Source organism: Mercenaria mercenaria, chromosome 16, assembly GCF_021730395.1.
Source record: "Mercenaria mercenaria strain notata chromosome 16, MADL_Memer_1, whole genome shotgun sequence".
Lineage (NCBI taxonomy): Eukaryota > Metazoa > Mollusca > Bivalvia > Venerida > Veneridae > Mercenaria > Mercenaria mercenaria.
In genome coordinates this window covers 14,509,415-14,570,362 of record NC_069376.1, presented here as the reverse complement: position 1 = coordinate 14,570,362, position 60,948 = coordinate 14,509,415, and the positions used below count along the sequence as shown (strand labels likewise).

Sequence of the window (60,948 nt, the reverse complement as noted above, 5' to 3'; positions counted from 1 at the left end):
AGACATAATTTATAAGTTTCTCTCAAAATTCTAATGATACTTGATTCCCTATCTATATCAGCAACAAGTATTCTTGACGGCTCGAACTTAATCACGAAAGATTCGCTATTTTCCAGATAAATTTGATTATTGTATTATTGTATACACATGTGGGATATCCAGTACAACAGCAAAGTCAAGATTGAAAAATAATAAGAAATTCATGACGTTTCGCCGTCCTCTCAATGGCACTTGCATTACTGATACACAATGAATTTAGACAAAATAGGACTTGGACATTTATTAAAAGATAACTGCGACATTTAGCAAAATAGATATACATATCCAGAAGCAGCACTTATATCACGGTACTTTATGCGTAAAAATTGCTTATTCGAGTTAAAAACATTGTTTTTAGAATCAATCACTTTTCACATTGATATAAATTGAAATAAGACATGATTTTTGTACTATAAATTTTGAAATCATTACAATGTTGTCTTATTTAGTTGACAATACACATTGTAATGTATATTATTTCTGCTAATAGTTGTTTAACATTTTGTTTAGAAAATAACTATTTCAGTACAAGTTAACACACTTCTGCTGCTAGAAATTCATTAAAACACTATATAATCGTTGGTAAAAATATCTACTTTATTTGAAAGCCACCGTGGGAAATATCTAACGTTAGGAATCGGCCAGAATTTCAACGTTGATAAATCAGTGTAAAATTTGATTTATCGTGAGCAGATTCAAAAAAACTAAATGTTCCGATTTGAAGCAATAACATATTTTCAGTTATTGTAGTAGTATTGAATACAGTACCTAAAGTTGTTAATTGTCACTAGTATGTCTAATGAGAAAACTTCTACATACATGTAATTGTAACAAATATGTCGAATATATGTATGCTTTAATAGGTAATGATGTATATTTTAAAAATGGTCCTAGATAAGTATTTTTGGCACTATGATGATTATGAGGACGTAAGATGAATGTGACATTCCATTCTTGTCGGTTTTGGATTGGATTATGAGACCAATTTGTCTACATTTACTTTAATTCCACAGTGCCTGATTAATCATCACCACCAGAAACCTTCGAACTATGTTGACATAAGTTATCAAATACTCGACCACATGTGGCAGTGATTTGAAGTCAGGACTAATGCACTGAAATTGCGAAAACATTAAAACACATTCAACGTTATTCTTTCGTTATGATAAATGAAACATACCTATTTAACATATAATTTTCAAAGACAATAACTTTAACGAAATTTCACTATAACTGTGTTCTAGTCCTTGAATGAAACATTCTCCGCATAGGCAGATACTTGTAAAACTGTATAGTAAATCTAGTATAGGGTGCATCACCGCGACTTTTATCATACAATGTACAAACATGGTAACATGTCACTTAAATACACATCAAGATCAAGCACCGGTACCTATATTTTAAATACATATTTCCGTATTAAACTTGATTCTCAGTCAGTGAAATGATATTCTTGTGAACATTTTATCCTGTATATACGTATAGGAAACTGTCAGTGCGTTTTTAAATTATTGCATGCATTAAATTTCACCGTTCCAGAAATAAAAGGTCGTAAATGAAAAACAGTGCTTTTTTGTGTTTTTGTCAGAGAGATGAACTAGAATTTTTGTTTTACAGATCAGATTTCTTATCGAATCTCGTATTCAGCTTCGTATTCATGTTGTAATATCGTAACGAAAGCTTTTAATGCGCCCATTTGAAGTCGTCAGTAATTAAAGGTCATTTCTGCTACTTGCGACTTATTTACTGTATAATTGTTATTTCCAAATATCACAAATCAATGTCATTCTAAATGATTGTAAGTGACAGGTCTGCCTTTTTCTTTCTGCAATAGAAATATTAAAAAAAACTACAAAAATTTGCAAACGATACGATCATTTCTTATTAACAAAATGTTATCTTTCGCTCAATAAAAACGATCCAATAATCAATAAACCTTTGGAAACACATGATGCAACCATGCATAAAAAGAGAGTAGGTAGTAGGTACACTCGCGCTCCCTAGCAACGGTAAGCGGAACTTTATTACCAACGAACATATTGGACTCCACGCTCCAAAACGACCAGAAAATATAACAACACTGGATCCAAGTGAGGAGAGACTTCCTACGGTCACCACACGAAACTTTGCTGTTGTGATAGTTAATACCATTTGTAAGTAGATTCTATGGAAGCATAAAATGCAACCAAGCACACTCGGTTTGATTGAGTTTTCAGGAAAGGTAGTGGCAAGTGCAACACCACTCACGCCTCTTAGCACGTTATTGCCCTTTCAGTGCAGTATATGAAAGTGTAGTGTTATATGTAACGACTTCAATGAATTATCTTATATTCCTGAGACGTCATTGTTTCTATTTTCTTTTTATTTATTCGCTGAATGATGAATAAACTTAATATGTGATCACGCGGAATCAGCTGATATGCTAACAGTTGAAAATCCACAAGAGGTACATGTGATAAATATATGGTGTCTTTAAACCTAGTTGTGATGTCATAAACCCACATTTAGTTATTTTTGTACTTTAGCTTATTTTTTTTTTTTAATTATTAATTATGGGTATATTTTCGTTTGTTTAATCTTTGCCATATTTAGTATGGTTCAAGTATTCTAAATATTGAGTATTGTGTTCCTTTTATGTAAAACAAAATAGCTACGTATAATACAAATACATAATGAGTGATCAGATACCTCATTAATGCAAATAGAAACACGACGCGTCAGTTTGTCATCAATACGGCTTTGTTTAAATTAAACGCACCGATTCTAGAATTTCCAATATATCGTGATAGAAATGTTCTTTATTGTATAATTTGTAATACAAAATAATGGAACTCTACTGATAAGCGGGAATAAAAAGGCTATGATTTATTTCTCGTATTGTTTAAAATACTTACATAATTACGAAATAATTTTGACAAATTTCCCAGTTAGCACATCAGAGATAAATCGTAAAACTTAAACAGAGTGTTCTAAATTTTTTTAAAGTTACGACAGATTTGCCTAAATGCCGATATTGAAAGGGTATTAGATCTAGTGATTTTAGTGCGAATCTGCAATTGGATAAAATATAAGTATTAAACAATCTTTAAAGATACAGTTATGCTTTATTGAAACTTTAAAATAAATAAACTACATACTACAACTGAATAATCTGCTGCCCTGTAGTATTTTAAAGAAAAAAAAACTGTATTTTAGAACTGCAACATCACATCCTTAAATGCAGATTAAACTACTCAATACAATTCTGACTACATTTATATTTATCATTGCCTAGTTGCAACATCAAGAGATGGTTCTTTAGGATAGAGGATTCCATTTAACATAATCGTCACAGTGATAGATTGTCGTTTGATTTTGTGCTGAGGCGTAAAGGATGTTGCACTTTGCATTACCGCTATCTATCAGACTTGCTAAGGCTGAGTATGCTATAGATTTTGCTTGGTTGTATTTTATGATTCGAATGGATATTCTTATAGATGAATAGAACCAAATAATTCAATCCACCGCCTTAGTCACATAATATGACCTTTACGATAAAACCTGCATTGTCTCCTCTGCAGAGATGATGGTATTTGTTTACTAATTGACAATAATTGACATTTTCATAAATGCTGCCAGGCGGAAACAAAACCGATATATTGCGACGCATAATGCGTTTGGTATTAAATGTATTAGCTATTAATTGGTTTTATATATTGCTTTATTATACTAAGTAGACATTTGGCCATTTTGCACATCATTTTAAATGTCATCGGGATTATTAGACGAAATGTAGGCAATTATTGCCACAGTTGTTCGATAGTTGTGCTTGGGTGAGAAGGATTAACTGAAGTGACTTGCTTAAACAACACACATTCATGGATATTTAACGTTACTATGGATTGACTATTAATATGGATTTTAGTTAAAAGAATTTTAGGTTAAAGTAATTAATTCATTAAAATGTGTTATCTTAATAACATTTATAAAGCGAAATATGATGAGTGTGTTATATTTTCTATAAATACGTGCACAATTTAACGAATTTAACAAAATAGCTCCGAAAATGCAGTAATTGTTGAAAAAGTAAATGTTGAAAAGGTTCAAAAATATTAGGTCGACAAAGGTAGATTTTTCAAATTTTAATATGAGTACTGATATAGTGCAAGTTGTGTAAGATAATATTTAATTTTCATATCTGTTTAATTATTATCAAACACCAAAAGGTAAAGATAAATATTATGATAAGATCAAACTTTTTTTAACAGGTCATGCCATGTTATAAAAATACAAAACATGTTGGTGGTCAATAACACGTTTGGAATAGCGACGGAACGTTTCAAAGCATGTAAACCTACATCAAAGGAATTTAATAGTTGCATTGGAAATACAACACGGGCTGTATTGATTACCACATTATACTTTATTATAGAATAACACAATAGCGTGTTTTAAGTTATAGTTTTACATTTTACTTATTAATAAATGATCTTACATTGCAACATGCTAACAGATTTAACAATTAGCAAAATATATTGTTGCAATTTCTGCTTTTACATTAACACATCCTATATATTTTCATGAAATTATTTAAGAAAATAAATTTAAAAAGTAGAAGAATCAACAGTTTCTTTAAATGAGCGTGCATCAAGCATGAACACGCGAAAACGGGTCCAATAAAGATACAGTTCATCGTTCTTTTTTTTTTAAAAAAAATGGTTTTCAGATAATTTAAATGATATGATTTGTTAGATGTATCTCTGATTGCTGTTAGAGTGGCAGGCCTATATAAAAGTCTGTTACTGCTTAGAATACAAATTGTTTAGAAATAATATTCGGTCGGGTGGTATTCGTTTGAATTACACCCTACCGGTTGATATTTTTTTTCAAATCTCATGAAAACAGTACAATGGTGACACTACATTGGTTAAGCGTGACAGTGTAATGGTGACACTAAAATGGTTAAGTTTGACAGCGCACCAAACAAATGTGGCTTAAATCAGAGCCAAACGGAAAACTGGAATAAATCAGAAATATCCTCAATTTTCTTCCGTTAACTTTTCATAGATCTATCTAAAAAATTTAAAGGTCGCACTCCACCTTAAAAAGCTTTACATCTAAATACCGGTTTGAATAATGTTGAGATATATTTCTTACAACAGAGTAGTATTCCATATCTGACATTATATCAACAACAAATAATTATGTGTTACGTATAACTGACATTGGCATAAGAGTCTTTATTTGTTTTTCAAATGTATTTGCTTTATAATTAGCAATGAAAAGAGACAAAATCGACCAAAACAAAGGCAGGGAAACCAGATTTTTTTCTCTGATTTGCAAGGTTTGCCCATGCAGTTCGCATTAAGGCAGAATATTTCAGAACTACTGTAGTTTTAATTAGCTTGGAAAGTTTAGCGATATCCTCTATACACACAATTTTCATTTATTATTTACGTTGGAATAGAAAAAGATTTGAGTTGAGTTATTCTTCGCTTAATGCAAAAAGGTGACTGTAAATGTTTTCGAACTAATGTACATTATTTATCACAAAACTAGACATAAGGAGTACGATATACCAGTTGGGCCAGAAGAAATGAATTGCTGCACAAAGAGTCCGGAAAAGGTAAATTAATATTGTGAAGAATTATGAACAAATTGTTCCCTGCTAAAACACTGACTTTCATTTAATAATAACATTTAAGGTATCCTATTCACAAATATGTAAAGCCTTTATGCCGTTTTTCTCTTTGGTATCATATGGAAGAGTGTTGTCTGCTGGTGCAGAATTTGTAAATAAAATGACCACAAACAATATGCACGAATCACTATAGTCACATGTTTGAATGCAAAGTAATAAATTTTACCCTGTAATTACTGGACTTTTGTTAAAGTATTACTGAAGACTATAAAGGTAAAAGATAAAACTACTATTACATATTTTATAATGTAATTTATTTTTTCTGTTAACAATACGCGTTTGGTGATAGCAAAATTATATGAGCTTACCAGGCATCAATATTTGATACATTTTATTAGCATTTATAGATTTCGCTTTTTATTAGACCGGATGCCTTGACAATATCTATCAGAACACGCCTTAAATACCGGCTTAAGTGGCTCAAAACATTAATTTTGACTGGAATTTATGAACCTGAAAGGATCACAAGATAACGACAACTACTTATTTGACACAGGCGAAGAGAAGAATTCAGCAATACTATTTACATTTTTTCTCAGCTTAGAATTATGAAGTGTTTAAGAATTGTAATAACTTTTACTTCACAATGTAAACGATTACTTTGGCATACTATATCTTAACTATTTTCTATTTCAATAAACTGCCTCATTTATATATTTTCAGGCAAGCGGTAAGCGTATAGACTGCATCATTTATATATTTTCAGGCAGACGGTAACCGTAGTAAACGGCCTCATTTATACATTTTCAGGCAAGCGGCAAACTTAATAAACTGCCCCATTTATACATCTTCAGGCAAGCGGTAAACGCAATAAACTGCACCATTTATGCGTTTTCAGGGATGCGCTAAACGTAATAAACTGCTCCATTTATATATTTTAGGCAAATGGAAAGCGTAATAAACTGTCCCATTAATATATTTTCAGTCAAGCGGTAAGCGTAATAAACTGCCTCATTTATATATTTTCAGGCAAGCGGTAAGCGTATAAACTGCATCATTTATATATTTTCAGGCAGACGGTAACCGTAATAAACGGCCTCATTTATACATTTTCAGGCAAGCGGCAAGCGTAATAAACTGCCCCATTTATACATCTTCAGGCAAGCGGTAAACTCAATAAACTGCACCATTTATGCGTTTTCAGGGATGCGCTAAACGTAATAAACTGCTCCATTGATATATTTTAGGCAAACGGAAAGCGTAATAAACTGTCCCATTAATATATTTTCAGGCAAGCGGTTAGCGTAATACTAGTAAACTAATATATATATTTTTGGGAAAGCGGTAAGCGTAATAAACTGCCCCATATATACATTTTCAGCCAAGCAGTAAGCGTAATAAACTGCCTCAAATTTTACATTTTTCAGGCAAGCGGTCAGCGTAATAAACTGCCCCATTTATATATTTTCAGGCTAGCGGTAAGCGTAATAAACTGTCTAATTAATATATTATCAGGAAAGCGTTAAGCATAATAAACTGTCCCACTTATATATTTTCAGGCAAGCGGTAAACGTAACAAAGAGTCACAAGAAAGGACAATGGAAAAAGGTGCGTAAAAAACATATGATTAAAAGATACATGTATATAAACATAAGATAGTTTGAATGTGAACAAAACACAAATGAATTTTTACCACAAACCCAAAATTACTTTTGAATCTCGGCATTCAGCATTTAATACAATTTTGTATTTACAATATAGAAAGCGCTTTATGGATACAAATTTTTCACTTTCCTTTTAGCAATTCAAATTTACAAGATTACACGCTACTGCTATCGTTAGGAAATCTAGTACATGTGAAGCTCTTTAACTGCTGTTTCTCTTGTGAAAAGAATTCTTCAAACTGGAGAAAAAGTTAAGCATGACATATGTGGCATATCATACTGCAAATTTTGATTTAGAACCATTTAGTTATTGGCAGTTCAAATCATGTGCATTCAGTCAATCATGTGTAAAGCAGCCAGGCAACGGAAATCAATAGTCTGCTTAAGGTAAAAGGCTGTTTAAAAGAAATCCAAAATTTAAAAAAATGTCTTATTTAAATAAGCCGATTTGCTGTTTGAAGCAAGTTTCTGCTCAATACAACTGAATTGTATATCTACTTTGATTATTTAAATGCAAACAGCCAACTTTAAAATGTGTTCCTATTGTTGGAAAGCAAAACGGATATGTTCCAAGTTTGCAACATAATGAATTTAAGGGAAATCAAATTCATATGATGTTATATCCATAAATATTGTTTCTACCCATAGAATTATGAAGAACGAACAAATCTTTTTGGGCTACTTTAGAGTTTTCATTGTACTGTTACAATTTGAATTGTACAAATAATTGTATTTTATAACAGATAAAATAAGTTTTCATTATTTTGCCTTCCTGTAAGGACACGACACTACAGACAAGGCAGAGAGAAATTTCGATTCAGGCAAGGTGTTGCAACATGTTGTAAACATTTTTTTGGTTTCTTGGTGTTATTTTTGTGAATGTTTGCTTATTTCTGTTTGTTTTATACGTATGTGAAAATATTTTAGTTTGTATGAAACGAAGAACTACAAAAACTGAAACTCGAATTATTCCAAAGTATGTAATATGCTGTTTTATTTTGAGAGTATAATGCATTTTCTGTAACTAATGTTATTATTTAATGCTTTGTAGGTTGTAAACAAGATCATATGCAATAATTATTTTAGGTTTTGACAAATGTAATACTCGTTATGAATTCATATTTAATATATTTGTATAAGTCAATAATACAAACTACGTATCATACCTCTTTTGACCAGTCATATGCTGCCCACCAATGGGCAATTTTTACTGTCAGAGGTACTGCGGTCAGTGTTACAATTTGCATGTTAATTATTAGACGTGTTCTTTGTAAATTTTTACATGTCTTCAATAAACTAGGGTGTGTTGACTTCTTCCGGAAGAGGTTTTTCTGTTATTTGACAAAATACGCATTTAAAAAATCAAATCTTTTATTTTGTTTTGGGTTTAATAATCATTGTCAACCTTTGGAACAATACTCGCAGCCTGGGTCCCCTTCGACAATAGTCTCCTTCAATCGACAAACAATTGTTCCACTTAGAGCAATATTTGTGTGATATCATATAAGCTTTTCATTGAAATATAAATTGCACGCACTCTGTCCTATCTATATAATCGGTTTAGTCCCGAACATTTGTATCGTATAATTGTATCATAAACACGCATATTTTGATTAAATAGTAATTAATGTGTTCGAGAAACACATTGGATATTCAATTTGTAACGTAAATTTAATGTCATGGTAGATTTATGTAATACACTGTGTCATATCTCACGCAGAACATAACAAAATTTGGTGTTAAGACAAGAGGTAGGTCCTTTACGTATGAGTCCAAAATGTATATGAAGGCCTAATTAGACTCTTTTGACGACTAGTATGTGTGATAAAGTATGTTTTCCTGAAAAAGGTGATGCATAGTGATGCATATAAACAGCTACTGGAGACAATCTGCTTCACAGAGGTCCTTTTCATGGATTACCAGCTGTAACTACCAGTAATGTGTTTTGTTTCCGGCTGAGCCTACTTTGAGAGTGATAGCGATTTGCTTTTCATGTTGTCTGCTTGTTGATAGCTATTTTGTTAACTATGTTCTCTTCATGTTAAAATATATTGTACATGCCAGTTTGAATTTCTATGTCATACTTTTTCTTCGTGAACAATGTGTCACATGCATCTTTTACTTTTTCCCCCAATTAGAGTAATAACATCTGGCAATTTTTCTTCAGTTACTAGGTAAATATATCGGTAACGATATTGTTACATATAAATATATTCTACTGCAATTTTCAACTACTTGCTGTAATTATCAAAATGTTTAATATTTTGACAAGTTTAAAAGAGAAAAATAATTCTACATGTTTATGAACGTACGGATGCATCGCAAAATAGAGCAAGACAGTATAGTTTTCTAAATAGTCATTCCTCTTTAAATGCCATTCTAATGGAAATAGTTATGTAATTACAGAAATACGAGAGCTGTTTCGACTATTTGATACCAACAATGATAGATCTATATCAGCACAGGAGCTTGGAAAGGCGATGAGATTTCTAGGTATGAGTCCTACACAGCAGGAGGTATCATACGCCATGACAACACTAGATGTTAACGGTAACGTATTAATTTTCTTGAACTATGAGCCAATTACTTAGTACATCAGTCCTCTAACTATTAAATCGTTAAATTTCTTTGGCACTACAATTCGTGGCTATGCCAGAAACGATTATTCCGTGTGATTTAAATTCGTGGTTTCCACTGACTTAAAATGATGTGAATTTTATGGAACTTCAAATTCATTGACTTCAAATTTAAAGCATTCAGACAACCAAACGGTCCATACTTGGATAGACAAGAAAAAAATGGAACCACCGTTTCTACAATTCGTGATCACTTGGTATTCTTCGATAATAAATTCTTCAAATTTCTTAACAATTTAGTTTTGCATTATTTACAGCACTCTTAGACTTCAAATCAAATGATTTTAAATCGAGATTCTCATTGCTGTGGGTTCCAGTTTAATTCTGTTCAATATACCTAATGGATTTTATTGGTATATCTCAATGCTAACGGTTTCTCAATGTGCCTAGCGAAATTTAATAACAATGGAAAACAAACTTTTCTCTGGCTATTCTGTAATGAAAATGTGCGAAAGCTAAATTTGATTAAATTAAATTCTATGTTTGCCCATTCCTTTGTTAGATTACATACCTAATGGAATCGCTTTAAGGAGCATCATTTAGGCAGACGGTTTTATTTCTGTCCTTACAAAGTTAGCCATACATAAATTTGAATACAGTTTCCATGACAAAATTTCACTTTCAAATATTACTTATACCCCAGTCTCACATACGGCGCGGATAGCAACGTCTAGCCTCGGATAGAAACGTAGTAATTCGTATCGATCCGTACCTGAGCCATACCTTAAAGTAGTAATACGTATCAATTCGCTCTAATCCGTCTATGTTATCAGATTCTACGCCTAAATGAACTAGATAAAAGGTAGACATGTCTGCCTTGTACCAGTTTGTAACAACCAATGCTAACGTCTCCCAACAAGGGCTGACTTGCCATGAACAAACTTCATCATATCTCCTCGTGGCATTCCCAGTCTTGTGTTTTCTAATTTCCTACTGTAAAGTTGAAATATATTTCCTTGTTGATACTGATTACTTTATTTTTAGTACGTTTTTTATTGGTCAATCACAAATTCATCAAAATAGAATTTATTCATTTCAGGTAACGGTAGAATCGAATTTCAAGAATTTTACTCGTTTATGCAAGCAGAGATGTCTAAAATCAGTATGTGCATTACTCGATGTTTTGTTTGTAGAATCAAGTTATTCTTTAACCAATATTATAAGTTTTAACAATTTTATAGTAATATATAATACTGCAATAAAATGGTATACTTTGTTTTTGACATCAGTTTTAGGGTCATGCTCTAGAAATCACGTTTCGCATTACGGACTATTGTCAAACAGATATATATTTCTCTGCACTGCTTCTGAGTTCTGAAAAACGATAACACCAATCGATACAGAACGACGTGCACGTTATTGTGTTTACATAAAACAAAAGGTTGATACCTGCTATCTGAGAAATGTTACCTGTCAACTCTAAAATGTGTAATACATCCTTATGCACAATAGATGTTTAATGTCGATTCGTCATTCCTAACAATTTCAAGCTATTTTATTAGTTATGCGGTGAATATTCACATAAATTCCTTAGTCGAGTGTCTAGATTGGTATGAACATAGTCTACTCTGTACGTTTCTAAGCGTCAGTCTTAAGTCCAGTTAGGAAACAAGGCAAAAGAATGCTTCTTATCAAGTTTTAATTGCCCAGAGTAGATTAAATAAATTTCTATTTTTTTTTCACATTATCAAAGAATTTTTTTCAAACATTTTTAAAATTTGTTTATCGGTGATTACTTAAAACAATGTTCCCCTTTGTATATCGACCCTTGGCAGGTCCCTGCTATAACTCTAAACATTTACGAAGTATCTATACATTGCAATCTTTAAAACCAGCCCGATAATTTTATTTAAAGATTTTTAGTCGAGATTTCTTTTAGAAAACTGGAATAGTCATAAATCGGATTAGGAAAAATAAGACAGTTTTACACATTAACGATAAAATCGATCATAGTACTTACTTACAATAAAATGTTATTCATAAGCAGTTTTTTTATAAGAATAAATATGAACCATCAGTGACATTTGCACGTTGAGTAATGATGCTGTCTTTAAGAAGGTTACTCACGATTTGTACTTAAAGTTGCATGCATTTTTCATGACATACATAGCGTCTAATTATATCAGCATCAACATTTCTTAGAAATAACAATTTATTATCAAAAGGTGATGGCGATTATACAAACAAAGAAGAAGTCATACGATCAGCATTTAGAACGTTTGACAAAGATGGGAATGGTTTTATTGAGGCCAAGGAGCTGAGGTCTGTATTAATATCTGTACAACTAAACCGATAAAGACAACATTAGATCTACCGACACCTGGCCACTGGGTTAGAGTTGAAGTGTATACTCACAAAAATATCATTTAAAAGAAAAAAATGTTAAAGAAAAGTCATGATAACTATAATTATTAGGGGGCCTCCGTGGCCGAGTGGTTAGAGTCGTTGACTTCAAACCATTTGCCCCTCATCGATGTGGGTTCGAAACCTCATTTTGGGCGTAGAATTCTTCACGTGAGGAAGCCATCCAGCTGGCTTACGGATGGTCGGTGGTTCTACCCAGGTGCCCGCTCGTGATGAAATTGTGCACGGAGGGGCACATGGGGTCTTCCTCCACAATTAAAGCTGGAAAGTCGCCATATGACCTAAAATTGTGTCGGTGCGACGTTAAACCCAACAAAATAAATAAATAAATATAATTATTAGTACATACGTACATAGATATTTGATGACGTTATACCAAAAAAATACTTTAAGAATTGGTCAAACCTTGTTACATAAAGAACATTTGGAAAAAGGCCAACAATTGCTGTTTATACATTAAAGTTTAGACAGATCTTGTTATAGTGAAATTGCTTTTAATGTCACAGCATATGGCAGCTCAAGAGCGAAATCCACACGACTTAATTCAAACAAAGATTGGTTCAGCTTGTTTTAATAATTTATACTGTTCTGTAAATTTAAAATGTTTTCTTTGCTATCATAAAATCGAACAACTGATATCATGCTATAAAATTTCGAGCCGACTGTTGTCAAGAAAACCGGCTGCTCCCCTTATTAACAAATATATGGCAGATTGGATTTAATACTGATTTCTTGGCTCCCGTTATAAACTTGGTATTATCATTCATTTTCTAGAATAGCTATGAAGAAACTCGGAGAAAGTTTAACAGACAAGGAATTAGAAGATATGATGAAGCAGGCAGATGTTGACGGTGACGGTAAAATTAATTACGAAGGTAGAAAAAGTGTTGATATTTACACCAGTGTGATGTTAATTATTGTCGAAATTCACTCATACTAAATGCAGTTTTATATTTTAATAAAGTATATTTTACCATCATTAGACCAGCTTGTCAGGTCCACGGCAAGATTTGATTTTATATCTAAGCAGCTTAAGATTTTTTTACATATCTATAGCTTTGTAAAATTGTTTAAAGATCAATAAGCTTCCAATCAGTGCATGTCAGAGGATTCCATAACATGGTATTTGTAAGAAGTGTCTTTAAAAATTGAAAATGAAACTTCTCAAACCAATACAAAAGTATAACAAATAAAAGTAAACTCAAAGGTTCAATGTAAATTATGTAAATTTCAAGTCACAAATAAAAACAAAACAAAAAAAAAACAACAAAAACAACAACAACAAAAAAGCACGTAATACACAAACTTAATCTGTTCTCATTTAGATCGAATATATTATTTTGTTTAACTTAAGCTAAAGAATTAAAAATATATAGAAAAGCAAATCACAGTTTTACGAACACCAATCTAAATATTATATGTAAATATATATTTGCACTATCACAATTCATACATATATGTTTGTTTGAATGGGTGTAATCATGTCTTTGTTTTGAATTTCAGAATTTGTCAAAATGTGGTGTGAAGCCACGTAAATCTTCAGACTATCTGCAGAATGGATATTCCTTTATTCAGAAGAAACAAGAACTCTTGAATGTATACCTTGATATATACAATTAAATTTAAGGTGTTGATATCTGCTTATAGTGCAATAACAAAACAATTGATAGCAGAAATGAGCAAAGCTCTTCTGTTCGTTTAGAACAATTATTTATTTTAACTTTATATCTAAATCAATTTGTATCTTTCTAAGATTAACTCAAAATTTCCTCCAGGTTTTTATCGACAATCAGCGTGTAACAATTTGCCTTGTATTATATCCATTTCTATACTTTACTAACTTTATTTGATTGTGTATAACTATCTGTTTATTAAAAGGAGATAGTAAAATATTTTAGTCCAATATTACAGACTAGCTAACATCCTCCAATTCCTATTTTGTTTTTAAAATGATCTTGCAAACAGAAAGTAAATTTTTACATTGAAATAAGAGTATGGATTTATGGAATAACTTCTCCTCAATCAATAATTGACTTTTTGCAAGGTGTATATAAGATTATGAATCTATTTGCTGGTAATATTAATATATCAGATCTGTCTCATTCATCAACAGAATTCTTTGATAAAGCATTACATTGTTTATTCCTCAAGATTTATCATACAATATATAGCTATCAAATCTAATAATTTCTTAATGATTTTGCTCAAATTTAAAAGTATATCGACGGTGTCGATAGAAAATCCCGAATAAAGAAAATGCCTTTTTCTTCTTTGCTGAAATAATGTTCAACGTTTTCCCGCGCACATTCTCACAAAATCTTGGGTCAGTTAGCCAATGGGAAAGGGGTGAAACATGTAGAAATAAAATACCGAATAATGAAATAGATAGTAAATGCGGAGTGAAGTCGCTGACTGGAAAAAAGCCGAGTAGTGAATTTCAAAATTTTCTTAAGTTACAAGGGTATTTTCAATAGTCAAGCATATAGCACATCCAAATACCGATCAGCATTGCAAATATGGATGTTCTGTGTCATTTTCTTTTTTCAAAAATTGATCTGAAAAAAAAAATACTCGGTATTTTTTTGTTTGATTTGGAAAAGGTGGAAAACACTTAAAATTAGTTTTTTGCCTCTCCTGAAAGCAACCTTTTTAATTTTTCGGGAATTTCGATCGACACCGTCGATATAGTTTTTTAATTGTACAGCTTGATTGGTGAGCGTGAGTGTGTGTGAAGATTATCTCTGAGATGCTAGTTTTAAGCAATTGTAAGAATATTTCATAACTTTTTACAGCTGTGATGAGGCTTCATTTGGGTTGTTTGTGCTCGCTGTTCAAAGTAATTTGACGTAAAATAAAATCCATGTATTCATGTGGTACCCATGCGCATTCTGATTAAAATTAATTAGCTTATGAAAAAAAATACTGTTTGTTTTTATCAAAGAAGATTTAGTTGTTGTATCTTAAACATGAGCAATGCTGTTATGTTCTTAGTAAAATGATAGCAATAATCTTGTACTTTTCTTAAGATACATTTTGTATTAGAGCAGTTGTTGTTCTCCCCGGAATGATGTTTATAGTGTAGTAAATACATGTATGTTATATTTGTTGTCGTCTGTGCAAAAATTATCACTATACAAAGTGGTTAAAGACGCGCTACAAAATAACTATATTCTTTTGTATTTCCGTGATGTTAAGTACACATGATTTGCATGGAAAATATGAGAATGCAAGTATTAAGTTTCAAATTGACAGTGATATGTATTCGACCAAGACATTATGTTTAAAGTCTAAGTATTTTATTGAATTAATGTAGCAATATACTAGCGTATTTAGTTTAATTTCAATCATATTTTGTTCGTACAGTGTGTGATGTTAATTCTGTTAATTCATCTATATTCTTAAACCATGCTGAAAAGAGACTGACTGGATAAGTTTCAGACGAAGTTGTAGAAACACATTTATTCGGAAAGGCCCTAAATTGCCCGTGTGAAAACTATAGTATAGCTGTATTTCAATATGATTTTCATGAAGTTTTTGTGGTTTAAAAATAGGTTACTAGGTCGTGGTGGGTCTTCAATATGACGACTTCTGAAAATTTTGAGAATTTACCTGCAAGGGCTAGTGAGCTTTTCCTGTCGATTACATTCTGTATGAAAAAGTTTATATATACATTTGTATTTATTACAATATGAAATAGATTCCATGACAATATATATAAACAAACCCGGGTAATCAATATGATGAAAGCTCAATAAGAAATGCTACAGATACGCTTTGATAATTATTAACTCTCCAGCCAAGACCTTACGGAAGTGCATGCATGTAGTTTAACATTTTCATAAATTTACTCAAAATATTGAAAATGTAAAAAGCACATACAACGAGAATGAAAAAGTGACAAAGTTAGAAACAGTGGGGCACTCCCATAGTGTGATGTTTAAAATGGACATGGACATATATACAATACTGACTAGATTATGCAGATCAACAGTGTTCGTGTTATCACAATTATATGTGCATTTGTAAATGCAAGCTTTATTTAACAAATAATCAAGGCCTTCGCGTTGTTTATCGTCTGATTGACCACGGTTCATAGTTCAGATGCGTAGGAATTGAACCACGAGGGCGTTAGCCCGAGTGGTTAAATACTGAAGCATCTGAACGATGAACCATGGTAAATAAGACGATAAATCACAAGAAGGCCTTGATTGTTTTCATTCTGACATGCACGTTGATATATTGCAATAAATATTATGCTGGAATTCATTTACGCGAGGAGTAATGTATCGGACGTCAGGCGGCTACATGACGTCAAAATTGACGTCATAATGCTCTCTTACCAGTCCGTGCGTCAACCAGTTTATCGCAGGATATATTGCGTTTGATTTTCTTCTTTGTTTAACTGGAAACCAAATCGAGCCATGTTAGAATAATGTATAAAGTAAGGCTTAACAACGTAACCATATCTGCATGCTTTGTTTATTTAGATGTTGCACTATTGTAATAAAATTGTATTTGTCTAATAAATTGCCTATTTCTCCATTTGTGTTTGTCATATTAATATAATGAAGAATATGTAATTGCTACAGGAAACCATAATTGATAAAAAAAAAAAAATATATTCACTTTGTTTTTTTAACTGCCTATGAAAGATAATCGACAGACAATGAATAAAAATAGTTTTCTAAAATTGGAGTTACTTTTTGAAAACTGATAATGAAACTGTTTGTCGTGACTACATTTAATCGTAGTATTTCCAAATACAAGCTAGTTATACTCCACCTCTGATTCATGTGGGAAAGTTGGCAGTTATTTGCGGAGAACAGGCTTGCACTGGTACAGAATCCAAGAACGCTGGTTAGGTTAACTGCACGCCGTTACATAACTGAAATACTGTTGAAAAAAACGGCGTTAAACCCAAAACAAACACACTTTTCTTATACTACAAGGTGGTTCTAAGGACACATTGACACATGTAATGTCACAATTTTCTGACTTTAAGTGGCGAAAGTAAACAACTGAACGAGTGGATCAAAACTTTGTCCATTGCGTAACATGTCCGCTGAATAACTCTTCTCCGTCTTTGTATCATGAATTATATTGATGAAAATGCACGTAATAACGTAAAATACTTTCGACGGGCTTTAACAGATTTAAAATTTAAAAGTGTCATTAGTTTTTCTCATTTTAGCGGACAGCATAATAGCCATTGTACGTCGCTGACGGTTTTGCGAGTTACGCTTAGCTGCAAATTTTATAATTCTGCGTTATGAATTTTGATAACAATATGGATATTTTGCTAAATAACAGTTAAGGCGGAAGCTTCGATTGCTTATTTAGAACGGGCCTTCTAAGAAACACATGTCACAACTCACCACGACTGCATTTAACAGAGCGTTTGTTTATTCAAAAAGAATTTGTTCATGCAGTTCAAGTTACTGACCGATCCCGATTATGGTCACTTCTGATTAAGCGCGCGTTGTATGCATATTTTATTCATATGACCTTAATAGCATTACCTGACTGACACTTGATAAAGTTTATCTTGTTTTGAAGTTGTTGAGAAAAATGTTGTCCTTTCATGCTTACATGCTTTTTACACTGAATTTAAACTTTCTAAAACATAGCGCGTCCAGTCCGCGCGGGACCGCCAAAGCTGCAAAAAGGAGACTGAAGTAAATCGCCCCCAGGTCTGATCCATGTGAAATTGCACATTACTTAAGTAGTATGAAACTAGGTTCAACAATTTTCCGTTGTCTAATTGAAAACAAATGAGCTATTATCTAAAAAAAAAAAAAAAAAAAAAAAGGCAAATTTTTGGGCGATTTAAGAACATCGACAATGTATAATAAGTAACAATAAAACTGGAAAACAACAGTGTAAAGAAAACAGTGGTGCACCGCCTTAGATTGACCAGCACCTTAACGGTACGCATATTGAAACACTTTTGGAGAAGTTTTGTCAGAACCCTAATGCTGCTTCTTATGTTAATCTCCATTCTTTAAAGACAATGAGTTCATGATCTTATAGTTGTTCAGGTCCGCTCTTTTATACCTTTCTGAAAGAACTGTTTTTTGTTCTATGTATTGTGCCTTTTGTTACTAAACTTTATGTAAAGGCTTTCACCTGGTAGAGATAATTATTGTTAACAGTATGTAAACATTAATTATCCCTACCAGGTGAATGCATTTACATATATAATGGTACCAAAATAACACAATATTTAGAACATAAAAATGTTCTTGCAGGTAGCCGAAATTTGGAGATAAACGAATTTGAGATACCAAATTTCAATTGTATAAGTAAACTATTATCTTACCCCTTTCATTTAAAAATATATTGCATTTAACTTACTTATAATTAAATCCATTTACTGTGTTCTGATAAAATAAATTTCGGGTTCTGTATATAAATACATTTACCATGCCGTAAGAGTCACGGGGGTAATTTGTCAGTATAAAACAGAACATCAATCAGAAATGTTTAAGGTTCTCATGGGTAACACTCTTAACGTCATAAGTTTCTCCTTCTTGATGAATCTTGATAGTGTTAGTGAGATTAATGTTCCGCACGGGTTTTCCGGAATCAAATTGTCGGAGAAATAAACAGATACTCATTGATTTAATAGGAATGTTAGAACTTAGCACGCTCATTGTGTAGAATTGGGACATGACGTTTGTTAGCCTAAAGGCTGAATGAGAGTCAGCATTATTCACAATTTACCAGCCAATAAAACCTAAGTGGCTGATTTACGAAACATTTACCAGGTTTTAATGGCAATCTATTCAAGCTTTTGGCCAGATTGCTAGCTAACATGATTGGGGTGAAAGACTGGTCTTCGTTTTAATAGATATAAATGCTGACGATTGATAGTTAGAAATGTTGAGTTAGAACTGTTGACGTTTGATAGTTAGAACTGTTGACGTTTGATAGTTAATAATGTCTATGTTTCATATTTCCTTCAGGATTTCAAACATCCTAAAAAAAGGGCGCTCGTCCGGTTCTGCCTTTGTGACAAGTGTAGTCTGATCAAGTTCTGCTCTGTTCGTTTTCAGTCAGTATTTTTTCGGGAAGGACCCCTTTTAACAGTTAACAGCACCGACCAAGTTGAAAGAATAGCAAGTTAGTTATAGAAAATTAGGGTGGTAAGGGTTAAAAGTATTAACAAATATCTAGAACGAAGTATCCAAATACGTGACATAAATTTGTTACAAGAAAGTGATATTTAGTCTCTGTTACTCTATAATTGCAATTCATACACACTTTTTATTCCCTTGTCTCGATATTTAGTCAATTTTCTGATAGTCTAAAAAGAATTTCTAAATAAGGTTAATTTTCTTTGGCTGTGTATCTTTAGATACAGAGTTTTTGCGCCTGTGATATTTTACAGACTCCGGTATATACCGGATTAACTAAATTTGAAAGAAAATATCTTAAATGTATATATATTGTAACCATGGTGATACTAACCGTAACCTTTAGTCAGTATATTATGTATACTATACACAAAATGCGTGCGGACATGCAACAAAAAAATGAGTAATTTTGCGTGCGCTGCAATTGATAATAATTCCGGCCATGCGCAGAAACGGCTGCACCAACTCTGCAATGAGAAACATTCATTTTCTTTCCATGATTCAGTTCTGTTTTGTAACGACTCGTTAACACATTTTAAGCGATTCTTTTGGGGTTTTTTTTTCTCAAAAAGCTATGAAATTTGAGTACTGTTTAAAAGAAATTACGTTGCACAAACATATTGACAAATGACTTTTGTATCATGTCCATGCAATTTACCAATTATATTGTGCAGGAGGGAGTAAATAATGTAAAAAAAAAACATTTCACTTGCATTTTTACCAAAATCTTATACTTACTGCCACTCATATTATCATTTTCAAGTGTCATATATAGGCATTCTATAAAATCTGGAAATTAGATCCCTCGGAAGCACCGAGAACAAGGCAAACAGTGAAAATTGCAGACTCGGTTTAATTGAGTCTGTTCATGGGCATGAAAAATGCAACACTGCCCACGCCCCCTAGCACCGGTTTAAGCAGTATTCAGTCTTCAAATCTGAATGAGTTGAAATCAATGATTCCGAAGGGCCAGAAAATATAACAACACTGAGATGAAGTCGGGGCGACTTTTTACGGCCGCCACACAGCACTTAACACCCGCTGTTGTGAAGTAAATAAAATCTGGAAATTAGATCCCTCGGAAGCATCGAGAACAAGGCAAACAGTGAAAATTGCAGACTCGGTTTAATTGATGCCACACGTGAGGAAATGAACATTTTGAAATGAAAGGCAAGCAAATTACGCATCAAGCAAACTTATGTCTGACTTAAGAGTAGAATTTGATTTTTTCTACGACTTTTGGCCCATCTACACGATCTGATGATATTATATCGTCTGTGTAAACAGTGCGACCAACCCACGTAATTTTTCTGTTTAGTACATATGGAGAACAATGTCCCGAATCAAGTAGCATTTTGTCTATACTTTTCTCATTACTTGACAGATTTCCATTTCTCATTACTTGACAGATTTCCAAAAGATAAGAGCTTCGAAGACAGAAATATGAGCGATATCCTCCGTACTAAACGTCTGCAATGGGCTATCAGTACGTTGCTCAAACGTATTTCGCACAACTGCGCATGTATAAACGTTATATCGAAAAGCAGTTGGACCAAATGAACAAACACAATTTAAGTTTATACGTTATATCTTTTTATCTTTGTTTTTGTTTCTTTTCATGCATGAGCAACGTGTCGTTTAGTCGTCTCTTGAGGTAAATGTAACATCATGTTTTCCCTTGATTAAGAGAAAAGATAGTATATTTAATTGATATTGGGCTTTGGTGACTCCTTCATATCTAAACGTTGTCTCTCAATGACATTTGCAAAACATTTGCTGTAGCAAGAATATTTGGAAAATGACACATCCAGAGATTTTAGAGACGTGCAACTTGAGAACTGCTGTATTCAGTATAAATCATAAATATCGTAAATAATCAAACCACTCTAGGGAAGTCAATGCAAAGTCGTAGCTCATTCCGGTACAAGAATAATTTGACGTTATTCGGTTGTACTAGTGCTGACTCGGGAATTGTATTTTTTAAATTGTAAAGTAATAGACCAACAGATGTCTCAGATATACGAATGAAACTGAAAGATCACTGGTAGACCATTGCCTCGCCGCGTTGTACGGCAGATTCAGTTATATAACCATGTCATTTACACAATCAAATATTTGCATTTAGTAACCCATACTATTGAAGAGATTTCTTTTATACTTCGTTTGCCACTGACATACATGTAGGAGGGACGGTCGGAAAATATCCGGAGTTTTCATGCTCCTGTCTTTCCACGTGCAACTGCTACCTACACATACTATACATGAGCGAAACTATATCATCTATTAATTGGTCAGTCATATATAGTTAGAATTCATTAACTCCTTCAACTGGCAATAGTTGTCCCACCATACGTGCAGCCCAGACCTTTCCCACTTCGACTTTCGTTTCAAGAATTAAAAAAAAAGGCTTTCTGGAAACACGCGGCTTTGATTTCAGTTGTAAATCGCTTACCTCGGCATTAGGTCCGCTTCATAGTTTATAGAGGTAATGACACAGCTCAAACGAAGAAGATAAAATGTTTATAGACATACGTCGGTAGGTGGGTTATTTTTGGAAACGGAATAGATAAATGCTTGAAAAAATAATGAACGGATTCTGACAAAACACAAGAAAATGAATCCAGATAAGTTCCGAAAGCCAATCGTATATTAGTTTACACTTATTACAATTTTTCTTTTAAAATTACCGCTGCGTAAAGAGGGCGAAATTATTTCAAGTTCGAATACGCAAAAACACTATAAAATACTAAGATAGAATCTGTTGATTGTATATGGCTGCGACAATAAAAGAATAATGTCGCGCCACTTTCTCAGTTACCGTAAGGCGATGAAATATTTATTTTTACTAATGTCTCTTTCTCCCTCTCTCCCCCTCCCCCTCTCTCTCGTACTGAATTTTTACTTTCAATAAAACCAAGTTTGTAATGTGTGTAAAGAGACTTTATGTTGAGGTTTTCTCCAGATACGCAGGCAGATATTATAACAGCATTTAATAATACATTACGCTATCCGGATTATATTCTTAATACGGATAATCCGTTTTTTGGTCAGTTTGTGGGTACTACTTATCCTAGGGAGCTTCAGTTAATTAAAACTAACAATTCGGATACCGATGCTTCTTTTTTAGATTTTACATCTCTCTATTTATGAAAATATTATCCATACCAAAATTTATGACAAGAGGGATGATTTACTTTTTAGTATTGTAAATTTTCCCCATTTGGATGGGGATGTACCTCAGGCTACATCTTATGGGGTATATATTTCTCAATTAATTCGGTTTGCCAGAGCGTGTAATCATGTCATGCATTTCAATGAACGTATTCAATTCATTACAAGTAAACTTCTTCAGCAAGGCTACCGTTATTACAAATGGCGTAAATATTTTGCTAAATTTTACTATCGTAATTCTGATATAGTTTTAAAATTCAATAGTAATTTAAAGACACTTCTGCGAGGAGGTAATTCTAAACCCGATTTTTATGGAGTGTGGTTTACAAACTTCGTAAGATCTTAGGTCATGGTAATTTTCCATTACATGTAAAAACGGTTACGAACCAACTGTTTTGAGACATACCGCATGTTGAATGTTCAACCCGTTTGCAGTTGGACGCTACGCTTCCCTCTTTGATTGTGTCTGACGGAAGAGGGGGAGGACTCTATGATAAGCAGTTTTTAAATCCTACCAGGACTAAACTGTTTTGATATCTGTTTTCTGGCCTGTTTCGTCGGGCCCTAAAGGGTGTTTCTCTTGTTGCTCTGTCTTCTGAAAAGGCATTGAGTACATACGTGTTTGGTTCTAAAGGGTTTTTTTTATTATATATTTATACACGAGCATTTTTGTGTTTTACATGCCATGCCTTTTTGTTTCCATTACGTGTGTTAGAGATTCACCTGGAGGGGATTACTTTTTATTTACACTGTCCCTTGTCTGGTCGGGGTAAGAGTGAGGTTGGGTGCGCGCCATGAACCGGTTTAAGCTCTCCAGTAGTGTTTTTGGCACTGACAGTTCCAAGGCAGTGCCCCACTGTGTTTCTTTGTTTGTTCGTTTTGTCCTAATGCATTTGTCTTTATGTGTGTGTGTGCGTGCATGTGTATATGTGTGTGTGCTTGTGTTGTGCACGTCCGTGTGCTGTGGATTTCGTTTTGCGGAGGCTGCGTTTTCGGTTCCTTTGCAATCCGTCTTTGATATTTGTCTTTGTTTTTTTTTGTTTTCTTTTAAATTCAAAATAAGTTCAATAGAATCAGGATGGGAAAATATTTATTCAAACATTTAAAAACAGTGATTAAATATAATTTTTCATAACTAAGTCTTGTATGCTTCGCAAAAATGAATATACATGTATAGTAATTGCATATTCAATGCTCACTGCAATAAAAAGCTTATTCAGCATTATGAGAATTTAAGTGGATTCGCAAAAATAATGTACAATGATCAGCTGCTATATCTTTTGTCAAATCCGCAATCACGAGTGGCTTCTGTGATATAACCAATTTAAAAATATAGTTTTGTTTTGATTCTAAATAGAAACTGATTTCAACGCAAACAATACGAGGTATATACTTCAAAAATCCATTTATGATATAGATGTGTTCGAGGAGTATAAACTGGTTTTCCCGTGTCCTTCATATACAATACAACACCTTATTAGTAAAACATTAACAAAAACATATGAAACAGAAAAAAGAAAAAAGTAATTTTATAATTAACAAAAAAAAGAGACAAGAAAAAAACAACAAACATACCAGTAAAAACGGAAATGGTAAACTATCGAGTGTAAAATTTAATAAAAATGCACAGTTCGTTCACATGACATTTCATAATACCTGAAAAAATGTATCCTGAACCGCCTTACGTTATCAATTACAATAAATGGTCACTTCAGCATCTTAACTGTCATACGCCAGTTTTGGGATAAAACCATCTGCATATTGCCAGACAGATACTGTCTGTAAACTATAAATCCCTGACTTATCTATGACAAATGCAGCACCATGTTTTAAGTTTCACTAATATCATATACATAGTCGCATCAAAAAATAGGGTTTTTTTTTTATTGCAGTCAGTACTTCTGCTGTCATCAGGTGCTTACAATATAACAGTCATTATTACGAAGGTGGATGTCGAAACTGCGTCGATGGAAGTCGAATGTCGAGACCACGATTATGAAGGTCGAAACTATGATTATGAAAAACCAAACGATAACGCTTTTCCATCATCGAGGTTTCGAGACTTGAACTTTCGCACTTCCATCGTGACTTCGACTAACACCATCGTGGTTTGGACCTTTATCGTTGTGTATTTGTGATTTCGACTTTCACGGTATTGAGTTCAGAAAAATATGAAGGTCAAAAAAGGGAACACATTTGTTTACCCAAGATAACATTTAATTTAAATGAACTCAAATTTAAGCTAGACATATACTAGTATTCTACTTTTGGCTGAGTTGTCTGTCCATACAATAATGAAATTGATATGTTAAAATATACGACACTCTCAATAGAAACATATTCATTTTATGGATAATTTCAAACTATGACGTATGTGTTCATTATGGAACCGATATTCCTGCCTAGTGCTAATTGTTTGTCACACTACGATTTTAATTGAGGTTATGATTGCTGATATGGAAATATGTTTTCTTCTTTGATCTTTGTTTCTAAGGTGGCATCGTTGCAAAACAATTTGATCCATGTATACACTGTATATCAGCTATGTTGCTTCACACCATATCTTGACAAATTCTGAAATTCAAAAGTCAAAACTTACAGCGATATAATTTAATCAATCCAAGTTAGATTTAAGATTGTATGCATTTGTAACTGAAAAAGGGTTATACATTTTTTGATTGGTTGTGTAGCAGGTTTTATCATCGCAAACTGACTAGAACATTTTTAAGTTCATGATTTCTTAATGTAACTTTTAATTTCCTGAGTTTGCGAAAATTTTAAGAGAGATTATACATTAACTGTTATATAAGCGGCTCTGTCATACATGAAATAAAAACACGAAAATTTGAGACACAACAAGAATTAAACACATACTTTACCACACATTTGTCGGGAGGCAGCCTACATGTAAATTTACTGAAACCTTAAAGATGTAATAACAATGATAAAAAATGAAACAAAGGAAAAAGCAATTTTTAAATAGCTACCTTCGTAGTTAATTTTACCATCACCATCAACATCTGCCTGCTTCATCATATCTTCTAATTCCTTGTCTGTCAAACATTCTCCGAGCTTCTTCATGGCAGTTCTAGAAGTTAGATTTAGAATTAATACGAGTTTAAAACTAATTACAGCTATAACAGTCTGATACATCCTGATCTGAGCCAGTGTTCCACACTGTTTGATTCGACTGACCTGTGAAAATGTTTTTCAAAAAATGAGACTTACCATTCTTATGGTCTCTAGGGGTTGTATAAGGACCGTTATAAACGTTTTTAGATATCTCGGATAACTTCCAAGTAATAGTCCATTTAAAAATTAAAGCAACACAACAATGAATATTGTAGAAATTTTGGCTTAGTTTCTTACTATTTTATAGAAGCCGCTGGTGAAGAAAATTCTATGATAATCTCTGTAGACACGTCATTCCTGATCGAATCTCTCACGAGAAGCTACTATATGTTTTTGCGTCTTTGGTATGACGCGGCCGGGGCAGACTTGACACACTCAAAGCTGACGCTCTACAATTTGGCCATCATAACGGTTTTGTGCATAATTGTTGCGTTTTAATGCTAACTTAGATATCCTGACAGTTTCATAACAAACCGTACAAAAATGTGTTAAAATTACTGATATTTACAATAGACAATATCTGTTTAAAAAAAAACAAAAACAAAAAAAAAACAAATTGACAATAAATTCGATGTTAATCAATTTCTTAAATATTTTCTATCGCCTCTCCCTGAGCCGGTTTCAGTGATGTAATAAATAAACGATTTTCCCTTGTATTTCAAGAGAAATGAAGAGAAACCTCTGTTTCGGAAATGATGGACAGTAAATGTCAAGAAACAGTTATATAAAGACAGTTATCAATAGTATTAAAATAAAACCCTAGTTTAGGCTGACCAAAATGTATTTTAATCATATCAATCAGCAGTTTTGTACATGAGATTTGAGCAAAGGCATTTTCAAAGTTGATCAATTGTTTAAATAATTTTATTGCTCTCGTGAAATTCAAATTCAAATTCATTCTATCAATAATTAGAATTTGTCTTCTTTTTTCAACGTTTTTTTTTCGGGACATAAAATCATCAAAGTGATTGTTATGATATACTGATTCAAATGCTAATATACACTTTCGCCCTCCCTCAAACCGGAATGCTCTATTCTGCATCCATTGATAAAATATGCTCTATACATGTTAAAAATTTAAAGGACCAATGCCTTTTCACCGATCCGAACGTTTAAGAAACTAATACATACCTCAATTCCTTGGCATCAATAAAACCATTTCCATCTTTGTCAAACGTTCTAAATGCTGATCGAATGACTTCTTCCCTGTTCGTAAAGTCGCCGTCACCTTTAGAAAAAGAACATAAACATTGTTTTTATTTCGTAGATCGTTGTTTTCTAGATCTAGTTGATAGATATTCGGAGAGCTTCGTTTAACACATACTTCCGTTATAGTTTCTGATTGTTGATGGTCTAATCAGCGGTGTTTCGCTTTGTCCAATTTTAATACCTAAGTGCTGCCAAAGGCTTAATTTATACATTCTAATCTAAATATCACATATCCTGCATATATTACAGGATATCAAGAATACAATATTTTGCAAGTATGGTTATATCCTCGTACAATTTAGTATTAATTCAATACCAATATTAGTTATATCAAAGTAGCATAGTCTTGAAATGAAAACTTAACCTTTCTAACAAGTGTAATAGGAACACTGTAACATATAATGCACATGGACGTTTCTAGTGGTGCCATTTTAGAGACACTTTATTTTATAGTGTCACTCATCCGCATCGTTTGGCATCAATGTCCAGAATGTCGTTATACTCTGTGTAGTATAAGCATAAAATGAGCATCAACAAGGTATATAAACAGACAGAAAGACAGACTTATACATTCTTTCAGTTTAACCTGCAGTAGAGATTACCTGTATTGAGCCTGACCCTGCTTAGAATTGTCACATTAACGTCCGACCGTTGGAATTTTATGTAAAATGACCATATATTATATACCTAGACGCAGTCTAACATCGTCAGCAACCAGTGTAAATGTCAGCAAAATTATTATGTCCCTAATAACTAAGTAACTAACTAACTTATATGTTAAAAAGTTGATGTCAAAAATGAGTAAAATGAAAGTTCTGTCTTTTGATTGTATACATAACATAAAAGTATTTTCAGCTGAAAATTTAAAAAGAAAATCCGAATCTTCACAAAGTTTCGAAACATAAAGAAATGCTAAACATATATGCAAAACTAATTAGTAAAGTAAGTGTACAAACTGATTTTCGACAGCTCTGTTTGCATAAACGCATAGAACTCCTGAAATTCGATTCGTCCATTACCTGAAAATGAAACATTATTGTAATATTATTTTATGGTATGACTTGTTTCCTAAAGTAGTAGTTCTGATTCAGTATACTAAACAAAAGTTGCTGATACCATAATTTAACTGAATTAGCCATGACAAGAACACGGACTACACTGCATGGTCGTACATTTAGCAAAAACACACCACCCAGAGAACATGATGACTTAACTTAGTTAAAAACTATAGCATGACCAAAGTAATCAACAGAATCAGGAGCCTTATTGTCTTAAAACAAACTCACAGCGTGGTCATAGACATTGCGTATTAGATATCTTTCAAGAGAGATATGGTGTATTCGATACATTTCAAGAGAGACATGGCGTATTCGATACCTTTCAAAAAAGATATGGCGTATTTGATACCTTTCAAGAAAGATATGGCGTATTTGATAAATTTCAAGAGAGACATGGCGTTTATGATACCTTTCAAGAGAAACATGGCGTATTTGATACCTTTCACGAAAGGCGTATTTGATAACGTTAAAGAGAGACATGACGTATTTGATAACTTTAAAGAGAGACATGACGTATTTGATACCTTTAAAGAGAGATATGGCGTATTTGATACCTTTCAAGAGAGACATGACGTATTTGATAACTTTCAAGAGAGATATGGCGTATTTGATAACTTTCAAGAGAGACATGACGTATTCGATACCTTTCAAGAGAGATATGGCGTATTCGATACCTTTCAAGAGAGACATAGCGTATTTGATACCTTTCAAGAAAGATATGGCGTATTTGATAACTTCAGAAGTATGCGTATTTAGATAACTTACAAACGACAGAGACGTAATTCGATACTTTCAGAGACGATATGCGTATTACGAAACCTTTCAAGAGAACATAGCGTATTGATAGCTTTCAAGAAAGATATAGCGTATTTGATCATTAAAAAGATATGCGTATTGATAACTTTCAAGAGAGACATGGCGTTTATGATACTTTCAAGAGAGATATGGCGTATTTGATAACTTTCAAGAGAGACATGACGTATTCGATACCTTTCAAGAGAGATATGGCGTATTCGATACCTTTCAAGAAAGACATGGCGTATTTGATACCTTTCAAGAGAGACATGGCGTATTTGATACCTTTCAAGAAAGATATGGCGTATTTGATAACTTTCAAGAGAGACATGGCGTTTATGATACCTTTCAAGAGAAACATGGCGTATTTGATACCTTTCAAGAGAGACATGGCGTATTTGATACCTTTCAAGAGAGATATGGCGTATTTGATACCTTTCAAGAAGATATGGCGTATTTGGCGTTGATGATACCTTTCAAGAGAAACATGGCGTATTTGATACCTTTTAAGAAAGACATTACGTATTTCATACCTTTCTAGAGAGACATGGCGTATTTTATACATTTCAAGAAAGATATGGCGTATTTGATACCTTTCAAGAGAAACGTGGCGTTTAATTGAGATACTTTGACTTTCAGAGAGAAATGGGGTATTTGATACCTTTCAAGAGAGACATGGCGATTTGAATACCTTTCAAGAGAAACATTGTGTATTTGATACCTATCAAGAGTGACATCTCGTTTTTAAACCTTTCAAGAGGGACATGACGTATTTGATACCTTTTAAGAGAGACATGGCGTTTTTTAAACCTTTCAAGAGAGATATGGCGTATTTGATAACTTTCAAGAGAGACATGGCGTTTTTTAAACCTTTCAAGAGAGACATGGCGTATCTGATACATTTCAAGAGAGACATGGCGTTTTTTAAACCTTTCAAGAGAGACATGGCGTATTTGATACATTTCAAGAGAGACATGGCGTTTTTTAAACCTTTCAAGAGAGACATGGCGTATTTGATACATTTCAAGAGAGACATGGCGTATTTGATACCTTTCAAGAGAGATATGGCGTATTTGATACCTTTCAAGAAGATATGGCGTATTTGGCGTTGATGATACCTTTCAAGAGAAACATGGCGTATTTGATACCTTTTAAGAAAGAATGACGATTCTACTTCTAGAGACATGCGTATTATACTTTCAAGAAAGATATGGCGATTGATACCTTTCAAGAGAGACATGGCGTTTATGATACCTTTCAAGAGAAACATGGCGTATTTGATACCTTTCAAGAGAGACATGGCGAATTTGATACCTTTCAAGAGAAACATGGTGTATTTGATACCTATCAAGAGTGACCTCTCGTTTTTAAACCTTTCAAGAGGAACATGACGTATTTGATACCTTTCAAGAGAGACTGGCGTTTTAAACCTTTCAAGAGAGAATGGCGTATTTGTAATTTCAAGAGAGACATGAGTTTTTAACCTTCAGAGAGACATGGCGTATTGATACTTTCAAGAGAGACATGCGTTTTTGATACCTTTCAGAGAGACATGCGTATTTGATACATTCAAGAGAGACATGGCGTTTTTTAACCTTTCAAGAGAACATGCGTATTTGATACCTTTCAAGAGAGACATCGGCGTATTGATACCTTTTAGAGATATTGGTACATATGTAGTATATGTGTTCTGCTTAAGCGGTGCTAGGTCGTGATAGGTGTTGACATTTCTTACTTCATGAACAGACTAATCAAAACGAGTCCTCTATTATCTTTTTGGTTGAATTTATACTTCCAAGGATTGTTTTAAGGCTTTTTAGACTGGAAACCTGCAGAGAAATACGTATTTGATACCTTGCAAACAACATGGCGTAATTCGATACTTTTAAGAGACAGGGCGTATTGATACCTATTCAACAGAGACATGTCTTATTGATACCTTGCATCGAGCTACGGCTTGTTGAACATTTCGAGAGAGATTTTGTGTATTCATCCATTTTATGAGGGATATTGTGTTATTTATCTACTCTTGAAACATGTTGTTTATTTGATCTATAATTTAAAGACAAATTTTGATATTAATAAAAATTTGTCACCTCCACATGAGAATATGGTAAAGTTATCATTCCGTGACGTATATGGTGTAAATAGGTCATTGTGTGCCTAATTCTAAGTGTAACAGTGGCTTCTTAAATATAGCCACTCGTGTTATAAGTAATTTCCATACCCAAATTTCTTTAATAGAGATTAATATTAATAAGCTTGACGTATGCTGCCATAAAGTAAATAATCAACTCTTCAGAAGCTTATACGTTACCGTTAACATCGAGTGCTCTCATGGCGTCTGAAACCTCCTGCTCTGTAGGACTCATACCTAAGAACTTCATTGCCTTGCCAAGCTCCTGCGCCGATATAGATCTGTCATTGTTTGTATCGAACATTCGAAACAACTCAAGTATTATGTAATGTATGTATCCAGCTCAAATACAAAGGAATTTGAAATTTAATGTAACTTGTATTTAGCTCAAAACAGGAACTTGTAAGATTTATGGTAACGTAGTACTAGTCAAAAAAGGAACTGTACGATTTTATGTAACGTTGTGCCTGGCTCTAAAACAAGGAACTTGCAAGATATAAGGTAACATAGTTCCTAGCTCAAAAACAAGAACTTTGCAAGATTTAAGTAACGTAGTTCCTAGCTCAAAAACAAGGAACTTGCAAGATTTATGGTAACGTAGTACCTAGCTCAAAACCAAGGAACTTGCAAGACCTAAAAATTAGTTATACCTAGACGAAAAACATGAAAAACTTGCAAGATTTAGGTAAAAACTAAGTATTCTAGCTCAACATAGAACTTGCAAGTTTGAGGAAACGTAGTATCTAGCTCAAAAAACATAGAACATGCTAGATTTTAAGTAAAGTAGTTCTAGCTCAAAACAAGGAATTGCAAGATTTAGGTTAAGTAGTACTTGGCTCAAAAACAAGAGACATGGCAAAAAAAGTTACGTTGACTAGCTCAAAAACATGTAAACTTGCAAGATCTAAGTAGCGTTTCCTAAGCTCAAAACATGAATATTGAAGATTTTAAGGTAACGTACTCCATAGTCGAAAAACATAACTTGCAAGATTTATGAACGTAAGCCAGCCTAAAAATGGAATGCGCAAGTTTAGGTAACGTAGTTTCCTGCCAAAAACCTTTGAACTTGCAAGATTTAGGTAACTTAGTCCCAGCTCAAAACATGGGAACTGATAGATAAGAAAATTCAGTATCTAACTATTAAGTACTAGGAACGTAGTAAAAGACTCTACATAAAATTGTATTTAGATGCTAATATTAAGCTTCTTTAAAACTGAAATTTAACTTTTAATTTTGAGGCTAATAAGCTAATTATTTTTGCGACCTTTTTATGGAAACGAATACTAATAATTGAAATCTAATACACCTTGGCAAAACAAATAAGTCTATAAGCTTTCTCAGCAAGATCTGCTACATATATTTATTAGTATACATTAATTGTTCAAGGGAGAGAGGACGATAGTATGGATGGTATGGAGCAAAACAATACACTATAAAATGCGACAGACGTTTCTGATTTTTTTCCCTCTTCAACGAAATATAGTATTTCCTTTAAAAAAGCTACTTTTAATACACATAGTTAATTTATTAATATGATTCATTCAAACGTGATTTGTGTCAAATAGATCGAGAAAATACATATATTCTAGTTGTAATGACAACGAAAGAAAAAAAAAACACTTTTGTTTTCCTTATATATATGAACAGCACAGTGAATGCTCTACAGTTACTGTAGCAGAGTGAAAATATGCAAGAAATGTGCAAATAAACGTTTCACAACATCTCGGTAAAACCGTCATTGTTCTGTTTTCTAAATATTAGACATTTAAAGAATGGTATGAAATGTATAGACAACGAAACAATATGAGGATTTTTTAACTATTTATGTATTAATAACATGTTTCTCGATTCGCTAAGAATTACCAAATGCCAATCTAGCTGATGAAAAGAATATAGTTTGTCTTCTGACTCGCATTATTAAAGCATCAGTTATGAATAGACGAGTGAGTTTTAACGTTTATAATTATTTTATAATAAGTTTATTATTTTCCCTGTGTTCACGGAATATTGCGAATTCTAATAGGCTTGCCTCTGTTAAAGCACTCTTATGCTAGAATGACGTCACATTAACGTGCGGTGACGTCAAAGGTTTTGTTGCGACGAAGAAAGAGCGCTTCTATATTTTATCTACTATTTTAGTTGAAGGGCATATAAGAATCGAAATAATTTATAGCACAAACGTGTTTTAACACTATTTATGCACTCGGGTGGTGATACGTCGTTCAAATAATTTCACTCGGGCTGCGCCCTCGTGATATTATTACGCCCGACGTATAACCACCCATCGTGCATAAATAGTGTTAAAGCACTCTTTTGCTATAAATTATTTCTTAAATCTACTACAGGTATTTCGGGCTCACCTGTTTCAAATGTAAGTATAGGTCCAGATATATCCAACAATAAAAAGGAAGGTTTCCATTAAATAAAAAGAAGATGCATGCAAATGAAATATTTCACATAGACAACACATGAACTTGGGAAATAAAAGGTTCACAAAGGATTACAACAGAAATGAACACCTTGCCTGAATCAAAGTTTCTATCTCCCTTGTCCGTTTCATCTTGTCCTTAGAGAAAACCAAAATAAAGTTTCAATGGTTACTAAAAACATCTACTGACTTTTTTTGACACAGAAAAGTTGGAATGTTCTAATCATATTGTCATATCCATTTGGTCTGATAATATTTTCACAAAAAATTTGTCTGTTCATAAAATCATATCAATCTGGTCTGGGTATACTGTCATATCACTTTGGTCTGATCATACTGTCATATCACTTTGGTCTGGACATACTGTCAAATCAATTTGATCTGATCATACTGTCATATCAATTTGGTCTGATCACACTGTCATATCAATTTGGTCTGATCATACTGTGATATCAATTTGGTCTGATCATATTGTCATATCGGTTTGGTCTGATCATATTGTCATATCAATTTGGTCTGATCATATTGTGATATCAAAGTGGTCTGATCATACTGTCATATCAATTCGTTCTGATCATACTGTTATATCAATTTGGTCTGGTCATACTGTCATATCAGTTTGGTCTGATCATACTGTGATATCAATTTGGTCTGATCATACTGTCCTATCAATTAGGTCTGGACATACTGTCATATCAATTTGGTCTGATCATACTGTCCTATCAATTTGGTGTGATCATACTGTCCTATCAATTTGGTCTGATCATACTGTGATATCACTTTGGTCTTATCATACTGTCCTATCAATTTGGTCTGATCATACTGTGATATCAATTTTGATTGATCATACTGTCCTATCAATTTGGTCTGCTCATACTGTGATATAAATTTGGTCTGATCATATTGTGATATCACTTTGGTCTGATCATACTGTGATATCAATTTGGTCTTATTATACTGTCCTATCAATTTGGTCTGATCATACTGTGATATCAATTTGGTTTGATCATACTGTCCTATCAATTTGGTCTGATCATACTGTGATATAAATTTGGTCTGATCATACTGTGATATCACTTTGGTCTGATCATACTGTGGTATCAATTTGGTCTTATTATACTGTCATATCAATTTGGTCTGATCAAACTGTCGTATCAATTTGGTCTGATCATATTGTGATATCAATTTGGTCTGATCATACTGTCCTATCAATTTGGTCTGATCATACTGTGACATGAATTTGGTCTGATCATACTGTAATATCACTTTGGTCTGATCATACTGTGATATCAGTTTGGTCTTATTATACTGTCATATCAATTTGGTCTGATCAAATTGTCGTATCAATTTGGTCTGATCATACTGTGATATCACTTTGGTCTGATCATACTGTGATATCAATTTGGTCTTATCATACTGTCATATCAATTTGGTCTGATCATACTCTCCTATCAAATGACCTGATCATATTGTGATATCAATTCGGTCTGTGCATATTGTCATAAGAGAAAGAATCTTCGTATGCCTGAGCACGTATCATTTTAACAGTGTACAAAAGTGGCATTATTTGCTAAATTGCCTGTTTTCTAAACAGTTTTTTAACTTTTAGTATGAGCCTTCGTCATTAATGAAAACGAGGATTTTCCTTACTGAAATATATGAACGGGCATTTACTGCGAGCTTGCAAGGTCAGGTAACATTGACAGCTCTTATTTCAAGTGAGCAGACTCTAACCACACTCCAAATAATCTGTTTTAGATTTTTAGATTGTCACTGTAACATCTGTCACATTTGTATGATAAAACAAAATGTTTGTTAACATCATTGTCAGAAGAGATAAAGCAGGAAATGTTTTTGATGTTGCCTTAATTGTTGTCTCTTAAAAGAACGTAGATGAAAGCCACTCTAGGTTGATAATCAAAGAGTATCGACCTGAACGTCGCACTAGTTTGATAATCTAACAGCACTGACATGAACGTCGCTGTAGCTTGATAATCTAACAGCACTGACATGAACGTCGCTGTAGTTTGATAATCTAACAGCATCGACATGAACGTCGCTGTAGCTTGATAATCTAACAGCACTGACATGAACGTCGCTGTAGCTTGATAATCTAACAGCATCGACATGAACGTCGCTGTAGCTTGATAATCTAACAGCACTGACATGAACGTCGCTGTAGTCTGATAATCTAACAGCATCGACATGAACGTCGCTCTAGCTTGATAATCTAACAGCACTGACATGAACGTTGCTGTAGTTTGATAATCTAACAGCATCGACATGAACGTCGCTCTAGCTTGATAATCTAACAGCACTGACATGAACGCCGCTGTAGTTTGATAATCTAACAGCATCGACATGAACGTCGCTCTAGCTTGATAATCTAACAGCACTGACATGAACGTCGCTGTAGTCTGATAATCTAACAGCATCGACATGAACGTCGCTGTAGTTTGATAATCTAACAGCATCGACATGAACGTTGATCTAGCTAAATAATCTAACAACATCGACAGGAACGTTGCTCTAGCTTGATAATCTAAGAGCATCGACATGGACGTCGCTCTAGCTTGATAATCTAACAGCACTGACATGAACGTCGCTGTAGTTTGATAATCTAACAGCATCGACATGAACGTCGCTCTAGCTTGATAATCTAACAGCACTGACATGAACGTCGCTGTAGTCTGATAATCTAACAGCATCGACATGAACGTCGCTGTAGTTTGATAATCTAACAGCATCGACATGAACGTTGATCTAGCTTGATAATCTAACAGCATCGACATGAACGTTGCTCTAGCTTGATAATCTAACAGCATCGACATGAACGTCGCTCTAGCTTGATAATCTAACAGCATTGACATGAACGTCGCTCTAGCTTGATAATCTAACAGCACTGACATGAACGTCGCTGTAGTTTGATAATCTAACAGCATCGACATGAACGTCGCTCTAGCTTGATAATCTAAAAGCATTGACATGAACGTCGCTCTAGCTTGATAATCTAACAGCACTGACATGAACGTCGCTGTAGTCTGATAATCTAACAGCATCGACATGAACGTCGCTCTAGCTTGATAATCTAACAGCACTGACATGAACGTCGCTGTAGTTTGATAATCTAACAACATCGACATGAACGTCGCTCTAGCTTGATAATCTAACAGCACTGACATGAACGTCGCTGTAGTCTGATAATCTAACAGCATCGACATAAACGTCGCTGTAGTTTGATAATCTAACAGCATCGACATGAACGTTGATCTAGCTTGATAATCTAACAGCATCGACATGAACGTTGCTCTAGCTTGATAATCTAACAGCATCGACATGAACGTCGCTCTAGCTTGATAATCTAACAGCATTGACATGAACGTCGCTCTAGCTTGATAATCTAACAGCACTGACATGAACGTCGCTGTAGTTTGATAATCTAACAGCATCGACATGAACGTCGCTCTAGCTTGATAATCTAAAAGCATTGACATGAACGTCGCTCTAGCTTGATAATCTAACAGCACTGACATGAACGTCGCTGTAGTCTGATAATCTAACAGCATCGACATGAACGTCGCTCTAGCTTGATAATCTAACAGCACTGACATGAACGTCGCTCTAGCTTGATAATCTAACAGCATTGACATGAACGTCGCTCTAGCTTGATAATCTAACAGCACTGACATGAACGTCACTGTAGTCTGATAATCTAACAGCATCGACATGAACGTCGCTCTAGCTTGATAATCTAACAGCACTGACATGAACGTCGCTGTAGTCTGATAATCTAACAGCATCGACATGAACGTCGCTGTAGTTTGATAATCTAACAGCATCGACATGAACGTCGCTGTAGTCTGATAATCTAACAGCATCGACATGAACGTCGCTGTAGTTTGATAATCTAACAGCATCGACATGAACGTCGCTCTAGCTTGATAATCTAACAGCATCGACATGAACGTCGCTGTAGCTTGATAATCTAACAGCACTGACATGAACGTCGCTGTAGTTTGATAATCTAACAGCATCGACATGAACGTCCCTCTAGCTTGATAATCTAACAGCACTGACATGAACGTCGCTGTAGTCTGATAATCTAACAGCATCGACATGAACGTTGCTCTAGCTTGATAATCTAACAGCATCGACATGAACGTCGCTCTAGCTTGATAATCTAACAGCATTGACATGAACGTCGCTCTAGCTTGATAATCTAACAGCACTGACATGAACGTCGCTGTAGTTTGATAATCTAACAGCATCGACATGAACGTCGCTCTAGCTTGATAATCTAAAAGCATTGACATGAACGTCGCTCTAGCTTGATAATCTAACAGCACTGACATGAACGTCGCTGTAGTCTGATAATCTAACAGCATCGACATGAAAGTCGCTCTAGCTTGATAATCTAACAGCACTGACATCAACGTCGCTCTAGCTTGATAATCTAACAGCATCGACATGAACGTCGCTCTAGCTTGATAATCTAACAGCACTGACATGAACGTCGCTGTAGTCTGATAATCTAACAGCATCGACATGAACGTCGCTCTAGCTTGATAATCTAACAGCACTGACATGAACGTCGCTGTAGTCTGATAATCTAACAGCATCGACATGAACGTCGCTGTAGTTTGATAATCTAACAGTATCGACATGAACGTCGCTGTAGTTTGATAATCTAACAGTATCGACATGAACGTCGCTGTAGTTTGATAATCTAACAGCATCGACATGAACGTCGCTCTAGCTTGATAATCTAACAGCATCGACATGAACGTCGCTCTAGCTTGATAATCTAACAGCACTGACATGAACGTCGCTGTAGTTTGATAATCTAACAGCATCGACATGAACGTCGCTCTAGCTTGATAATCTAACAGCACTGACATGAACGTCGCTGTAGTCTGATAATCTAACAGCATCGACATGAACGTCGCTGTAGTTTGATAATCTAACAGCATCGACATGAACGTTGATCTAGCTTGATAATCTAACAGCATCGACAGGAACGTTGCTCTAGCTTGATAATCTAAGAGCATCGACATGGACGTCGCTCTAGCTTGATAATCTAACAGCACTGACATGAACGTCGCTGTAGTTTGATAATCTAACAGCATCGACATGAACGTCGCTCTAGCTTGATAATCTAACAGCACTGACATGAACGTCGCTGTAGTCTGATAATCTAACAGCATCGACATGAACGTCGCTGTTGTTTGATAATCTAACAGCATCGACATGAACGTTGATCTAGCTTGATAATCTAACAGCATCGACATGAACGTTGCTCTAGCTTGATAATCTAACAGCATCGACATGAACGTCGCTCTAGCTTGATAATCTAACAGCATTGACATGAACGTCGCTCTAGCTTGATAATCTAACAGCACTGACATGAACGTCGCTGTAGTTTGATAATCTAACAGCATCGACATGAACGTCGCTCTAGCTTGATAATCTAACAGCATTGACATGAACGTCGCTCTAGCTTGATAATCTAACAGCACTGACATGAACGTCGCTGTAGTCTGATAATCTAACAGCATCGACATGAACGTCGCTCTAGCTTGATAATCTAACAGCACTGACATGAACGTCGCTCTAGCTTGATAATCTAACAGCACTGACATGAACGTCGCTGTAGTCTGATAATCTAACAGCATCGACATGAACGTCGCTCTAGCTTGATAATCTAACAGCACTGACATGAACGTCGCTGTAGTCTGATAATCTAACAGCATCGACATGAACGTCGCTCTAGCTTGATAATCTAACAGCATCGACATGAACGTCGCTCTAGCTTGATAATCTAACAGCATCGACATGAACGTCGCTGTAGCTTGATAATCTAACAGCACTGACATGAACGTCGCTGTAGTTTGATAATCTAACAGCATCGACATGAACGTCGCTGTAGTTTGATAATCTAACAGCATCGACATGAACGTCGCTGTAGCTTGATAATCTAACAGCACTGACATGAACGTCGCTGTAGCTTGATAATCTAACAGCATCGACATGAACGTCGCTGTAGCTTGATAATCTAACAGCACTGACATGAACGTCGCTGTAGCTTGATAATCTAACAGCATCGACATGAACGTCGCTGTAGTCTGATAATCTAACAGCATCGACATGAACGTCGCTCTAGCTTGATAATCTAACAGCACTGACATGAACGTCGCTGTAGTTTGATAATCTAACAGCATCGACATGAACGTCGCTCTAGCTTGATAATCTAACAGCACTGACATGAACGTCGCTGTAGCTTGATAATCTAACAGCATCGACATGAACGTCGCTCTAGCTTGATAATCTAACAGCACTGACATGAACGTCGCTGTAGTCTGATAATCTTACAGCATCGACATGAACGTCGCTCTAGCTTGATAATCTAACAGCACTGACATGAACGTCGCTGTAGTTTGATAATCTAACAGCATCGACATGAACGTCGCTCTAGCTTGATAATCTAACAGCACTGACATGAACGTCGCTCTAGCTTGATAATCTAAGAGCATCGACATGGACGTCGCTCTAGCTTGATAATCTAACAGCATTGACATGAACGTCGCTCTAGCTTGATAATCTAACAGCATCGAAATGAACGCCGCACTGCATTGATAATCTAACAGCATCGACCCGAACGCCGCACGACCTTGATAATCTTACATAATCGAAATAAAACGCCGCACTAGCTTGATAATCTAACAGCATCGACCTGAATGTTGCACTAGCTTGATAATCTAACAGCATCAACATCAATGTCGCTCTAGCTAGATAATCTAACAGCATCGAGACGCGATCGCCGCTCTAGCTAGATAATCTAACAGCATCAACATCAATGTCGCTCTAGCTAGATAATCTAACAGCATCGAGACGCGATCGCCGCTCTAGCTTGATAAGCTAACAGCATCGACATGAACGTCGCTCTAGTTTGATAATCAAACAACATGGACATGAACGCTCTATTAGGTCGGTAATATAGCAGCATCGACATGAACCCTAGCTGGATAATCAACAGCAAAGACATGAAAGCTGCTCTGGCTTGATAATCTAACAGCAAAGAAACGAACGATGCTCTAGCTGGATAATCTAACAGCATAGAAACGAACGCTGCTCTAGCTGAATAATTTAACAGCAAAGAAACAAAAGCTGCTCTGGCTGCATAATCCTACAGCAACGAAACGAACACTGCTCTAGATGGATAATGTAACAGCAAAGGCACGAAATCTGCTCTGGCTGGATATTGTAACAGAAGAAAAACATGAACGCGGCTCTAGCTGCATAGTCTAACAGAAAGACACGAACGATGCTCTAGCTGGACAATCTAACAGCAAAGAAACGAACGCTGCTCTAGCTGGATAATGAAATAGCAAAAACACGAACGCGGCTCTAGCTGGATAGTCTAACAGCAAAGACACGAACGCTGCTCTAGCTGGATAACCTAACAGCAAGGACACGAACGCTGATGTAGCTGGGTAGTCTAACAGCAAGGACACGAACGCTGCTCTAGCTGGATTGTCTAACCGCAAAGACACGAACCTGCTTTAGCTGGATCATCTAACAGCAAGGACACGAACGCTGATGTAGCTGGATAATCTAACAACAAGGACACGAACGCTGTTCTAGCTAGATAGTCTAACAGCAAGGACACGAACGCACCTCTAGCTGGATCATCTAACAGCAAGGACACGAACGCTGCTGTAGCTGGATAGTCTAACAGCAAGGACACGAACGCTGCTCTAGCTGGATCATCTAACAGCAAAGACACGAACGCTGCTCTTGCTGGGTAACCTAACAGCAAGGACAAGAACGCTGCTGTAGCTGGATAGTCTAACAGCAAGGACAAGAACGCTGCTGTAGCTGGATAGTCTAAAAGCAAGGACACGAACGAACGATGCTCTAGGTGGGTAACCTAACAGCAAAGACACGAACGCTGCTGTAGCTGGATCATCTAAAAGCAAGGACACGAACGCTGCTCTAGCTGGATAGTCTAACAGCAAAGACACGAACGCTGCTCTAGCTGGATAACCTAACAGCAAAGACACGAACGCTGCTGTAGCTTGATAATCTAATTGCAAGGACACGAACGCTGCTCTAGCTGGATAGTCTAACAGCAAGGACAAGAACGCTGCTGTAGCTGGATAGTCTAAAAGCAAGGACACGAACGAACGCTGCTCTAGGTGGGTAACCTAACAGCAAAGACACGAACGCTGCTGTAGCTGGATCATCTAAAAGCAAGGACACGAACGCTGCTCTAGCTGGATAGTCTAACAGCAAAGACACGAACGCTGCTCTAGCTGGATAACCTAACAGCAAAGACACGAACGCTGCTGTAGCTTGATAATCTAATTGCAAGGACACGAACGCTGCTCTAGCTGGATAGTCTAACAGCAAGGACACGAACGCTGCTCTAGCTGGATAGTCTAACAGCAAAGTCACGAACGCTGCTGTAGCTGGATAATCTAACAGCAAGGACACGAGCGTTGCTGTAGCTGGATAGTCTAACAGCAAAGACAGGAACGCTGCTCTAGCTGGATTACCTAACAGCAAGGACACGAACCTGCTCTAGCTGGATCATCTAACAGCAAGGACACGAACGCTGCTCTAGCTGGATTACCTAACAGCAAGGACACGAACGCTGCTCTAGCTGGATTACCTAACAGCAAGGACACGAACGCTGCTCTAGCTGGATAACCTAACAGCAAGGACACGAACGCTGCTCTAGCTGGATAGTCTAACAGCAAAGACACGAACGCTGCTCCAGCTGGATTACCTAACAGCAAGGACACGAACGCTGCTCTAGCTTGATTACCTAACAGCAAGGACACGAACGCTGCCCTAGCTGGATAACCTAACAGCATGGACACGAACGCTGCTCTAGCTGAATAATCTAACAACAAAGGCACGAACGCTGTTCTAGCTGGATAGTTTAACAGCAAGGATACGAACGCTCCTCTAGCTGGATCATCTAACAGCAAGGACACGAACGCTGCTGTAGCTAGATAATCTAACAACAAAGACAAAAACGCTGCTCCAGCTGGATAATCTAACAGAAAGAACACGAACGTTGCTCTAGCGAAATAACCTAACAGCATAGAAACGAACGTTAACCTAGCTGAATAACCTAACAGCAAAGACACGAACGCTAACCTAGCTGAATAAGCTAACAGCAAAGACACGAACGCTAACCTAGCTGGATCATCTAACAGGATGAAGACAAATCTTAACAGGTTCGACACGAACAACCATCCCGAACAGCATGCAGATTATTACAGTTCGACTGATTATTTAACAGCATCTATACGAACATCGCTCTAGCTTGATAATCTTATAGATACGAACATCGCTCTAGCGTAACAATCTTATAGCATCGATACGAACATCGCTCTAGCCTGATACTCTTATAGCATAGATACGAAGATCGCTCTAGTCTGATAATCTTATAGCATCGATACGAACATCGCTTTAGCCTGATAATCTTATAGCATCGATACGGACATCGCTCTAGCCTGATAATCTTATAGCATAGATACGAACATCGCTCTATCTTGATAATCTTATAGATACGAACATCGCTCTAACGTGACAATCTTATAGCATCGATACGAACATAGCTCTAGCCTGATACTCTTATAGCATAGATAAGAAGATCGCTCTAGCCTGATAATCTTAAAGCATAGATCCGAACATCGCTCTAGCCTGATAATCATATAGCATCGATACGAACATCGCTCTAGCCAGATAATCTTATAGCATAGATACAAACATCGCTCTAGCTTGATAATCTTATGGCATCGATACGAACATCGCTCTAGCTTGACAATCTTATGGCATCGATACGAACATCGCTCTAGCTTGATAATCTTATAGCATCGATACGAACATCGCTCTGGCTTGATAATCTTATAGCATAGATACGAACATCGCTCTAGCTTGATACTCTTATAGCATCGACACGAACATCGCTCTAGCTTGATAATCTTATGGCACCGATACGAACATCGCTCTAGCTTGATAATCTTATAGCATCGATACGAACATCGCTCTAGCTTGATAATCTTATGGCATCGATACGAACATCGCTCTAGCTTGATACTCTTACAGCATCGATACGAACATCGCTCAAGCTTGATAACCTTATAGCATCGATGCCCGCCCGCTTAGCTCAATAGGTAGAGCGTTGGTCTACGGATCGCGGGGTCGTGAGTTCGATCCTCGGGCGGGGCGTATGTTCTCCGTGACTATTTGATAAACGACATTGTGTCTGAAATCGTTAGTCCTCCTCCTCTGATTCATGTGGGGAAGTTGGCATTTATTTGCGGAGAACAGGTTTGTGCTAGTACAGAATCCAGGGACACTGTTTAGGTTAACTGCCCGCCGTTACATGACTGAAATACTGTTGAAAAAACGTCGTTAAACCCAAAACAAACAAATAAACATATAGCATCGATACGAACATCGCTCTAGCTTGATAATCTTACAGCATCGATACGAACATCTCTCTAGCTTGATAATCTTATAGCATCGGTACGAACATTTCTGCAACTGGAAAAAATCTTACAATGCCGACACAGACGCTGCTTTAGCAGAATAATCTATAGCCTGGAGTCGAATTCCGCCCTAACAGGATAATTGATCTCTCTTTTAAAGTAACCGACATCAAAACATTGTGCAAGTAAACATTATATGTTTATCATCTAAAAGTCGTCAAACAATAATAGTTCCGGCTATTAAGTAGTTTACATATTCACATTAACTGATTACGCGTAGAACGGTTAGGGATATATGTGGAAGAGTGGTTAAGTTCTTTGACTTCGAATCACTTGCCCCTCACCACCGTGGTCTCGAAATCTCGCTTTTTGGTATAGAATTTATTCATGTAAGGAAATCATCCAGGTGCCTTTCGGAAGGTCGGTGGTTTTGCCGATGTGCTCGACACACCTGAAATAATCCTTAAGGGACACATGATACCTTCCTCCGCCATCAAATAGCGGAAGGTGACCATATGACCTTAAAGTGTGTTGTTATGACGTTAAAACCATTAAATATAGGAAATAAATGTTCGGATGGAATTTTATTTCCAAAGGGTGTTACACAGTTTGCATGCATCATACCAATATGCTTGTCTCTGTTTAAACATTCTTACGACAGAATGACGTCACGTAAAGTTTTCGTTGGCGCTTCTATATTTTATCTACTGTTTTAGATTAAGGGTATATTAGAATCGAAATAATTTCTAGAAAACTGTGTTTTAACACTATTTAAAAACTTGGGCGGTGACACGTCGCACAAATATCACGTCAGACGTATAACCGCCCATCGTACAAAAAAAGTGTTAAAGAACTCTTTTGCTATAAATTATTTCTTGGTAATTTTAGATAATGGTGCGACTCTTGTTTAAAAGCATTTACTCTTTAGTCACATAATAGAGGATATTACATGGGTGTTGTTTTCATATTGAATTTATTAAACGAGTAATTATGATATCAAATTGATAAAATGCTCGGCTACGAGCTTAGTAAATTCAAGTCAATAATGTAATTATTTTTATCACATGCTAGCTTTTTCTGCTGAAACGTCAAAAATTCAACTTTCTTTAACTATAATAAAAAGTAAATTTAACCAACGTCTGCTATACTTTAAAAGACGTCGGCGTCAAAGCTTTATTACACCAGTGTACTAGTATCATCAATTTTTATGTACTGGCTTTATTTTGCTCCCGTGATACCAAACAAGTAATGTTTTAAGTTTATACACACCTTTCTCCGTCGTCTTTTCTTGTGAATCTTTGAGACGCTTGCTACTTGCCTGAAAATATAAAAATAATATATGAGCCACGCCATGAGAAAACCAATATAGTGCATTTGCGACCATCATGGATCCAGACTAGCCTGTGCATCCGCGCAGTCTGGTCAGGATCCATGCTGTTCGCTAACGGTTTCTGTAATTGCAATATGCTTTGAAAGCGAACAACATGGATCCTGACCAGTCTGGCCTGGATCCATGCTAATCGCAAATGCACTATGTTGGTTTTCTCGTGGCACAGCTCATATCTCATAATACCATTGTCTTCATGGTAAATATCGATTTCAAATGTCTTTTATTCCCCGTCGTCATATTTCTTAAAGTATATTGAAGATATTATGTTAAAGACTATATTACTGATGAAAGTTTAGTAGTGATTTTTCGATTTATTAATTCTAGAATATCTGCTATACATTTGTTCGTATGTCGCCAACGCTTCTTAGTTATAAAAAAATTAGCATTTAACAAATTACAGTTTTAAATAATATTTTACATCTTTATCCGCCTTTATCGCACAACAATTCATTTCTGTCGGCTTAACTTATACTTCTACAGGTTGTCGTTTACAGAACTATAGAATATAAACACTAAACTTGGAACAAAATGCAATATATATATGTTGTTGAACCAGAGTTCTAAGTATCATTTTTATTGGTATGTCCGTATTACTCTGACCAGAGAGCTTTGTATTTTCCTAGAAAATATTATGCACCATTAAATTACCCCTTAAAAGTGTTATAATTAAATTACCCAAATTTATCTATGTTATCAGATAAAATCTGTCCCAGTTTATTTTATTTTGCGAAAGTAGAATGCTATTATTGTAGTTGTGTGAACATGAACGAAGCTCCATATCAAAGATATGCCATAGTTCATAAAATTGCTTACTCATTGTACCTGCTTATTAATGTTGGAATCAAAAGATCTATTTGTTTGTTTCTGTTGTCTTGCTGTCTTTTATTGCAGCAATTTTCAAAGTGCTAGTATTGATTAACAAACGCGGCATGATTATAACGGCAGAATATGCTACATGTATTTTGATAAAACACGCCAAGCGTTTATAAAGAAATATATGACAAAGATTATAAGCTATTTATAATATTATGACTAAAGGATGTGGACATGTAATAGAACTTGGCAATTTCCAAGTAATATACATATTTCCGTTAGGCAATTCGGCACTCTTCGGACGTGAATGTAGTTCAACACGCGCATGGCTTTCAGGAAAAAGCCGAAAATGCCGAAATCGCATGAGGAGAACACGCAGTTTGTTGTTCTGATATTACGGATTCAATGGCACTCGGCTATTTCTGTGCGATTACGTATTCCCTTTAAGCGATTCGACATTCTTTGGACGTGAATGTAGTTCAACACGCGCATGGCTTTCCGGAAAAAGCCGAAAATGCCGAAATCGCACGAGGAGAATACGCAGTTTGTTTTTTTTATTGATATTACGGATTCAACGGAACTCGGCAATTTCCGTGTGATTACGTATTCCCTTTAGACAATTCGGCATATTTCGGACATTAATATAGTTAAATGCGCGCATGGTTTTCTGTAAAAGCCGGAAAATGCCGAAGTCACACGAGGAAAATACGTAATTTGTTGATTGACTTTATGAATCCGGTACCTGAAATGGCTGCAGACGAGAGCCTGTGCACATAAAATAAAACCACACCCAGATGCAGTCGTATCATTTTGCCTCATGATATTACATATCTCCTTCTATTTTATCATATCAAAACAAACATACTTGCACTATTCACGGTAGCATCTACAAAAAAAGACAAATTTTACCTCTGCAGTAAGTCCTTTGGCTATTAACCGAAGTGCTTCCATTTTAAAATCAGATCAAACGGTGAATTAATCTCAATACTTCATAGCAACAATATTAAACTTATATCAGCAGTTGTTCAGCGGAGACTGACGTATGTGATTTCGCTCTGTCATTGTTAAGGTAACATGATATGTATATTGGCAGTAATAAATACCAAATCACTTTCTAACGAATAGAATAGAACGGAATATAGTTTTAGTTCCATAACTTATACGAAGACAGAATGTTGTTGCATGCAGATAGCTTTAACGTCATAGTCACTTGAACAACATGTACAAATGTAAAAAAGAGAAACGTATGCTATATTTTAGATATTTTTCGCGGGTGAAAAATAAATAATAAAACATTAAGCAAATATTATTACCTTACATATAACATAACTGTTACTCATCGTGTATATTTGATTGGTTACTAATTTCCATATACACCCGTATATGAGATTGATTTGCACAATGGATTAATAAAATTGTATGACCCGAAAAGTGATGCTCCTGTCGCATGTTCGATACAAAATGGCGGCTTGAGAATATTTTATCCCGAAAAATGATGCTCCTGTCGCATGCTAGATAAAAATGGCGACTTAAGAATTTTATGTCCCAAAAAATAATGCTCCTGTCGCATGCTAGATAGAAAATTGCAGTGTTAGGATTCTATGTCCTTGAAAGTGATGCTTCCACCACATGCTAGATAAATATGGCGGTGTAAGGATTTTATACCCCGAAAACTGATGCTCCTGTGGCATGCTAGATAAAAATGGAGGTGTAAGGATTTTACATTCCGAAAAGTGATGCTTCCATCACATACTAGATAAAAAAAAAATGTTGTTATGTCCCGGAAATTGATGTTCCTATCGTATGCTAGATACAAATGGCAGCGTAAGAATTTCACGTTCCGAAAAGTGATGGCTCCTTTCGCGTTCTAGATAAAAATGGCGGCGTGAGAACTTCATGTCCCGATAAGTTACGGCTACTTTCGCATTCTAGATAAAAATGGCTGTGTAAGAATTTCATCTCCTGATGGGAGTCATTAAAGAAAGCCAAACGAAGTAAATTAAGACCAGGTTATCTAATGAAAGGTACCTTTTTATACAGAAAGTAAACTTCTCCCATTTCCAATAATTATTAATAAATTAGTTATGTTCAGGAAAAGTGCTCTATAGAAATTGATTATTCTAGAAAGTGTCAAATAATGGTTTAAAAAAGTCATTTTATATAGAAATAAAAACAGACCGGATTTAGTAGTGTATAAACCTATACGAAATATATCCACAGAAACTTAGAATTTCTGTAAGTCTCATAAAGTACAAGTGAATGACATGCAGTTTCTTTAACTTGCATGATCAAATTTGTTACGGATTTAGTATAAAAAAGTAACAATATGTAAAATATAAAGAACACACTCTTTTGTTATACAGTATATTGATAATCAATATCGCACGTGCAGTATTTCAAATACAAATATGATAGTTCTGTTATTTTCCTATTAAAGTACTTGAAAAAAATCAGGTACTGTGACCTTTGAATTACAGGAGGTTCTCAGAGATAGGGTTAAATAGAACATTTGATACATATATAACGCGTTTTCCTATTAATAATATCCTTTTTCGCTTAATCATTCTATATATATTCACTGTTTAATAGGAAATTAAAAACTTTAGTGATGTTTAACTGTCATATTTGCTGCTATTTTATTAACTAATAATAAAGCTCATTTTTTGAAAATTATTTTTGGGCAGTATGTTAAGTCTTGGCACTAAAACAGTGTTTGTCTCACCCTCTGTTAAACAAACTCTCTTTTTATCACGATATATATATATATATATATTATAACTTTATTTCATACTAACAGCATCACTAAACTGTCTATTATTGTTTTAATATAATGCTAAATTTGTGGTATATTTCATGTTATAATGGACAAGTAGTACTTTTCTAATGAAACGTATACTGAAATACAGTTTCGAGAACAAAAAATATGTTTTCATTCTTAAACATGTTAAAATTAATGAAAGTGAAACGTTTATGATAATCGGCAATTTCCGTGTGATGGCGAAATCTCATATAGAGAATGCCAAAATCGCATATGTAAATTACCAAAATTACATACGAAGAATGCCTAAATCGTAAACGGAGAATGCCGAAATCACATACAGCAATTGAGAATGCCGAAATCGGATACGGAAAATACCAAAATCGCGTACGGAAAATGCCGAAATCGCTTACGTAAAAAAGTGAAATCGCACACGTAGAATGCCGAAATCGCATACTGAAAAATCGAAATCGCATACGGAGAATGCAGAAATCGCATACGGAGAATGCTTAAATCGCATAGTTATTACGTAGAATGCCGAAATTGCATAAGGAAAATATCGAAATCGTCTATGAAAAATACCAAAATCGCATACGGAAAGTACCGAAATCGCGTACGGAAAATGCCAAAATCGCATACGGAAAATGTCAAAATCGCATACGGAAAGTACCGAAAAATGCCGAAATCGCATACGGAAAATACCGAAATCGTGTACGGAAAATGCCGAAATCGCATACGGAACATGTCGAAATCGCAAACAGAGAATGCCAAAATCGCAAACAGAGAATGCCGAAATCGCAAACGGAATATGCCGAAATCGCATACGAAGAATGCCGAAATCGCATACGGAGGATATTTGACTGAACGGAAAATGCCGAATGTCAATACGGATAAACAATCAAAGTATTGAAAGAAATGTTCACGCTGAAAAAAAACAGTGTACTAGCAGTAATTCTGCTTTTTGAAGTCGTTTAAAGTCATCAGTACAATCCCAGTACAATGATTAAGCTATTCAGATATTGCTTGTTATTTCTAAAACAATCTTTTAGGAGGAGTCTGCGTGGTCGAGTGACTACGGTCGCTGACTTCATTCACTTATTTGTTTAAAATTTTAATTTTGGTGTAGAATACATTTATTTGAGAAAGCAGCTGGAATGCGGAAAATCGGTGTTTCTGCCTAGGTGCCTGCTCAAGCCGTATCATAAAGGGGGCACCTATGGTATTACTAAGCTATTACAGCTGGAAAGACTCCATATGACCTGTAATGTCTAAAAATAAATAGATAAATAAATTTATACATAAATAAGATATGACGATATTTCATATAATGAGGAAAGTGTACAATTGTGTTTTAGTACTTACCATATTCAAATCCTTTTTAAAGGTCATTAATCCCTATACTATGTATCGTAACTGTAATTGCTTCCGTAGTGTTTACAAAAATTATTATTCAATTATTGTAATTAGTAAATATAAATAATCATCTTTATAATACATTCCACTTGAACTGTATCGAAGGCAGTTGAATTAATTAATTGTTACATTTGTCTTAAGCCGCAGTTTTGAAATTTAAAGTAAATCAAATCTGATAAGCTTTAAGAGTAGATAAACTGGATTGAAAATGTCAGAAATTAACTATTTTCAAACTACATTCATATATTGTAAATTTTACGCTTAAATAAATATTCTCCCTGAATTAAAATGGTGTGTTAATAAAATCATCAACTTTGATTCGTACCAAACATTGGATTTCTTAAGTTAAAGGAGTCGTAATGACCAAATAATTGGCATTCTCTGTTCAATTGGAAGTTTTCCGTATGCGATTTCGGCATAAAAGATATTTTCTGTTATGGCCGATTGATGCCGATTTAGCACACTTGTATGGAAATTGCCGATATTGCACATAAGAATACGTACCTGTACGGAAATTGCCGATATTGCATAATGGGAATACGTACCTGTACGGAAATTTCCGACCGATTTTGCATATGAGAATTCGTATTTGTACGGAAGTTGCCAATATTGCATATGAGAATACGTATTTGTACGGAAGTTGTCGATATTGCATATGAGAATAAGTACCTATACGGAAATTTCCGATATTGCATATGAGAATACGTACCTGTACGGAAATTTCCGATCGATTTTGCATATGAGAATACGTATTTGTACGGAAGTTGTCGATATTGCATATGAGAATAAGTACCTATACGGAAATTTCCGATATTGCATATGAGAATACGTACCTGTACGGAAATTTCTGATCGATTTTGCATATGAGAATTCGTATCTCCTTGTATTTACACGCATATCAAATCGTTACGCTTGTTAGAATATCATACAAAATGTTTAACAAGTTTCCTCTAATATTTTTATTTACGGTATTTGGCTATTTGTTAACTTCTTTTTTTACTACTTAAACACATTTTCAATCACGGGCACACACACACACAAAACGAATAATGATGTAAATAATGGCCTTTTTATTCGCGTTTGTAGATGGAGTCACGTCTTTTTACAAAGTGTACTATTTAAAATGGCATCTCCATTACAATATATTGGAAATTCTAAACTTATAGAGTTCAATTTAAACAAAGTAGTATTGGAAACAAATAGACGAGGTCCCGTTTCTATTTGCATTAAAATTACCTCTTAGCCTATAAAAGGAGTTACATTACCTTAATTTTTGTACATATTGATATACACTAACATAGCTTTGTAGTTCAATAGCCTATGGACCAAAGAATGCATAAATATCTTCCGGTGGTATTTTCACATTATAGGAGGTTTTTGTTAACATTTTCCTGTGTCGTCAAGTTCAGAGAGATTAAGTCGATGCTGATATGCAGGGATTTTATAATTTTACCGAGCAGTAATGTAGCTAGACAATAAATCGCTAGTGGTTGACAAAAATAGTCTATGAAGTAAAGCTTTGTTCTTGTGTGCACGGGTATTGGTGTTTCCAACCAAAGATCGCGAAGTACAAGCAACGTTATTCTTTTTAACAACACTTCTGATGTTGGCAAGGAAGCCAGACCCAAACGTGATTTAAACAAGCTACTACCTTTAAAACTTTATAAGAGTTAGTACCTTGTGTTTGCTGGCAATTATTAATATTAAAAATACTTCAAGGCAATTAGGAACTAAAAAGCAAAATTAGTTTTACTTTGTAGCCTTAACATACAAGTAAAGATCACGTTCGAGACACATTGTCTCATCATAGGGAATATTTGCGTGCAGTGCTAAGACAATCGACTAATGCACATAAATGTTATAAGGCGGAAAGAATTTTACTTGACCTACAATGATGACCTTGAACTTTGACTGACAAACTTGAGTCATGCGTATAACCACGAGGAACATTTCTGTGTAGTAATACAAAATATCCTTCAATGTAATTATTTTGTCACTATTTTGACGTTTAAACCAACGCTGAAAGTGATTGCAAGCGATGAAATAAATCATTTTTACTATTTTACTTATGTACTGACCTTTGCAAAATGCAGTATGGTCTTATTTGATATAACGAAAGAAAAAAAGCGTAGAGAACATGAGAATATCCTTTCTTGCACACCGGACTGGCGTTTCAGATGATTTTACCCGTGCCTGCAAAAACATTTAGCAACCCCTATGCCAGATGACTGTTCTGCTAACGATACTCGCCCTGATTATATAGTGTTTATGTAAAATACGAAACAAGATCAAATACCTTGATAGTTTCTCTCCGTTCCTTGAAGTATAGTTCACGATTTAAACTACCCTCAAACCGGATATGTCCATCTGCATCAACAACAAGTGGCATTATAAATATATCATATGGCAGCGTGTGTGACATTGACATTGTCAACCCGAGGGCAGAATGGCACCCGAGGCGAAGGCTGGGTGGTGACATTCCGTTTCGAGAGTTGACAATATTTATGTCACACAATCTGCCATATAATATTTATTTTATTATACCGAACAAAAGTAAGCACATAATAAAGTTAAAAATGTTTTTAATTTATTTAATTCAACTGTTTCCTCTTTAGCGCGGTAATCGCCTGTGTACACATTGAATGGTGACGTCATTATATACTATGTGTACAAGGAAGGCAATCATTTTATGATTTGGCAAAAAAATTGAAGCAGTTATTTGCCCTTATTTGACATTCAAAATATCAGAGTGGTCACATGACCTGACAGTCACTTTCGCTTGGTCACGTGTCAAAAAGGTTAAAAATGGTTCTGATGGTCAAAATATTTCTTTCTCGGGTACTGTAATGGGATTTTATCATTGTAGACAAAAGTGAGGTATAATTAATTATTATAATTCTATGAAAAGACCGTCTTTTATTGTTTGTAAATCATTTAAATGTGAACTAGACTTACAGAAAATGCCCTTTTGTATAAAACCTTAAGAAAACAAACTCTTAACTGCCGTGATTAGAAAAGAGTATGCTCAAATATTATTTTGTAACGCGAAACGCACTGTGCCAAAATATGTTTTGATTATTGTCTCAAGATGCTCAACATGATCCATAACCGTGAAAATTATAGTTTGCGAATGATATCTTCCCACTGATGATTAATGTTATCAGGAACTCGCGAATAAAACAGTGTATCAGACATGTCAGTCTAACGGATTTTAGAGAGAGAAAAAAACTGAACATTGAACTTTTTATACAATCAGTTCTGCATGCATAAAACTATTACGTCATATGTCATCACAAGTCGTTATTATAAATTCACAATTATTCAGTAAAGTAGACACCTTAAACGATAAAGTATCTATTCAGCCTTAAACAGTTCCATTACTTCTCGGACACACACAGATATGTCGCATTTGAAAATGTGAGGAATGGGGCGTGATATGAGAAAAAAATATGGCGCATCATCGCAAAGCCACTACGTTGGTTTTCTCATGGCGCGGCTCAGTTAAAGTATATATTCGTTCGACTGACGGTTAAAGATATAACAGATTAAGAAAACGACAATTGAGCAATAACTTCTTTAACATACCTAAAATAAACCGGACAATAAAATATACTTGAAGAATATTGAAAATAGACTTCATTCGTTATAACAATTTATTCAAATATTTACATGCGTTGGATTTTAAAAGTTTAGTCAAAATCTTTTCACTTGAGTAAACACTCACATGCCGCTCTCGGTCGATTTGATTTTATTGTTCTAAGCTTAGAGTCTCAGAGCAATTTCAGTTTAAGATTGAAATAATATCACACACTATAGTTTAAGATTAAGATATCATGACAGAATCAAAACTCTAAAACCATTATCGCTATTTGTACTTTAAACTTGTACTTATATGCATGTCTTTCAAGAAATGTATCTATTTTATAATTTGTATAATTGACAGTTTCTTATAGAAATCACTGGTCAATATTTTGTGCTATCGACTGGTTAGAAGTTCAACACACAATTTTGCCTGGTAAAAACACTGGCACGAGACCAGAAAGAAAGTTACATTTGATATTTTATATCCTATCCTTTAGTATACTACAAGATCAATAATACACAAAGGGAAAATATACAAGCCCAGTTCCATGTTCCATTTCCCATCCGAAAAAAAAAACCCGGAAAATTCGTTGATTTGCTGCACAAAAATTTTAGTCCTTTTGTAAATGTCAATTTGTGCTATGACGGTATAACTTACATTTAGACATGGATCTTGTTTTCTGACAACAACGCCGTATTTGTACAATTTTGCAGTTCTGGTCAGTGACTTTTTATATAAACTGCAAGCATGCATACAGATATATATTTTTATTTTATATACACTGACGAGATGTGAAAACACAACACACATAAGCCTGAATATACTTTTTACTACAAAAAGCACCACCATGAAATGTTTAGCGCATTTACATCTCGATACTCCTTCCCACTTGTGTTTATTTTACGATCTGTTGTGATGATTAAATTTGAACACATGGGCATAGAGTATCGAGATGCGTATGTCTTGAACATTCCAAGGTGGTGCTTTTTGTACTAAAAATATTTAGGCATGGGTTTGTTGCGTTTTCATATCTCGTCAGTGTATATTCTATTTGACCGTATTGTACTAATTATTCAAGATGTATGCCAAATGAGTTTTGCATATGTGTACTAGTGATTACAGTCGATGACTTAGAAGCACCGGGCCTTCATCATAATAAGTTCAAACTTCTCCAGGATTATAGATTTATTACATATTAGGAAGCCATAAAACTGACACACTAGATTATTATTTTAGTCAAGGTATACTCTCTAGCTTGAATAATGCCTGCAGATACAATGTGTGCACGTGGACCAAATTGTTCAAACCTTGCTTTGACTGTTCCAAACATCTTCCTACTGCCATAAAATAAGCAAACACCATAAATCAATGAAGATTGCTCCAACAACTGTATTCTAGAAACCCCTTGCGAGAAATTTAACGCACTAACAATGTTAAGATATACTAATTAGGAGAAAAATGATGTTGACCATGACTGCCATGAGAGTTTCAATCTTTGAGGGCCATCCTAACTGATTTGCTATGTAATTCTGATAAATTTATGGCATGTGAAATGTTTTTATGTTTTGTGAATAATTAACCAATTATATGTAAATTATCACACTATTAGAGACTACACGACTGGAGTTCGGAGGGTGGATGTCCCTATCAAAGAACTGTTGTTAGTGCATAGAAGTAAGCCAAATACCCAAAAATGTCACTGTTTGAATTAAGCTAAAACACAGCTCCATGCACGAAGTATCCGGACATTTTTAGTTGGGGTTTTCACAATAAAACAATTATAGAATATATGACAACTTTCAAGCTTTTGATAGTGGGGAATAACCCCGGAGTCATGCATTATTTCTGACAAGGGCGTGTAGGGTAGAAACAGCGGCCTTGCATCAGGAAGCTGGAAAGCTTCTTCATATTAGAAATTTCTACACATTCAAAACAGGCGGTTCCGAACCCACAGTGGCGACAATGGGTAAGCGACTCGACGCCAGGGATCTTTAACCACACGGTGGCGGATGTCCCAGCTTAAAACTAATAATAGTTGAGCAACTAAGTAACCTTTTCAACGGGATCCGGACATTTGCCCCCAGGACATTTGCCCCCAAATAAAAAAGTGGACTACTGGACATTTGCCCCCCAGTTGAAATGGTAGATAGGACATTTGCCCCCCAGTGCTTATTTCTACTGGCACATAGGACAGAAATATTGGGGGGCAAATGTCCATTCTAAAAATAAGAAGTGGGGGGCAAATGTCCTATCTGCCATTTCAACTGGGGGGCAAATGTCCGGTAATACATTTTTTCATTGGTGGGCAAATGTCCTGGGGGGCAAATGTCCTACAATCCTTTTCAACATATCATTATTGTACCGATGAAGATTATATTGATGGGAGTGTATTTATTTCATAAATAGACGCAAAAATGTTAGCTAGTTACTCTTTCAACAATGAAATGTCGATATATTTGATAAATCGTCATATTAACTTTACGTCTCCTTAAAAGAAAACCAGATTTTCCTTTCATTTAGAATTTAACGAAAAGAAAGTTTTTTTAAATTGATAGAGTGTTTCATTATTGACCTCAATTAACAAAACTGTACTGCTGCACCAACTTTTATAGGTCATCTGAAGCCACATGCATAATTTTTAATTTAATTAGGAACGCTATGAACGAGTGTCGCAACGGAATAATCATTCTAAAATTATTCCCTACGATCTTTAACTGTGGACTATCTAATGGAGTGATTTCATTAAATATTAATCAAAGTAATTGTGAAGTAAAACATTGATTAATAAAATTTTATTGGAACAGAACAATTTTCAGCACTTTAGGAGAACTAGCTGATGTGTTTAATGACCACCTAGGGATAAAATATCCGATCAAATGAAAATACGTTACAAAAACTTCTAAAAACGTGATAAATTAAGAAATCATTTATAAATTAGAATCAGTCATTAAACATTTTTAACATTTGGAGTACGGACAAATTACAGAATTTTCGGTGAATAATGTTCTTTGGGCCTACAGTTACCAATCGTACAGTTTTCTCGCTTATATAGAGTTGTGTAACCTATGCTGGCGGTATTTTGTACATATAAAAAATAATTATAATCTGCTTGAGAAGCAAGAAAAATTACCATTGCTATTTGCTTATGCAAAAACATAAAGTTATCCTTCTTTTATCGAAACATGCTATTGATGTGCGTCATCACGTGACTTAGTCGTCTTGTGAGCTATCGACACGGCATACGTGAAAAGGTGAAATTTAGCTCTGAAGGGAACCTATGCTGGCGGTATGTCATATTTATTAAACTAAAGCCGAGAAAAAAATTAAAAGGCTAAAAATGAACAAACAAGTTTATGCGAGTATAATTAGAACATTACACATTTATTATGTGAAAAACAAAAGAAATGAGCATGACATTTTAATAGTATGTGCCTCTATGTGTATATTTCTCTTACAGAAATGGAGTACATATTTTTTCGGCGGTAAACGTTTTTGTTTTATATAAACATTAGTCATTAAAGTTCATTTTAAAGAAAAATAATTTTGTTTTTATCAAACTAATTGGAAATTAGAAATTTCCTAAATATTTATAAAATACCGCCGTTTTGTGCTACGTATCAAATTTGAAAGTTGGACTGAGGGATTTATGAAAATTCATTATAATTCGTTATTGGATTTTACAGTTTTTTTTTTATCAAAGTCGCTCTTAAATATATTTCAAATCTAAATGTAATGCATGATTTCTAATATACTAACTTTTACTGGATGATTTTGACGTATTTGTCAGAGATTTGTGCTACGAAAACAGATTGTGTAAAATGTATCGACTCCGGAATACGTCACGTAAGCCCCACGCGGGGCTATCGCTACGTTTGTTGTAAAGGCATATGATCAATGGTCGGTGTTGAACATAGCATGATAAAATATTTTCATCTGTGCTTCTGCAAAGAGCGTATTTATTGAGATACCGCGAGCATAGGAATGCCGCGAGCATAGGTTCCACCACTCTAAAGTAATTGAGAGGGATTATCAGTAACTGTCATCAAGTTATGTAATAATATGCGAACATACTTTTTGATGTCTTAATGAGCAGATATCTGTAATTTTTTGACAACGCAACTGCATATCGAATACAGATTTCATTAGGTCAAATAGACATTGCTCCTACCACAAAAAGCAATAAGTTGAAATACGATTTTAGGACGACAGTGTAGAAAACACATTTTGTCAGGATTGCATTAATCAACAGAGTTTCATGATATACTTAACATTTAAATGAAAAGATGCGGTAAGATGCTGAGCGTTCAAGAAAAGACGCAGTCAAACTGAGTTTGCTATTATCATTCTTTTGTCATAGGTGTTATCGGACAGGTCGGTGTCTCCGTGTTATCATACAGGGCGATATCTCGGTGTTATCATACAAGCCGATGTCTCGATGTTATCGGTGTTATCGTACGGGCCGATGTCTCAGGTGTTATCGTATAGGCCGATGTCTCCGTGTTATCGTACAGGCCAATGCCACGGTGTTATCGTACAGGCCGATGTCTCGGTCCTATTGACAGGCCGATGCCTCAGGATTTATCGTATTGGCTGATGTCTCGGTGTTATCGTTCAGGCCAATGCCACGGTGTTATCGTACAGGCCAAAGCCACGGTGTTATCGTACAAACCGATGTCTCAGGTGTTATCGTCCAGGCCGATGTCTCGATGTTATCGTACAGGCCGATGTCCCGGTGTTATTGTACAGGCCGACGTCTCTGTGATACCGTACAGGCGGATGTCTTAGGAGTTATCGTACAGGCCAATGCCACGGTGTTATCGTACAGGCCAATACCACGATGTTATCGTACAGGTCGATGTCTCAGGTGTTATCGTATAGGCCGATGTCTCGGTGTTACTGTACAGGCCGATGTCTCAGTGTCATTGTACAGGCCAATGTCTCGGTGTTATCGTACATGCCGATGTCTCGGTGTTATTGTTCCAGCCGATGTCTCATTGATACCAGTATTAAATAGATTTTTACTACATACTCCAATACCGGCGCGGACTCTTACGATGATCATACTGGGCGTTTGCAAACATTTTATTGATAAAAATTGAAGCGTTTATGGCGTATCTAGATAAAATCTTTGTTTTGCTTCACTTCATTTTGACAGCACAATAACAAGTTCATTAATTTATTCTTTCATATTACAGAATAAGCTCTGTTGTCGTTTGCAAACAAAGCGCAGCATTTGTATTTTCAAATAATGATTACAACTATATGAGATGCCGCCATAAATTACCTTTTCAGATCAATAATGGAATGCCCAACACAAAACTCTGTATTTTCAAATACGTTGATAAACAAATTTTCTGTGTTCATGGCCGCTCTTCTTCTTAACTCCTACATAGTGTTATAAGCGGGGTTCTGTTTGGGTTAATCGTGTCAAACTGGAGTACACATTTAAGACTTATTCCTCTGTCTTCAAGGTCAAGGTTGTAATTTTGATGTCAATTATTTTTGACATCATTTTTCGTGGCCAGTCTATAACTTTTGTATGAACGAATGGGTTTTCAAGTACTTTGATACAAAGATTTACGCTCAACACGACATCAATGAAAATGTTACAGGCTTGTTTTGATATATTGAATAACATATCAGCAAAGTGTAACGGCCGTAGGTCAGATACTTTTGGCGATAGGTTAACAAATTTCTCTGACAGACAGGCGGAACAGAAGATGCCAATTCTATATTATCCGCTGCAATGTGGTGGCATGATCAGCCAGACATCATCACCGTTTTAGGTGCTCATACAATATGATTTATTATATTGAGATGCCCCCTTTGAAATATGTTCACACTCCATTTCAATTTAGTTCGCATGCCTATTACAAACAATGGTTATCTCGTCATCGTATTTTCAAGCAGCATCAAACAGAATACTATAGCTATTATACACTACTTGTAAATATGACGCCAATAAATTATGTGTTGTCGAGTTACTATTTTTCCAGGCACTTTAATGAAGTTCGCAAAACTGAAAACACTCTGTAGCTAGTTTTCTGTCTTACAAACATGCTAGTAAAAACAAGTTACACACTTATTTCTCAGTAGTTATTTTCGTTAATGAATTGCCTGGCTGTTTTCAACAATCATTTCGCTTTGTTTGATGAATTAGTACAACAGCATATGAGACATTTCAGGAAGTTAGGTGATAGAAATTGCTACGACATTGGTGTAAACTATACTACCAGCTGTCTCACAATAGCCAGTACATAATTGGATTTTTGATTTTAATTATTAAAATCTAATTCTACGTGATTTTAAAAACCTTAATTTGGTCCAATAGATGCAGGTTTGTATCCAATTCGGTTAATTATTTTACATGTTTCAAACAGTTTTTGCTTTTCTGATTCAATTTCAGAGTAACTCCGACAGTGAAACACTTCTTATTTGGGTAGAAATTGATGTTAAAGAATATTTCAAAAATTTAGATGACTTGTAATTAAGCTTATGGTTAATGTTGAATATTATCGATGAATTAACAATTAAGGTATGTGAGAGATTACAATAACATGTATATACATAATGCCTAAAAAATCTTTGTTTCCGGTAACATGCTAAAAAAATAGGGTAAGTAGGTAGGAAAATTTTTCGGAAATTATTTTTGTGTCAAAAATAAATACAAATAGAAGGGGTTTACCTTTAGAGCATCAGTAAGTTGATTTTTAACATCAATGACCATGTTTAATGCAGAAAATTCTCCAAGGCAATAGAAACATTTAGGGTCGGGCTAAATATTTAAGGTAGATCGGGATACCGGAAACGAACATTTTTTTTACGCCTAACGACTTACCTTGTAACATTTTTGTAATATATCGAATGATTATGCGAAATGAAAGAAGCTCAATGTTTTCAATGTGAATTAAATTAAAGTCTTCATCATTTGTGTTCGTCAACTCATTCTCGGAGAACTAATTATGTGTACTTTGCTGCCTTCTTTAAACTTTCCTCGTCAGTGAATATTTCATCAGGCTTTTATTGTGGTCTTTCAAAAATAGGTTGAAGTTGGAATTGAAATTACCACTGAAAAATACTGTCATAGGAGAATACTA

The 60,948-nt window shown here is 34.9% G+C and overlaps 2 protein-coding genes and 1 long non-coding RNA gene across 4 annotated transcripts; 1 reads left to right on the top strand and 2 right to left on the bottom strand.

Moving 5' to 3' along the window:
- The first annotated feature begins 3,710 nt into the window (after window positions 1-3,710).
- Window positions 3,711-16,863, top strand: LOC123540748 (calmodulin-beta-like). Of its 2 annotated transcripts, XM_053526152.1 has the most exons (8): window positions 3,711-4,144; window positions 5,578-5,644; window positions 7,219-7,267; window positions 9,730-9,873; window positions 10,999-11,061; window positions 12,125-12,221; window positions 13,098-13,198; window positions 13,827-16,863. In XM_053526152.1, the coding sequence occupies exons 2-8, from the start codon at window positions 5,615-5,617 to the stop codon at window positions 13,856-13,858; spliced, it is 516 nt and encodes a 171-aa protein (XP_053382127.1). In that variant the 5' UTR covers window positions 3,711-4,144; window positions 5,578-5,614; the 3' UTR covers window positions 13,859-16,863. The 2 variants fall into 2 exon arrangements, with proteins under 2 accessions (XP_053382127.1, XP_045181942.2); XM_045326007.2 differs by lacking the exon at window positions 3,711-4,144 and having other exon boundaries at window positions 4,196-5,644.
- Window positions 16,864-23,700: 6,837 nt separating this feature from the next.
- On the bottom strand, window positions 23,701-31,278 carry LOC128549831 (uncharacterized). The gene is made up of 5 exons (XM_053527498.1): window positions 31,142-31,278; window positions 27,928-27,990; window positions 26,894-26,990; window positions 25,618-25,718; window positions 23,701-25,204 (listed from the first exon to the last, which is right to left on the bottom strand). The coding sequence occupies exons 1-5, from the start codon at window positions 31,263-31,265 to the stop codon at window positions 25,173-25,175; spliced, it is 417 nt and encodes a 138-aa protein (XP_053383473.1). The 5' UTR covers window positions 31,266-31,278; the 3' UTR covers window positions 23,701-25,172.
- Window positions 31,279-33,485: 2,207 nt separating this feature from the next.
- On the bottom strand, window positions 33,486-47,127 carry LOC123541591 (uncharacterized). The gene is made up of 3 exons (XR_008367962.1): window positions 47,007-47,127; window positions 45,164-45,212; window positions 33,486-33,527 (listed from the first exon to the last, which is right to left on the bottom strand). It is a non-coding gene; the product is annotated as an uncharacterized LOC123541591 (long non-coding RNA).
- Window positions 47,128-60,948: the final 13,821 nt, after the last annotated feature.

Coding starts and splice junctions, on each gene's coding strand:
- LOC123540748 (XM_045326007.2), top strand. CDS start 5,552: ATGTACATTATTTATCACAAAACTAGACATAAGGAGTACGATATACCA. Junction 5,645..7,218: donor GCACAAAGAGTCCGGAAAAG/GTAAATTAATAT, acceptor ATATATTTTCAG/GCAAGCGGTAAACGTAACAA. Junction 9,874..10,998: donor GACAACACTAGATGTTAACG/GTAACGTATTAA, acceptor TATTCATTTCAG/GTAACGGTAGAATCGAATTT.
- LOC128549831 (XM_053527498.1), bottom strand. CDS start 31,265: ATGTTCGATACAAACAATGACAGATCTATATCGGCGCAGGAGCTTGGC. Junction 26,991..27,927: donor AACAGAGCTGTCGAAAATCA/GTTTGTACACTT, acceptor CTTTTTCTAAAG/GTGACGGCGACTTTACGAAC. Junction 25,719..26,893: donor ATTGATGCCAAGGAATTGAG/GTATGTATTAGT, acceptor TCTAACTTCTAG/AACTGCCATGAAGAAGCTCG.